This window comes from Schistocerca cancellata, chromosome 1, assembly GCF_023864275.1.
Source record: "Schistocerca cancellata isolate TAMUIC-IGC-003103 chromosome 1, iqSchCanc2.1, whole genome shotgun sequence".
NCBI classification, from domain to species: domain Eukaryota; kingdom Metazoa; phylum Arthropoda; class Insecta; order Orthoptera; family Acrididae; genus Schistocerca; species Schistocerca cancellata.
The window spans coordinates 74,990,829-75,062,917 of NC_064626.1; the positions used below are offsets into that span (position 1 = coordinate 74,990,829).

General features: G+C 44.5%; 1 pseudogene; it reads right to left on the reverse strand.

Moving 5' to 3' along the window:
• Window positions 1–35,192: 35,192 nt before the first annotated feature.
• On the reverse strand, window positions 35,193–35,310 carry LOC126097523 (5S ribosomal RNA; annotated as a pseudogene).
• Window positions 35,311–72,089: the final 36,779 nt, after the last annotated feature.

Below are 72,089 nucleotides of genomic sequence, written 5' to 3' on the forward strand. Positions count from 1 at the left end.
TTCGTAGTGGTGACTCGCACAGGTAATTGTTATTCATTCAGTTTCCTCGTACAGAGTGTGTGTGTGTGTGTGTGTGTGTGTGTGTGTGTGGTTCTCGGGCGCTCACCGTCGAGGATATCAGCGCGTGTACGAAGATCAGTAGAAATGAATGTGGTTAAAAGGTAGGAAATGCGATGAAAGAAATAAAAGACAGTATGAGATGAAATAGCATCCTCTTCCAGTCTCACCCATAATCACCAGCTCAATCACACTAGCTCACAACAAGGAAATGAACGTGAAAGATTGCAAGATGTTCGAAAACTGTCAAAATACAACTGAGATTAAAGGAAAATTAAGAGAGATTCACAGGAGTATGTAGCTGGCCGAGCTCTTACAAAAAACACAGATGAGCTAGCCACCTTGAAAACACATTGAAATGGTCGCCCGAAAATTCTAGACAGCAAGTTGAACGTTGTCCAAAACCTAAAAAATGTTCAAATGTGTGTGAAATCTTATGGGACTTAACTGCTAAGGTCATCAGTCCCTAAGCTTACACTCTACTTAACCTAAATTATCCTAAGGACAAACACACACACCCATGCCCGAGGCAGGACTCGAACCTCCACCGGGATCAGCCGCACAGTCCGTGACTGCAGCGCCTAAGACCGCTCGGCTAATCCCGCGCGGCAAAACCTAAAAAGACACACCAAATTCGTGTCAGTGTCATTTAAAACAGTGGACAAATCGTTTTACAAATGAGCTGTTGCTCTCTACATCTACATCTACATCCATACTCCGCAAGCCACCTGACGGTGTGTGGCGGAGGGTACCTTGAGTACCTCTATCGGTTCTCCCTTCTATTCCAGTCTCGTATTGTTCGTGGAAAGAAAGATTGTCGGTATGCCTCTGTGTGGGCTCTAATCTCTCTGATTTTATCCCCGTGGTCTCTTCGCGAGATATACGTAGGAGGGAGCAATATACTGCTTGATTCCTCGGTGACGGTATGTTCTCGAAACTTCAACAAAAGCCCGTACCGAGCTATTGAGCGTCTCTCTTGCAGTGTCTTACACTGGAGTTTATCTATCATCTCCGTCACGCTTTCGCGATTACTAAATGTTCCTGTAACGAAGTGCGCTGCTCTCCGTTGGATCTTCTCTACCTCTTCTATCAACCCTTTCTGGTACGGATCCCACACCGGTGAGCAGTATTCAAGCAGTGGGCGAACAAGCGTACTGTAACCTACTTCATTTGTTTTCGGATTGGATTTCCTTAGGATTCTTCCAATAAATCTCAGTCTGGCATCTGCTTTACCGACGATTAATTTTATATGGTCATTACATTTTAAATCACTCCTAATACCTACTCCCAGATAATTTATGGCATTAACTGCTTCCAGTTGCTGACCTGCTATATTGTAGCTAAATGATAAAGGATCTTTCTTTCTATGTATTCGCAGCACATTACACTTGCCTACATTGAGATTCAGTTGCCATTCCCTGCACCATGCGTCAATTCGTTGCAGATCCTCCTACATTCCAGTACAGTTTTCCATTGTTACAACCTCTCGATATACCACAGCATCATCCGCAAAAAGCCTCAGTGAACTTCCGATGTTATCCACAAGGTCATTTATATATATTGTGAATAGCAACGGTCCTACGATACTCCCCTGCGGCACACCTGAAATCACTCTTACTTGGGAAGACTTCTCTCCATTGAGAATAGCATGCTGCGTTCTGTTGCCTAGGAACTCTTCAATCCAATCACACAATTGGTCTGATAGTCCATATGCTCTTACTTTGTTCATTAAACTATATCAAACGCCTTTGTGGAAGTCAAGAAACACGGCATCTACCTGGGAACCCGTGTCTCTTGTCGGAATACAAAATACAGTCTACTAAAATGTGGCGTACCGTGATCTACATGCTACAAGCACACCTCATTGGAGGGTTCTCGCGCTGTAGCAAGAAGCCATGCGTCAGAGGGCTGCCTCCTACAGGGTGTTTCAAAAATGACCGGTATATTTGAAAAGGCAATAAAAACTAAACGAGCAGCGATAGAAATACACCGTTTGTTGCAATATGCTTGGGACAACAGTACATTTTCAGGCGGACAAACTTTCGAAATTACAGTAGTTACAATTTTCAACAACAGATGGCGCTGCAAGTGATGTGAAAGATATAGAAGACAACGCAGTCTGTGGGTGCGCCATTTCGTACGTCGTCTTTCTGCTGTAAGCGTGTGCTGTTCACAACGTGCAAGTGTGCTGTAGACAACATGGTTTATTCCTTAGAACAGAGGATTTTTCTGGTGTTGGAATTCCACCGCCTAGAACACAGTGTTGTTGCAACAAGACGAAGTTTTCAACGGAGGTTTAATGTAACCAAAGGACCGAAAAGCGATACAATAAAGGATCTGTTTGAAAAATTTCAACGGACTGGGAACGTGACGGACGAACGTGCTGGAAAGGTAGGGCGACCGCGTACGGCAACCACAGAGGGCAACGCGCAGCTAGTGCAGCAGGTGATCCGACAGCGGCCTCGGGTTTCCGTTCGCCGTGTTGCAGCTGCGGTCCAAATGACGCCAGCGTCCACGTATCGTCTCATGCACCAGAGTTTACACCTCTATCCGTACAAAATTCAAACGCGGCAACCCCTCAGCGCCGCTACCATTGCTGCACGAGAGACATTCGCTAACGATATAGAGCACAGGATTGATGACGGCGATATGCATGTGGGCAGCATTTGGTTTACTGACGAAGCTTATTTTTACCTGGACGGCATCGTCAATAAACAGAACTGGCGCATATGGGGAACCGAAAAGCCCCATGTTGCAGTCCCATCGTCCCTACATCCTCAAAAAGTACTGGTCTGGGCCGCCATTTCTTCCAGAGGAATCATTGGCCCATTTTTCAGATCCGAAACGATTACTGCATCACGCTATCTGGACATTCTTCGTGAATTTGTGGCGGTACAAACTGCCTTAGACGACACTGCGAACACCTCGTGGTTTATGCAAGATGGTGCCCGGCCACATCGCACGGCCGACGTCTTTAATTTCCTGAATGAATATTTCGATGATCGTGTGATTTCTATGGGCTATCCGAAACATACAGGAGGCGGCGTGGATTGGCCTCCCTATTCACCAGACATGAACCCCTGTGACTTCTTTCTGTGGGGACACTTGAAAGACCAGGTGTACCGCCAGAATCCAGAAACAATTGAACAGCTGAAGCAGTACATCTCATCTGCATGTGAAGCCATTCCGCCAGACACGTTGTCAAAGGTTTCGGGTAATTTCATTCAGAGACTACGCCATATTATTGCTACGCATGGTGGATATGTGAAAAATATCGTACTATAGAGTTTCGCAGACCGCAGCGCCATCTGTTGTTGAAAATTGTAACTACTGTAATTTGGAAAGTTTGTCTGCCTGAAAATGTACTGTTGTCCCAAGCATATTGCAACAAACGGTGTATTTCTATCGCCGCTCGTTTAGTTTTTATTGCCGTTTCAAATATACCGGTCATTTTTGAAACACCCTGTATGTGAAGACGAGTGAGAAGGACTTCATACCGTCTGCGTGGCTGGCAGGAGGCACGCCACGGCCGAGTTTTGGACTCTACCAGACGCAGTTTGTTGTCTGTTACGACGAACCCGTCGTCTTCCCACGGGAGCGTGACTCGGTACCTCAACAACGAGGCGATAGCACGTAGAGAGATGTCACGTAGAATTATCTGAGGATCACGACACGCCTCTTTGGCTGCCACGTCCGCCCTTTCGCTCCTCTTTATACCCATGTCACCTGTCAACCAGAAGAGAGACACCTGCTTCCCCAGCATTAGTAAGCGGAGGAGGCCTGGATATCCTGAACTAATGTATAGGCTGGATACAGGAGTTACAGGACACTCAGGGAGTCGGAACGGACGAGGAAGTGAGCAGGCACGGCACATCTACAGGGTGTTTCAAAAATGACCGGTATATTTGAAACGGCAATAAAAACTAAACGAGCAGCGATAGAAATACACCGTTTGTTGCAATATGCTTGGGACAACAGTACATTTTCAGGCAGACAAACTTTCCAAATTACAGTAGTTACAATTTTCAACAACAGATGGCGCTGCGGTCTGGGAAACTCTATAGTACGATATTTTCCACATATCCACCATGCGTAGCAATAATATGGCGTAGTCTCTGAATGAAATTACCCGAAACCTTTGACAACGTGTCTGGCGGAATGGCTTCACATGCAGATGAGATGTACTGCTTCAGCTGTTCAATTGTTTCTGGATTCTGGCGGTACACCTGGTCTTTCAAGTGTCCCCACAGAAAGAAGTCACAGGGGTTCATGTCTGGCGAATAGGGAGGCCAATCCACGCCGCCTCCTGTACGTTTCGGATAGCCCAAAGCAATCACACGATCATCGAAATATTCATTCAGGAAATTAAAGACGTCGGCCGTGCGATGTGGCCGGGCACCATCTTGCATAAACCACGAGGTGTTCGCAGTGTCGTCTAAGGCAGTTTGTACCGCCACAAATTCACGAAGAATGTCCAGATAGCGTGATGCAGTAATCGTTTCGGATCTGAAAAATGGGCCAATGATTCCTTTGGAAGAAATGGCGGCCCAGACCAGTACTTTTTGAGGATGTAGGGACGATGGGACTGCAACATGGGGCTTTTCGGTTCCCCATATACGCCAGTTCTGTTTATTGACGAAGCCGTCCAGGTAAAAATAAGCTTCGTCAGTAAACCAAATGCTGCCCACATGCATATCGCCGTCATCAATCCTGTGCACTATATCGTTAGCGAATGTCTCTCGTGCAGCAATGGTAGCGGCGCTGAGGGGTTGCCGCGTTTGAATTTTGTATGGATAGAGGTGTAAACTCTGGCGCATGAGACGATACGTGGACGTTGGCGTCATTTGGACCGCAGCTGCAACACGGCGAACGGAAACCCGAGGCCGCTGTCGGATCACCTGCTGCACTAGCTGCGCGTTGCCCTCTGTGGTTGCCGTACGCGGTCGCCCTACCTTTCCAGCACGTTCGTCCGTCACGTTCCCAGTCCGTTGAAATTTTTCAAACAGATCCTTTATTGTATCGCTTTTCGGTCCTTTGGTTACATTAAACCTCCGTTGAAAACTTCGTCTTGTTGCAACAACACTGTGTTCTAGGCGGTGGAATTCCAACACCAGAAAAATCCTCTGTTCTAAGGAATAAACCATGTTGTCTACAGCACACTTGCACGTTGTGAACAGCACACGCTTACAGCAGAAAGACGACGTACAGAATGGCGCACCCACAGACTGCGTTGTCTTCTATATCTTTCACATCACTTGCAGCGCCATCTGCTGTTGAAAATTGTAACTACTGTAATTTCGAAAGTTTGTCTGCCTGAAAATGTACTGTTGTCCCAAGCATATTGCAACAAACGGTGTATTTCTATCGCTGCTCGTTTAGTTTTTATTGCCGTTTCAAATATACCGGTCATTTTTTAAACACCCTGTATCTGCTAAAGCGCCATCAAGATCGCGAATAATTCGGCATCGAGGAAAGCAGGGTCTGGAGGCAACCGAATCTTGAGGACATGGTCAGCCAGTGGAGTCCCCCTTTTTAGACCCATCCGTGAATACAGCTACATAGTTGGGGTGCTCTGTTAGAATGTTGGACAACAGCGTATTAAAAACATATGCACTAGTGGAATTTCTCCTACACTGAAGTAAACTTAAAATCTCTCTTCAGTATGCAGGGTGACAGTCAGTTAAACCTGGCTTTGAGTCTGTATGTGCCTCACATCAAGGGATTCCAGTTCACGCTTCACGCTCATTTCAAACAGCCTACTGCTCATGGATGACTGGAGAAAAGGCATTCCATAGTTCGCGAGCAGTAGTATGATATGCTGGTGAAATCGGAGCGGAGAGCAACTTACAGGTGCTTGACACACAATGAGCAGTTGTCAGATAGAAAGTAGAGGTTCCCCAGTCTCAGCACGGATACTGGGTACGGGGTTGGTCCTGTAACCATCCGCTGCCAACCTGATCTCCTTATGGGGGATAGCATCAAGGATCTTCAGGTAAGAAGGTCTCACTGAGCCGTATACCGTGCACCTGTAGTCCAGCCGCAGTCTCGTGGAAACTCTCTAAAACTGGAGCAGACTCGTCCTGTTCGCTCTCCAAGACTTGTGGCTAAGGCACTTCAAAATCTTGGCTTCGTTACATCAAAGAGCAGTATGGAAACACAGTACCAATTACTTTTCTTTCGATGCTCGTACGAAGCTAATCCCTTGTGAATGAGTCCGAAATAGCATTTACTCGTCTCCATGACTGACGTCGCTGGAACATGACATCAAAGATGTACTCGATCGCAGAAGGAGACTGTCACTGGAACAAATTTATTATTGTCCCATCTCCCTGCAGCAACTGTGGCTCCAAAGAAAACCTCAAGCATACTTTCTTCGGTTGCCCCAGAATACAGCGCAGGACTACGAAATTCCTGCACGAAATGGAGTTGTCGTGAAATGAACTCCCCACGAACTTGACAACCTCATCAGCGACGAACGATACAACCACTTCCAAGACAACTTCATACCAGAGTTTCAAACAAAGATAAAATTTCAGCTTCCTGTTTCCGTAAGTGATTAACATGTTAACGAAATAATCATACTAAACTTAGAGCCTAAACACGTGTTGACATACAGATGTTAAAATTATTAAAACATAAAACTGAATGAAAAGTCCAATAATCCAGTGTAGCTGTATTTATTTAAGTCGATTAGAGACTCACGCAACTCGTAACGCAACTTTTAAGTTGCATCTTCTGGTGTATATAAATGCTATATCATGTGGTATAGAGAGTTGTTAGAGAACGACTCAGAGTAACAGTTAGCGTGGCTAAACATTCTCAGCGTTCCTCAATTGATAAAAGCCATCATCAATGACGAATGTTCTGTCTGTGTTAAAATAGCGAATTGACAACACTTTACCGATTAAAATACGTTCCCGTCGGCCTAAGCAACAGACGATGTCCCTCGTAAATGTTATCCCGGAAAATATTGGGTCCGGTTGCCGAAACGTTTGTGTGTGTTTGCCACCAACATGATAGTAATCGTAGGTGCTGACAACACAAGTTAGGATGAATCCGGTGTGCCGGCCGTAGTGGCCGAGCGGTTCTAGGCGCTACAACCTGGAACCGCGCGACCGCTACGGTCTCAGGTTCGAATCCTGCCTCGGGCATGGATGTGTGTAATGTCCTTAGGTTAGTTGTTTAAGTACGAGTAGTTCTAAGTTCTAGGGGACTGATGACCTCAGAAGTTAAGACCCATAGTGCTCAGAGCCATATGAACCATTTTTGAATCCTAAGTGTTGTCGGAGCGTGTGCGGTGGCAGCCGTCCGGTACTTAAGATCAGTTGTCATTTTATTAATTACTTCAGTTCTTACTTACAATTGAATTTAATGTAAAGAGCTGTAGTTTATTGTATATGGGCTGTGTGCAGGTGAAGTACACTACTGGCCATTAAAATTGCTACACCAAGAAGAAATGCAGATGATAAACGCGTATTCATTGGACAAATATATTATACTAGAGCTGACATGTGATTACATTTTCACGCGATTTGGGTGCATAGATCCTGAGAAATCAGTACCCCGAACAACCACCTCTGGCCTTAATAACGGCCTTGATACGCCTGGGCATTGAGACAAACAGAGCTTGGATGGGATGTACAGGTACAGCTGCCCATGCAGCTTCAACACGATACCACAGTTCATCAAGAGTAGTGACTGGCGTATTGTGACGAGCCAGTTGCTCGGCCACCACTGACCAGACGTTTTCAATTGGTGAGACATCTGGAGAATGTGCTGGCCAGGGCAGCAATCGAACATTCTCTGTATCCGGAAAGGCCGGTACAGGACCTGCAACATGCGGTCGTGCATTATTCTGCTGAAATGTAGGGTTTCACAGGGATCGAATGAAGAGTAGAGCTACGGGTTGTAACACATCTGAAATGTAACACCCACTGTTCAAAGTGCCGTCAGTGCGAACAAGAGGTGACCGACACGTGTAACCAATGGCACCCCATACCATCACGCCGGGTGATACGCCAGTATGGCGATGACGAATACACGCTTCCAATGTTCGTTCACCGCGATGTCGCAAAACACGGATGCGACCATCATGATGCTGTAAACAGAACCTGGATTCATCCGAAAAAATGGCGTTTTGCCACTCGTGCACCCAGGTTCGTCGTTGAGTACACCGTCGCAGGCGCTCCTGTCTGTGATGCAGCGTTAAGGGTAACCGCAGCCATGGTCTCCGAGCTGATATTCCCTGCTGCTGTAAACGTCGTCGAACTGTTCGTGCAGATGGTTGTTGTCTTGCAAACGTCCCCATCTGTCGACTCAGCGATCGAGACGTGGCTGCACGATCCGTTACAGCCATGCGGATAAGATGCCTGTCATCTCGACTGCTAGTGATACGAGGCCGTTGGGATCCAGCACGGCGTTCCGTATTACCCTCCTCAACCCACCGATTCCATATTCTGCTAACAGTCATTGGATCTCGACCAACGCGAGCAGCAATGTCGCGATACGTTAAACCGCAATCGCGATAGGCTACAATCCGACCTTTATCAAAGTCGAAAACGTGATGGTACGCATTTCTCCTCCTTACACGAGGCATCACAACAACGTTTCACCAGGCAACGCCGGTCAACTGCTGTTTGTGTATGAGAAGTCGGTTGGAAACTTTCCTCATGCCAGCACGTTGTAGGTGTCGCCATCGGCGCCAATCTTGTGTGAATGCTCTGAAAATCTGATCATTTGCATATCACAGCATCTTCTTGCGGTGTCAACGCCAGACACCACACTTGCTAGGTGGTAGCCTTTAAATAGGCCGCGGTCCGTTAGTATACGTCGGACCCGCGTGTCGCCACTATCAGTGATTGCAGACCGAGCGCCGCCACACGGCAGGTCTAGAGACACTTCCTAGCACTCGCCCCAGTTGTACACCCGACTTTGCTAGCGATGGTTCACTGACAAATTACGCTCTCATTTGCCGAGACGATAGTTAGCATAGCCTTCAGCTACGTCATTTGCTACGACCTAGCAAGGCGCCATTACCAGTTACTATTGATGCTGTAAAACATACCTCACGCCAGCCTGCGTGGCTAAAACGCGTGCCTTTCGGCTTCCTCCTCGTGGATTGGCTGTCTTGCCAGTCCACAACACTTCTTCCTGTCGGTTAAATTTTGCGTCTGTATCACATCTTCGTGGTGTAGCAATTTTAATGGCCAGTAGTGTAGTTTCTATTTACGGATAAGTTTGTATGTAACAAGGTAGAAGGAAACCGATTTTGATTCGGTCGCTAGCATTATGCTAAGTTTAAAATATGTTCACACTACTATAATAGTGTAATTACCAATCGACTGTAGTTTAATGTTAGCGCTAGAGTCGTTATTTAGAGACTGGTAGAATTTTGGGAATTGCAATATTTCAGTATCTCACAAGGCAGCACAGCGGCAAACATCATAACAAAGAACATTAAATTTTAATCAATGCAAAAAAAAAACACTTGGGATTTGCCTGTGTAGCCCAAAAACAGCGTTGATCAACGAAACATCGCCCAAACGGCCATTGTTGCTTTTCTTTTTAAAAAATCTCTCAAAATTCTATCATTAGTACCCCAAATGGCAAAAGATCGCCCAGTCTGGTCAACTGGGCGGTACCCAATTACGAAAACCCGTTCCAATATGGACCGATGGGGAGCGGTTTGCGGAGAGCGGAAGGGGTATGTGATGACAGCACATTTCACAGTTCGTCCGTTCCAGAAGAAGATAAATGACATATAAACGACAACATACGTTGTACGTTGTAGAGGACTTACAGTACTAGAGCCGGCCGCTGTGGCCGAGCGGTTCTAGGCGCTTCAGTTTGGAGCCGCGCGACTGCTACGGTCGCTGGTTCGAATCCTGCCTCGGTTATGGATGTGTGTGATGTCCTTAGGTTAGTTAGGTTTAAGTAGTTCTAAGTTCTACGGGACTGATGACCTCAGATGTTAAGTCCCATAGTGCTCAGAGCCATTTGAACCATTTTTTTACAGTACTAGCACGAAAGACTGCATAACCATATTAACATGGATTTGTGAGGCCACATACATTAGAAGTCTAGTTGAATTCAATGTGAGAATCAATGTTAAGATTCCAAAACAGTAGCTGATAGTATTTGTGTATTCCGTTTTATTTTGTAAATAAATTTGTTTGCTACAGTTTCAAGCTGACAGTTGAAGTAATAATTTTTAAAAAAGTTGTTGATCATTTCATGAAACTGAAGAAGTTTAATGAAATCAAGGACACTTTAATAAAATTTGAGACTCAGTTGAGGAACGTGGGATGCTTTGATGTGCTGAAGGAATTCTGGCTTGGTTTCATACAAGTCGTAAATTTAAATACAAGATAGTGGTAGGAGGAAGGTAGCCACTACGAAAAGAGATTTGAGCCCGTTTGACTTTATACGGTGTTCAGTCCAACGTTAAGATTCTTTTGCTCTGCGACAGTGAACATTAAATTAGAAGATTGAGATGTGTTTTATTAGCAAATACACTCTTGGAAATGGAAAAAAGAACACATTGACACCGGTGTGTCAGACCCACCATACTTGCTCCGGACGCTGCGAGAGGGCTGTACAAGCAATGATCACACGCACGGCACAGCGGACACACCAGGAACCGCGGTGTTGGCCGTCGAATGGCGCTAGCTGCGCAGCATTTGTGCACCGCCGCCGTCAGTGTCAGCCAGTTTGCCGTGGCATACGGAGCTCCATCGCAGTCTTTAACACTGGTAGCATGCCGCGACAGCGTGGACGTGAACCGTATGTGCAGTTGACGGACTTTGAGCGAGGGCGTATAGTGGGCATGCGGGAGGCCGGGTGGACGTACCGCCGAATTGCTCAACACGTGGGGCGTGAGGTCTCCACAGTACATCGATGTTGTCGCCAGTGGTCGGCGGAAGGTGCACGTGCCCGTCGACCTGGGACCGGACCGCAGCGACGCACCGATGCACGCCAAGACCGTAGGATCCTACGCAGTGCCGTAGGGGACCGCACCGCCACTTCCCAGCAAATTAGGGACACTGTTGCTCCTGGGGTATCGGCAAGGACCATTCGCAACCGTCTCCATGAAGCTGGGCTACGGTCCCGCACACCGTTAGGCCGTCTTCCGCTCACGCCCCAACATCGTGCAGCCCGCCTCCAGTGGTGTCGCGACAGGCGTGAATGGAGGGACGAATGGAGACGTGTCGTCTTCAGCGATGAGAGTCGCTTCTGCCTTGGTGCCAATGATGGTCGTATGCGTGTTTGGCGCCGTGCAGGTGAGCGCCACAATCAGGACTGCATACGACCGAGGCACACAGGGCCAACACCCGGCATCATGGTGTGGGGAGCGATCTCCTACACTGGCCGTACACCACTGGTGATCGTCGAGGGGACACTGAATAGTGCACGGTACATCCAAACCGTCATCGAACCCATCGTTCTACCATTCCTAGACCGGCAAGGGAACTTGCTGTTCCAACAGGACAATGCACGTCCGCATGTATCCCGTGCCACCCAACGTGCTCTAGAAGGTGTAAGTCAACTACCCTGGCCAGCAAGATCTCCGGATCTGTCCCCCATTGCGCATGTTTGGGACTGGATGAAGCGTCGTCTCACGCGGTCTGCACGTCCAGCACGAACGCTGGTCCAACTGAGGCGCCAGGTGGAAATGGCATGGCAAGCCGTTCCACAGGACTACATCCAGCATCTCTACGATCGTCTCCATGGGAGAATAGCAGCCTGCATTGCTGCGAAAGGTGGATATACACTGTACTAGTGCCGACATTGTGCATGCTCTGTTGCCTGTGTCTATGTGCGTGTGGTTCTGTCAGTGTGATCATGTGATGTATCTGACCCCAGGAATGTGTCAATAAAGTTTCCCCTTCCTGGGACAATGAATTCACGGTGTTCTTATTTCAATTTCCAGGAGCGTATATTAGAATTTTAGTTCGTTTGGCAATAAAGTATTCATACCGCCAAACAAAGAAATATTTAATAGTGCATTTGGGTGTTTCTCATATACTGACGGAAAAACAACCTCAACACCAAAAAATTATTAATGTAGAGCAATGAAATTTTGGGAATACATTTGCAAGTGATTAACATTGCAAGAACTCGAGGTAATGTGATTGCAAATGTGAAATGCTGGTACACTAATAATCGGAGTAAACGCCAGAATGTTGAAAGCAAGCACGCAAATGTGCATGCATTGTATTGTACAGGAGTTGTATGTCAATTGTGGGATGGACTTCCACGCCTGTTGCATTTGGGCGGTCAATATAGGGACGGTTAATGCTGTTTGTGGATGACGCTGGAGTCGATGTCCGATGATGTCCCATACGTCATCGATTGGAGACAGAGCTGATGACAGAGTAGGCCAAGGTGACATGTCGACACTCTGCAGAACATATTGGGATGTGTTTGCATAGAGATACAATTAACCAGTGGCCTGTCAGGGCATGCTTTACGGGATACAATGTCAACTAGACAGTCCTGGGTGCCACACTGTCAAAATGGTTCAAATGGCTCTGAGCACTATGGGACTTAACATCCATCAGTCCCCTAGACTTAGAACTACTTAAACCTAACTAACCTAACGACATCACACACATCCATGTCCGAGGCAGGATTTGGACCTGCGACCGTAGCAGCAGCGCGGTTCCGGACTGAAGAGCCTAGAACTGCTCGGCCACAGCAGCCGGCGCCATACTGTCCATCAATGCAGTAAACACTTGTCCCTATGCGAAGGCTACAGCCGACTCCACTTGTAAAGTTTCGCAGTCTGATTACCATTACGAACTGTAGCTATGAACTGCAGCCCTGGAACTCCGTACTAGGACTGTCGTATGGTGCGTGTGGACGCCGCTTATCACACCGCGGAAGTCCATCTCAATGTCGGCGGCTTCGAAGTTGCTGACTGCCGGAGACTGTTGTGGTTGGCGGCGAACTCAAAGTGCCGCCCGGGGCGCCAATCTGTTTGAGCGGACCAGCGCCGGTTGCGTCTATTGGTGAGAACACAAGACCCTCATATCGTCCGACTAGTCCGTCTCGTCAGCTGAGTGCCTGGCTTGCACTGAGGAGGACTCGGGTTCAATTGCCGGTACTTTGACTATAAATTGCCTGTAAATTGTTAGTTTTAGGCCAATTTTTTTAATAATCGTATCTTTCTCCAGCACGTCTCAAAGCTCACTAAATAATTACAGCTGTGAAATACCTAGAAGAATGCATCCGGAGCTGCCTAGTAAAACGGCCACAAATCAATACACAGAACAGCAAAGATTCTGATGAAACAAGGCTTGCACATGGCATACAAAACAGGGAGCACACTCCAGTCACACTAACAACCACCAATAGAAAAACCAGACAAATATCAAGGAGCTTGGGTACACCAGTTAGAATGTCAGGATTGTAAATCAATGTATCTGGAGATCACGGGCAGAAATTTCAAAACATGGAAGCATGAAAATGGTCATTCTACCTTTGTTGAAAACCTAAAAGTGTAGGCACGAACCATTTAACATGAAACAGGATATGAAAATTACTACAAAAAATCAGTTACAATAGAAAACTCATAACATTACAGGAAAACTGTCACGTACGGATCCCTTACAGTTAACGAGAGTGTGATACATAACCAAATCAATACAAGTAACAACTGTCTGATCAACTAAAACAATACCAAATAGAGATGCAGAATATAATCAGACAAAATAATCACTTAATCTGCCCACCACAGACACTTTAGAAACTTCCATTTCCGATCCTCTACACTCAGACTTTCCGTCTTTTACCAGAACAGGTCCCAACACACACAATAACACGGACACAGTCCGCAGCTCGATGTCGTGCGGTAGCGTTCTCGCTTGCCACGCCCGAGTTCCCGGGTTCGATTCCCGGCGGGGTCAGGGATTTTCTCTACCTCGTGATGACTAGGTGTTGTGTGATGTCCTTAGGTTAGTTAGGTTTAAGTAGTTCTAAGTTCTAGGGGACTGATGACCATAGGTGTTAAGTCCCATAGTGCTCAGAGCCATTTGAACCATTTTGAACACGGACACACACATAACAAAATAAATGAAGATCCCAACAAAAGATGAATGAAAAACATACAGTGACAATACTATGTACCGGTACGGTAAACATACACAAGCAACACGCAGTGAAAGTGAAGTGCTCAATTCAAATGTCTTAGAAGGCGCCGAAAATCTGATATCCTGGTGTGCACAGGCTAACTAAGTTCAACTCTACAATGGCTCATATGCAATAATAACATAATATAATAGTAAGTAGAACCAAACAGTAAATTAACCTTCCGAAACTTGCGCACCAAAAGTGTTTCTTACCCAACAATACGAGAATAACAAAAAAAACTGTAATATAGTAACGTACCTGGTATCATTATGTAACGCATTATTATATAATAAAACAAACGTATATTAAAGGCCATTGAATATGCTTCATAAATAAAAGAAGCGAGGTTAGCACGGCACAAAACGAACAGACTTTCATTTAGTTGCATAGACGAATCACTTTTCCAAGAAGGAACTTTTCTTTACACAATTTCACCCAACATTTACATTGCGGGGCAGAGTAAATGTATAGAACAGCAAAGGAAATTCGTAAACCTGTGATGAAATTGAAACTAAGTTTTCGTTTATCATTCGTCGAAATTGGGTCCATCCTAACTGTGGAATGTGGTAACAAGTCTAGTTCAGGAGTAGGTCGAGTAGATACTACGATACGCACACAGATTATAAGGAATTTATTAAAACTTGTACATGGCAAATACTTAGCCTTGGAAACAAGTAGCGTTCACACAGATGACGTGAAACTGATGCTGTCGTTGACACTCATAACATTTAGCACTTCATTACAGAATGAAAGATTCACAATAGAGTTTAATTTTCTTTAAGGTAACATAAGTCCTGGGATATATCCTAATATCGTGTCCGACCTCCTTTTGTCCATAGTGAGGAGGTCCTCCAGGACGTAGAAAATGCCAGAAATACAACAATACGTGACACATATTTACAACTAAAACAAATAAGCTAATGTACCATTCCACAGGTCCCAAGTGGAATGATCCTCATTTTTTAATGAACTCAATATGAAAGAGTCATTTTACAGATACTAATCGACTGAATTTAAAATATAAAAGTTTTTTATTTATTTATAAGGTAATAAACATGTAATACAACTACTATAATACTTATTTACAATGAACACATTACTGCACTGAAATGCAGCAACTCGACGTGGCACGGACTCAACAACTTGCGTGCAGAAATGTTGAGCCATGCTGTCTCTATAGCCGTCCATCATTCCGGAAGTGTTGCCGGTGCAGGATTTTGTGGGTGAACTGACCTCTCAATTACGTCTCATAAATGTTCGATGGCCAAATAATTCTCTTGAATTGTCCAGATGTTCTTCAGACAAATCGTGAACAATTGTCGCCTGGTGACATGGTACATTGTCATCTAGATTAGATTAGATTAGATTTACTTTCATTCCAATTGATCCATAGTGACGAGGTCCTCCAGGATGTAGAACATGTCAGAAATACAACAATACATGACAAATACACTCCTGGAAATGGAAAAAAGAACACATTGACACCGGTGTGTCAGACCCACCATACTTGCTCCGGACACTGCGAGAGGGCTGTACAAGCAATGATCACACGCACGGCACAGCGGACACACCAGGAACCGCGGTGTTGGCCGTCGAATGGCGCTAGCTGCGCAGCATTTGTGCACCGCCGCCGTCAGTGTCAGCCAGTTTGCCGTGGCATACGGAGCTCCATCGCAGTCTTTAACACTGGTAGCATGCCGCGACAGCGTGGACGTGAACCGTATGTGCAGTTGACGGACTTTGGGCGAGGGCGTATAGTGGGCATGCGGGAGGCCGGGTGGACGTACCGCCGAATTGCTCAACACGTGGGGCGTGAGGTCTCCACAGTACATCGATGTTGTCGCCAGTGGTCGGCGGAAGGTGCACGTGCCCGTCGACCTGGGACCGGACCGCAGCGACGCACGGATGCACGCCAAGACCGTAGGATCCTACGCAGTGCCGTAGGGGACCGCACCGCCACTTCCCAGCAAATTAGGGACACTGTTGCTCCTGGGGTATCGGCGAGGACCATTCGCAACCGTCTCCATGAAGCTGGGCTACGGTCCCGCACACCGTTAGGCCGTCTTCCGCTCACGCCCCAACATCGTGCAGCCCGCCTCCAGTGGTGTCGCGACAGGCGTGAATGGAGGGACGAATGGAGACGTGTCGTCTTCAGCGATGAGAGTCGCTTCTGCCTTGGTGCCAATGATGGTCGTATGCGTGTTTGGCGCCGTGCAGGTGAGCGCCACAATCAGGACTGCATACGACCGAGGCACACAGGGCCAACACCCGGCATCATGGTGTGGGGAGCGATCTCCTACACTGGCCGTACACCACTGGTGATCGTCGAGGGGACACTGAATAGTGCACGGTACATCCAAACCGTCATCGAACCCATCGTTCTACCATTCCTAGACCGGCAAGGGAACTTGCTGTTCCAACAGGACAATGCACGTCCGCATGTATCCCGTGCCACCCAACGTGCTCTAGAAGGTGTAAGTCAACTACCCTGGCCAGCAAGATCTCCGGATCTGTCCCCCATTGAGCATGTTTGGGACTGGATGAAGCGTCGTCTCACGCGGTCTGCACGTCCAGCACGAACGCTGGTCCAACTGAGGCGCCAGGTGGAAATGGCATGGCAAGCCGTTCCACAGGACTACATACAGCATCTCTACGATCGTCTCCATGGGAGAATAGCAGCCTGCATTGCTGCGAAAGGTGGATATACACTGTACTAGTGCCGACATTGTGCATGCTCTGTTGCCTGTGTCTATGTGCCTGTGGTTCTGTCAGTGTGATCATGTGATCTATCTGACCCCAGGAATGTGTCAATAAAGTTTCCCCTTCCTGGGACAATGAATTCACGGTGTTCTTATTTCAATTTCCAGGAGTGTATTTACAACTAAAACAAATAAGCTAATGTACCATTCCACAGGTCCCAAGTGGAATGATCCTCATTTTCAATGAACTCTATATGAAAGAGTCATTTTACAAATACTAATCCACTGAATTTAAAATATAAAAGTTTTTTATTTACTTTTAAGGTAATAAACATGTAATACAACTACTATAATACTTATTTACAATGAACACATTGCTGCACTGAAATGGTGCACAAGTTAGATTGTACTTACACACACACACACACACACACACACACACACACACACACACACACAAGTCAGTTGGTTCCACTGAGAAATTCATCAATGGAGTTGGAGGAGTTGGCCACCAATAAATCCTTTAGGCTTCTCTTAAACTGAATTTCATTGGTTGTTAAGCTTTTTATGGCTGCTGGCAAGTTATTGAAAATGTGTGTTCCTCAATAATGCACACCTTTTTGTACAAGACTAAGTGACTTTAAATCCTTGTGAAGATTATTCTTATTTCTGGTATTGATTCCATGAATTCAGATGTTGGTTTGAAAAAGTGAAATCTTTTTAATGACAAATTTCATTAAGGAATAAATATATTGGGAAGCAGTAGTCCCTAAACAGGCTTCCGCAGGATGTTCTTAAGTTCACACCACATACAACTCTTACTGCACGTTTTTGTGCCCGGAAAGCTTCAGTTTGGCTTGATGAATTACCCCAAAAAATAATCCCATATGACATTGTGGAATGAAAGTGAGCACAGTATGCCAGATTTTTTATTTTTATATCCCCTATGTTTGACACAATTCGCATTGCAAATAGAGATTTGTTAAGACGCTTCAGCAGTTCTGTGGTGTGCTCCTCCCAGTTGAATTTATTATCAAGCTGTAATCCCAAGAATTTAACACTGTCCACTTCTTCTATCTTCTTGTCATCGTATGTTAGACATATACTTGTGGGATACCCCTTACAAGCTCTGAACTGCATGTAGTGTGTTTTTTCAAAGTTTAATGACAAAGAATTGGCTAGGAATCAGTGATTAATGTCCACAAATAATTTATTAACTGATGTTTCTAAGACTACACTTGATTTTCTATTTATTGCAATGTTTCTATCATCGGCAAAATAAAACAAACTTGGCAGCTGGTAACGTTACTGATGAAAGGTCATTGATATTCACACGAAAAAGTAATAGCCCCAAAATGGAACCTTGTGGGACCCCACATGTAATTAGTTCCCAGTTGGAAGATGCCTGACAGCTTGATACATGTCTCTTTCCTAATAACACCCTTTGTTTCCTACCAGAGATCGTTGTTTGGGAACATGAAGTCCATGAATGGCTGCAAATGGTCTCCAAGTAGTTCAGGAGGACCCAGTCCGTTACATGTAACACAGTCACACCATTATGGAGCCGCCACCAGCTTTCACAATCCCTTGTTGAAAACTTGGGTCAGTGGCTTGTGGGATCTGCGCCATACTCGAACCTTACTATCACATCCTACGAACTGAAATCGGGACTCTCACGAGCCAACGGTTCTCCAGTCGTCTAGGGCCCAACCGATATGCTCACGCTTCCAGGAGAGGCGCTGCAGGTGATGTCGTGCTGATAGCAAAGGCACTCACGTCGGTCGGCTCCTGCCATCGCCCATCAACCCCACATTTCACCGCACCTTCCTAACAGATAAGCTCGTCGTACGTCCTCGTCGTACGTCCCGCGTTGATTTCTGCTGTTGTTTCACGCAATATTGCTTTTCTGTAAGCACTAACAACTCTATGCAGAGACCGCTGCTCGCGGTCGTTAAGTGAAGACGTCTGTGGTGAAACATAATGTCTTTAATTTGGTATTCCCGGTGCACCCTTGACACTGTGGATCTCGGAATATTGAATTCCCTGACGATTTCCGAAATGGAATGGCCCATGCGCCTAGGTCCAACTACCATTCTGCGTTCAAAGTCTGTTAATTTCCGTCGTCCAGTCATAATTACGTCGGGATCTCTTCATATAAAGCACCTGACTACAAATGATAGCTCCGCCGACGTACTACCCTTTTACACCTTGTGTACGTGATACTACCGCCATATGTCTGTGTGTATATCGCTACCCCATTACTTTTTCCAGGCGGGAAGGAGCGCCTGGTCCCCGGCACGAATCCACCCGGCGGATTTGTGTCGAGGTCCGGTGAACCGGCCAGTCTGTGGATGGCTTTTAGGCTGTTTTCCATCTGCCTCGGCGAATGCTGGCTGGTTCCCCTTACTCCGCCTCAGTTACACTATGTCTGCGACTGCTGCGCAAACGAGTTCTCCACGTACGCGTACACCACCATTACTCTACCACGCAAACATAGGGGTTACACTCGTCTGGTGTGAGACATTCCCTGGGGGGGGGGGGGGGCGGGCACCGGGGGCCGAACCGCACAATAACCCTGGGTTCAGCGTGGGGTGGCGGAGGTGTGAAGTGGACTGCGGTAGTCGTCGTGGGGTTGTGGACCACTGCGGCTGCGGCGGGGACGGAGCCTCTCCGTCGTTTCTAGGTCGCCGGTTAACATACAATACAATACAATACCCCATTACTTTTGTTTCGTCAGTGTAATGTTCAGTATCACTGTTGCAGTTGCAAGCAGCCTGGTCTGTACTACGACAATACCGGCGTCGTAAGTGATTAAAATTGATCGCTGATTACACAGAGAGTGACCTGAGCGGTCCTGCACTCGGACATAAATAACTTTCCGGCTGTGACGGCGTAATAAAATACTTCGGGCCGTGCCTGTGCCGATGTCTCCGATTTGTTGTTGCGTTTCACAGGGATTCTCCCTACTTCTGGCGCCATCTTGAGGTACCAACTACGGCATGAGACTTCTTTCTGCGGACCAAACCACACTAACTTATTACCATTCCGATTCATCGCTTTCACGTGAGCATTCATTGGCTGTTTCAACGATTTTTCAGTCAAGTTTCGTTCAGTCTTAGGATACTGCATTATTAACAGTTTCTATAGACAGAAGACATTACCTGCAACTTGTATAAAAATCAGACAGCAACTGTAAGAGCCGGAAGTCTAGGAAGGAAGGCAGTAATTGAGAACGGAGTGAGATACGTTTGTAACCTGTCCCCCATGTTATTCAGTATGTACACTGAGCAGGGAATAAAGGAAACTAAGGGGAAATTTGGCAAAGGAACTGATGTTCAGGGAGAAAAGATATGGACTTTAAGGGATACCGATGACACTGCCATTCTGTCAGAGAAGGCCAGCTCTTGGGAGATCAGTTGAAGTAGTGTCTTGAAAAGCCACTAGAAGAGAAACATAAATAAAAGTTCAACAAGGCTAATGGAGCGTAGTCGAATTATGTCAAGTGTTGCTGAGGAAACTAGATTAGGAGACGAGGCACAGAAAGTAGGTAAGAGATATGCTGCTTGACCAACAAAATAAGTGACGATGGTGGAAGTAAATATCATATAACATGCAGACTGGGACTAGCAAGAAAACCTTTTGTGATTAAAGCAAATACGAGGGTGAATCAAATGAAAACCTCAAATTTGTAATAACAAATCGAAACTTCGCCGTTATCCTGCAAGTTGGTAAGCGTGCTACAAACAGTGTGCAGAATGGCCTGTAGGTGGCAGCATAGTGCATATGCACACATACCGTCGCAGTATCAGTATAAAGATGGCCACCCCACTTGAGACTTGCACGAGGGAAGAACAGCGTTCTTTTATTCGGTTTTTGCGTAGTGAAGGTGTGAAACCTTCACACGAATCGACGAATGAAGGTTCAGTACGGTGACGCTTGTTCGTCACAGCAACAAGTTTACAGATGGAGTAGGAATTTCGCAAATGGTGTGTGACTTCAGATGCTACTCGTCCATGTCAGGCACAACGAGTTGTGACTCCACAGAACATTGCAGCAGTTGAAGCCATAGTGAAGGAAAACCGCGGAGTGACACTGAATGACATTGCAGCATGTTTACAGATTAGTCATGGGTCAGCACACCACATTCTGCATGATGTGCTCCAGTTTCACAAAATGTCTGCAAGATGGGTGCCACGGCAGCTGACTCCTGAAATGAGAGGACGACGTGTTGATGCTTGTGAAGAACGTCTTCGGCGCTTTGAACGAGAAGGAGATGGCTTCCTTGCAAGAATCGTTATTGGGGACGAAACCTGGGTTCACTTCCACCAATCGGAAACGAAGAGAGCGAACAAAGAATGGCGCCACTCCTCATCACCAAAACCAAAGAAGTTTCAAACAAAACCATCAGCAGTGAAGGTTATGCTGACTCTCTTTTGGGACGAAAAAGGCGTCATTTTGGAACATTACATGCCTAGAGGGACCACTGTCACCAGTGCATCATACACAGATCTCCTAAAAAATCGTTTGCGGCCTGCAATCAAATCAAAGTGACGTGGATTGCTGTCAGCAGGTGTCCTTTTGCAACGACAATGCAAGGCCCCACACTGCTTGTACAACAGTTGCAACAATCACAAACCTGCATTTTGAGTGTCTTCCTCATCCACCATACTCACTAGAATTTGCTCTAAGTGATTTTCATATGTTTGGACCACTCAAAGACGCAATGGGAGGAAAGAAGATCCGTTCTGATGAAGAGGTACGCCACGCGATGCGTGAGTGGTTGTGCGTACTAGCAAAAGAATTTTTTTCTAAAGGAATTTATGCACTTTGTTAAAGCTGGAGGACTTGAATTGAGCGTGGGGGAGATTATGTTGAAAAGTGATACAGCTTTGTACTACTTCTGCACAGTAAATAACATTTTTAAAAATATTTAAGGTTTTCATTTGACTCATCCTCATATGTTAAATCGAGGCTTGTTCTAGTGTTGATAGCATTACATTAATATTCAACTGATGACTTGCTAGGTCCAACACGATGAGGATTTTATGTTGGGGTCCTCTCCCTTAGCCTTTGAAGATCCCTCTTCTCCACAAGGCTGTGGGGTCTTCTTCTAACTAACCCCAGGGAGGATGGGTTGCCACTTCTGCCGTCTCTGCAGTTCGGAAGGTCTCCTTCTCTGCCAAAGGCGCCGTTGTGGCCTTCATCCTCAGCTGTGGGCATGGGTTCCACACTACACGCTGAGAAACTGAGACCGTGTCTGAAGTTAGCCATCCCTTTACACCGACCTACTGATGTGAAGGATTCCCAACCCAGTACTGCAGATGCGCCAGACAAGAATTACTCAAGTCAAGGGTAGGGAACGTGACCTTATCTCCCCTGAGCTGGGTTGATGGTTGCTTCCGATGCCATAACCAAGCAACAAGAAGCAGCAGTGGAACAACAGACTTCGTTTTTACACTACGACAGCTAATGGAAAAGTTTGGGGAAAAAGGTTAAGAGTTCATAATGGTGTTCTTGGTTTTCGAGAAAGCATATGACAGTGTGCCAAACGGTAAGATCTGGGAGTGTTTAGAAAACAAATGGTTCCAAAACCTCTAAAAAATGGCTCTGAGGACTATGGGACTTAACATCTATGGTCATCAGTCCCCTAGAACTTAGAACTACTTAAACACATCACACAACACCCAGTCATCACGAGGCAGAGAAAATCCCTGACCCCGCCTGGAATCGAACCCGGGAACACGGGCGCGGGAAGCGCGAACGCTACCGCACGACCACGAGTTGCGGACTCCAAACCCTCTAACAAGGAAGGTGCAAACGCCTTATGAAGGGTGCATAAGTTGTGTACAAATGCGTAGTAGCATATCGGTTCAGGACAGAGGAATGCAACAGAGTTGTGTACTATCCCTATTATCTTTTATTGCACTTACGGACGTGATTATATAGGAAATAAAGGAAATAGGAAATGGTGATCTCAATGCTTTAGTTTTTACTGATGATGTAGCTATTTGGGAAGAAACGGAACCAGAGGAACACGGAAGATTAGATGAATGGAACTCCAAGTTTAAAGAGTACCAGCTGACATTAAGCAAGGGCAAAACTGCAGCAATGACTATGAGCAGGACACCTGCTAGTTGGAGAGAAAATTGAATGTGTGGAAGTTTTCAGTTACCGGGGATGTGCAATATCAAGGAAAGGAAGTGCCAAACTAAAAGTAGACAATAGGAGAACAAGGACATAATATTTTTTTCAGCAAGTGTAGAACTCCGTTTGGAACAAGTGAGTTCCTGTGAGAACCAACCAGACCATGTTTAAAACGTATCTCTTGCCGATTATGACATACAGCTTGGAGTAGTGTGTAATTAACAGGGCACGTTTAAGCAAGCTACAAGAATGCGAAATGACGTTTTTGCTACCACTCTTGCAGCAGACTGCAACAGATAAAATTAGCAATGAAGACATCAGAGGACACGCGCAAGTGGATCTGTGAATGACTGAGAAACTGAGTACTGCATGCCTCAAATGGTTTGGACATAAGAGAATGAAGAATATCCTCCTGCCAAACAATACTTGGATAGAAATGTACAGGGAAAGGACCTATAGAAAGACACAGAAAAAGATAGCTGGGTCAGGTTAAGGAAGATCTGAAGACTAAAGGAGAAAACGGGAAAACAATATCGAGACAAGAAGCATATCAAAACAGATCAAAATGAAGGCAAATTCTTCATGAATACACTACGCAGCTCGCTGGAAGGATACGAAGATGATGATGATAATGATGATGATGTTAACATCGAATACATATTTAAGTTTTAGGATGTCTTTTCTGAAAGTATTTGTCTGGAGTAAAGCCTTATATGGAAATGAAATCTCTCGCCCAACTACGAGTCCCAGACGTATGGAAAAAAGCACAGATGACTCCTGTACATAAACAAAGGAAGAAGTATTGACCTGCATAATTACAAATAAATATCCTTAACATTGGTTTAGTGCAGAATTCTTTAACACGTTCTGAGTTCGAACATAATACATTTCCTTGAGACAAAACGCTTCTGCCCACAAGTCAGCACGTGCAAAACTGAACTTGTCCTTTTCTCACATGATATGCAAAACATGGATGGAGGGCAACAAGATGATTCCATATTCCTAGCTTTCCAGAGAGCATTTGACACGGTGGCCCACTGCAGACTGTTGACGAAGATCCGAGCATATCGCTCAGGTTCCGAGATATACACTCCTGGAAATGGAAGAAAGAACACATTGACACTGGTGTGTCAGACCCACCATACTTGCTCCGGACACTGCGAGAGGACTGTACAAGCAATGATCACACGCACGGCACAGCGGACACACCAGGAACCGCGGTGTTGGCCGTCGAATGGCGCTAGCTGCGCAGCATTTGTGCACCGCCGCCGTCAGTGTCAGCCAGTTTGCCGTGGCATACGGAGCTCCATCGCAGTCTTTAACACTGGTAGCATGCCGCGACAGCGTGGACGTGAACCGTATGTGCAGTTGACGGACTTTGAGCGAGGGCGTATAGTGGGCATGCGGGAGGCCGGGTGGACGTACCGCCGAATTGCTCAACACGTGGGGCGTGAACAGTACATCGATGTTGTCGCCAGTGGTCGGCGGAAGGTGCACGTGCCCGTCGACCTGGGACCGGACCACAGCGACGCACGGATGCACGCCAAGACCGTAGGATCCTACGCAGTGCCGTAGGGGACCGCACCGCCACTTCCCAGCAAATTAGGGACACTGTTGCTCCTGGGGTATCGGCGAGGACCATTCGCAACCGTCTCCATGAAGCTGGGCTACGGTCCCGCACACCGTTAGGCCGTCTTCCGCTCACGCCCCAACATCGTGCAGCCCGCCTCCAGTGGTGTCGCGACAGGCGTGAATGGAGGGACGAATGGAGACGTGTCGTCTTCAGCGATGAGAGTCGCTTCTGCCTTGGTGCCAATGATGGTCGTATGCGTGTTTGGCGCCGTGCAGGTGAGCGCCACAATCAGGACTGCATACGACCGAGGCACACAGGGCCAACACCCGGCATCATGGTGTGGGGAGCGATCTCCTACACTGGCCGTACACCACTGGTGATCGTCGAGGGGACACTGAATAGTGCACGGTACATCCAAACCGTCATCGAACCCATCGTTCTACCATTCCTAGACCGGCAAGGGAACTTGCTGTTCTAACAGGACAATGCACGTCCGCATGTATCCCGTGCCATCCAACGTGCTCTAGAAGGTGTAAGTCAACTACCCTGGCCAGCAAGATCTCCGGATCTGTCCCCCATTGAGCATGTTTGGGACTGGATGAAGCGTCGTCTCACGCGGTCTGCACGTCCAGCACGAACGCTGGTCCAACTGAGGCGCCAGGTGGAAATGGCATGGCAAGCCGTTCCACAGGACTACATCCAGCATCTCCACGATCGTCTCCATGGGAGAATAGCAGCCTGCATTGCTGCGAAAGGTGGATATACACTGTACTAGTGCCGACATTGTGCATGCTCTGTTGCCTGTGTCTATGTGCCTGTGGTTCTGTCAGTGTGATCATGTGATGTATCTGACCCCAGGAATGTGTCAATAAAGTTTCCCCTTCCTGGGACAATGAATTCACGGTGTTCTTATTTCATATTCCTGGAGTGTATGAAGTGCTAGCAGACTTTTGAAGTAATAGAATTCAGTACGTGGTCCGTGACGGCGATTTTTCAGCAGAGACAAGGATATCGTCAGGAGTCCCCAGGGAAATGTGATAACTCCTACCGAACAGGTATCGGAAGACCCAATGGTACCGACCGAAGCCGTATCATTCTCAGCCGATAGGCGCCACTCGATGCGGATACGGTGGGGCATGTGGGCAGCATACCACCACCCTGCTGGTCGTTGTCAGTTTTCGTGACCAAAGCCGCTACTTCTCAATCTAGTAGCTCCTCAACTGGCTTCGCAATGGCTGAGTACACCCCGCTTGCCAACAGCGCTCAGCGGTTACCCATCCGAGTGCTAGCCAAGCCCAACAGCGCTTAACTTCGGTGATCTGACAGGAACCGGTGTTGTCACTACGGCAAGGCCCTTGGTGAAGGACCACTTTTATTCTCTATATTCACTACTGGCCATTAAAATTGCTACACCACGAAGACGACGTGCTACAGACGCGAAATTTAACCGATAGGAAGAAGATGCTGTGGTATGCAAATGATAAGCTTTTCAGAGCATTGGCACAAGGTTGGCGCCGGTGGCGACACCTAGAAAGTGCTGACATGAGGGAAGTTTCCAACCGATTTCTCATACACAAACAGCAGTTGACCGACGTTGCCTGGTGAAACGTTGTTGTGATGCCTCTTGTAAGGAGGACTAATGAGTACCATCACGTTTCCGACTTTGATAAAGGTCGGATTGTAGCCTATCGCGATTGCCGTTTATCGTATCTCGACATTGCTGCTCACGTTGGTCGAGATCCAATGACTGTTAGCAGAATACGGAATCGGTGGGTTCAGGAGGGTAATACGGAACGCCTTGCTGGATCCCAAACGTCTCGTATCACTAGCAGTCGAGATGACAGGCATCGTATCCGCATGGCTGTAACGGATCGTGCAGCCACGTGTCGATTCCTGTGTCAACAGATGGGGTCGTTTGCGAGGCACCAAACATCTGCACGAAAAGTTCGACGACGTTTGCAGCAGCATGGACTATCAGCTCGGAGACTGTGGCTGCGGTTACCCTTGACGCTGCATCACAGACAGGAGCGCCTGCGATGGTGTACTCAACGACGAACCTGGGTGCACGAATGGGAAAACGTCATTTTTTCGGATGAATCCAGGTTCTGTTTACAGCATCATGTTGGTCGCATCCGTGTTTGGTAACATCGCGGTGAACGCACTTTGGAAGCGTGTCTTCGTCATCGCCATACTGGCGTATCACCCGGCGTGACGGTATGGGGTGCCATTGGTTACACGTCTCGGTTACCTCTTGTTTCCATTGACGGCATATTGAACAGTGGACGTTACATTTCAGATGTGTTACGACCTGTGGCTCTACCCTTCATTCGATCCCTGCGAAACCCTACATTTCAGCAAGATAATGCACGACCGCATGTTGCAGGTCCTGTACAGGCCTTTCTGGGTACAGAAAATGTTCGACTGCTGCGCCGGCCGGCACATTCTCCAGATGTCTCACCAACTGAAAACGTCTGGTCAATGGTGGCCGGGCAACTGGCTCGTCACAATATGCCAGTGTCTACTCTTGATGAACTGTGGTATCGTGTTGAAGCTGCATGGGCAGCTGTACCTGTACACGCCATCCAAGCTCTGTTTGACTCAATGCAGAGTCGTATCGAGACTGTTATTACGGCCAGAGGTGGTTGTCCTGGGTACTGATTTCTCAGGGTCTGTGCACGCAAATTGCGTGAAAATGTAATCAAATGTCAGTTCTAGTAAAATATATTTGTCCAACGAATACCCGTTTATCATCTGAATTTCTTCTTGGTGTAGCAATTTTAATGGACAGTAGTGTACATAAATGTTGACTGAATAGGTGAGCAGCAATTTACAGCCGCTTACTGATGGCGCTATTGTGTAGGGGACGGTGTTGTCGAGTGATCGTAAAAACATACAAGATGATTTAGCCAAAATTTCTGGTTGGTGTGATGAATGGCAGCTTGCTCTAAATATAGAAAAATGTAAGTTAATGCGAATGAGTAGGAAAAACAGTCCGGTAACGTTAGAATATGACACCAGTAGAGTGCAGCTTGACACAGTCAATTCGGTTAAACGTCTAGACCTAACGCTGCAAAGCTACATGAAATGGAATGACCACGCCGGGTTGGTAGTAGGGAGAGCGAATGTCCGACTTCGTTTTATTGGGAGAATTTTGGGAAAATGTAGCTTATCCATAAAGAAGACTGCGTGTAGAGGGCTAGTTTTTGAGTAATGTTCGAGTGTTTGGGATCCGCAGCAGGTGGCATTAAAGGAAGAAATTGAAGCAACTCAGAGGCGGGCTGCTAGATTTGTTGCCAGTGGGTTCGATCAGCTCGCAAGTATTACGGAAATGTTTCATGAACTCGAGGGAAGACGACGCTCTTGCCACAAGGCACTACAGAGCAAATGTAGAGACCGGCGTTTGAGGCCGACAGGATAACGATTCTACCGTCGTCGCTGTACATTTCGCGTAAGGATCATGAACATCTACATCTACGTGATTACTCCGCTATTCACAATAAAGTGCCTGGCAGAGGGTTCTGTGAACCACCTTCAAGCTGTCTCTCTACCGTTCCACTCTCGAACGGCACGCGGGAATAACGAGCACTCAAATTTTTCTGTGCGAGCCCTGATTTCTCTTATTTTATCGCGATGATCATTTCTCCCTATCTATGTGGGTGCCAACAGCATTTTTTCGCAATCGGTGGAGAAAACTGGCGATTGAAATTTCATGAGAAGATCCCGCCGCAACAAAAAACGCCTTTGTTTCAATGATTGCCACTCCAATTCACGTATCATGTTTGTGACACTATCTCCCCCATTTCGCGATAATACAAAAGGATCTGCCCTTCTTTGTACTTTTTCAATGTCATCCGTCAGTCCCACCTGATGCGGATCCCACACGGCACAGCAATACTCCAGAATAGGGCGGACAAGCGTGGTGTAAGCAATCTCTTTAGTAGACCTGTTGCACCTTCTAAGTGTTCTTCCAATGAATCGCAGTCTTTGGTTTGCTCTACCCACAATATTATCTATGTGATCGTTCCAATTTAGGTTATTTGTAATTGTAATCGCTAAGTATTTAGCTGAATTTACAGCCTACACATTTGTGTGACTTACCGCGTAATCGAAATTTAGCTGATTTCTTTTAGTACTCATGTGAATAACTTCACACTTTTCCTTATTCAGGGTCAATTGCCACTTTTCGCACCATACTGATTTCTTATCTAAATCATTTTGCAAGTCGTTTTGATCATCTGATGACTTTACAAGACGATAAATGACAGCATCATCTGCAAACAGTCTAAGACGGCTACTCAGATTGTCTCCTATGTCGTTAATATAGATCAGGAATAATAGTTTGGTTAGAAGACGCTTGTGAGGAACGGTGTCGAAAGCCTTCTGGAAATCTAAAAATATGGAATCAATTTGACAACCCCTGTCGATAGCACTTATTACTTCATGAGTATAAAGAGCTAGTTGTGTTTCACAAGTACGATATTTTCTGAAGATAAGATTAAAGGGATTGGGGCTCGTACGGAAGCTTTTAGACAGTCGGTTTTCTCTCGCTCCATTTGCGAGTGGAACAGGAGCGGCGCTAACCGAGTGACCAAGACACGTGGTTGGTGACTGGAGCATCCGTGTTTGGTTCTTACATGGATACTGCATTTGTAAGGAAGGCAGGTGGTCGACTTCGGTTTATTGGGAGAATTTTTGGAAAGTGTGATTCATCTGTAAAGGTGACTGGTTATATGACGCTAGTGCTACCTATTCTTGAGTATTGCTCGGCTGTTTGGCATTTGTAGCAGGTCAGATTTAGGACGACATCGAAGCAGTTCAGAGGCGGGCTGCTAGGTTTGTTACTGGTAGGTTCGAACAACACGCAGGTGTTACGTAGATGCTTCGGGAACCGCAATGGGAAACCTTGGAGGGAAGGCAGTGTTGGTTTCAGTAACACAATCGGGTACATTAGTGACCCGGCGTTTGAAGCTGACTGCAGAACGATTCTACTGCCGCCAACGTACAGGTGCGTAAGGATCACGAAGAAAAGACGCGAGAAATTAGGGCTCATACAGAGCATGCAGACAGATGTTTTTCGGTCGTTCTGTTTGCGAATGGAACACGAGGGGAAATGACTGGTGGTGGTACAAAGTACCCACCGCCGTGCAGCGTACGGTGATTTGCGGGTTGTGTATGTACGAGGGCAGTTCAATAAGTAACGCAACACATTTTTTTTCTGAAACAGGGGTTGTTTTATTCAGCATTGAAATACACCAGGTTATTCCCCAATCTTTTAGCTACACAACACTATTTTTCAACGTAATCTCCATTCAATGCTACGGCCTTACGCCACCTTGAAATGAGGGCCTGTATGCCTGCACGGTACCATTCTACTGGTCGATGTCGGAGCCAACGTCGTACTGCATCAATAACTTCTTCATCATCCACGTAGTGCCTCCCACGGATTGCGTCCTTCATTGGGCCAAACATATGGAAATCCGACGGTGCGAGATCGGGGCTGTAGGGTGCATGAGGAAGAACAGTCCACTGAAGTTTTGTGAGCTCCTCTCGGGTGCGAAGACTTGTGTGAGGTCTTGCGTTGTCATGAAGAAGGAGAAGTTCGTTCAGATTTTTGTGCCTACAAACATGCTGAAGTCGTTTCTTCAATTTCTGAAGAGTAGCACAATACACTTCAGAGTTCTGCAAGCGCCTATGAATATCTGAGATGCCCTGGTTTTCCGCCAAAAGAAACTCGATCACTGCCCGTTGTTTGCAACGCACATCCGTTACAGACGCCATTTTAACAGCTCCGTACAGCGCTGCCACCTGTCGGAAGTCAATGAAACTATACGAGACGAAGCGGGAATGTTTGAAAATATTCCACAAGAAATGTCCGGTTTTTTCAACCAAAATTGGCCGAGAAAAAAAATGTATTGCATTACTTATTGAACTGCCCTCGTAGATGTAGATCTAGAAACGTTTATGATGAACGCAAGAGAAAGGAGAGGAGGTTTATAAATGTGGTGGGGCAGAAGAACGCTGGAGATAAGTACGGAGGTGAGTCAAATGAAAACCTGAAATATTTTTTTAAATATTATTTATTGTGCAGAAGTGGTACATAGCTGTATCACTTTTCAACATAATCTCCCCCACGCTCAGTGCAAGTCATACAGCGCTTACAAAGTGCATAAATTCCTTTAGAAAAAAATTCATTTGTTAGTCCGCGCAACCACTCATGCACCGCGTGGCGTACCTCTTCATCAGAACGGAACTTCTTTCCTCCCATTACGTCTTTGAGTGGTCCAAACATATGAAAAATCACATGGGGCACGTTCTGGTGAGTACGGTGGATGAGGAAGACACTCAAAATGCGGGTCTGTGATTGTTGCAACTGTTGTACGGGCGGTGCGGGGCCTTGCATTGTCATGTTACAAAAGGACACCTGCTGACAGCAATCCACGTCGCTTTGATTTGATTGCAGGCCGCAGATGATTTTTTAGGATATCTGTGTATGATTCACTGGTGACAGTGGTCCCTCTAGGCATGTAATGCTTCGAAATGACGCCTTTTTCGTCGCAAAAGAGAGTCAACATAACCTTCCCTGCTGATGGTTCTGTTCGAAACTTCTTTGGATTTGGTGAAGAGGAATGGCGCCATTCCTTGCTCGCTCTCTTCGTTTCCAGTTGGTGGAAGTGAACCCAGGTTTCGTCTCCAGTAACGATTCTTGCAAGGAAGCCATCACCTTCTCGTTCAAAGTGCGCGAAGAAGTTCTTCACAAGCATCGACACGTCGTTCTCTCATTTCAGGAGTCAGCTGCTGCCGTGACACTCAACTTGCAGACACTTTGTGAAACTGGAGCACATCATGCACAGTGTGGTGTGCTGACCCATGACTAATCTGTAACATGCTGCAATGTCATTCAGTGTCACTCCGCGGTTTTCCTTCACTATGGCTTCAACTGCTGCAATGTTCTGTGGAGTCACAACTCGTTGTGCCTGACCTGGACGAGGAGCATCTTCCACTGAAGTCACACCATTTGTGAACGTCCTACTCCATTCGTAGACTTGCTGCTGTGACAAACATGCATCACCGTACTGAACCTTCATTCGTCGATGAATTTCAATAGGTTTCACACCTTCACTACGCAAAAACACAATAACAAAACGCTGTTCTTCCGTGTTGCAAGTCGCAAGTGGGGCGGCCATCTTTATACTGATACTGCGACGGTATGTTTGCATTTTCACTACGCTGCCAGGGGATTCTGCACGCTGTTTGTAGCACGCTTACCAACTTACAGGATAACGGCGCGAAATTTCGATTTGTTATTACAAGTTTAAGATTTTCATTTGACTCACCCTCGTAGATGCAATAACTAATAGAGAGATACTGTCACGAATGGGTTAGGGAGGGGCGGGGGGGCGGTGTGGAGTAAATGTGGAATAACCTGAATAAAAGACGCATCAAGGCAGAAAAGTATGGGGCGGTGGGGAAGGGAGGAGAGATTGTGGAGGCAGACCATAGCTTGACTACAGTACGCAAGTTGAATTGATATAGCGTCCATTAGTTACTTATACACAGGATTGTGGAGGCAGACCATAGCTTGACTACAGTACGCAAGTTGAATTGATATAGCGTCCATTAGTTACTTATACACAGGAAGCGACAGAGTCTAGTCTGGAGAGAATTCGTAACTGTCTAAATGTAAGAACATGTCTTCAGCAAATTATAAACTAAAACCCGATTTTTAATTCGTACTTGTTATTAGTCTGTGTAGCACCTTCTCAACTTTTCGTTTTGTGCAGTCTTCAGTCTCGATTAATGCAGAGTTGTGTCCTGCGCTATCGCGGCCCTGCCCTTTGGTGAAACCGTAATGCGCACGGGCGTGAATCGATGTCACCGGTGTCGGGTCGACAGGTGCGCTGCCCCGTATGCCATGCGGGCTTGTATGGCGTTCGCCGAAGTACGAGCGTGCTGGAAGAAAAGCTCAACCGTAACAAGAACACACACTGTCGCCTATGGCAATTTCCGGAATCATACCGGCGTTTCATGTAGAAAGTTAAACACTGCTACTTTTTTTTTTGGACTCTGTTTTTTTTTATTAACAACAATATTAATTATACATATTTAGCCCACCTCCTAACATGATTAGTGGGCCATAATTATTACATAAGTCTGAAAAATATTTTTGCAGCTAATATTACAATTAGTGTTTGTGAGCTACTTTTAAGTTCCTTAGCTAGTGTTGAATTCCTACAGTAACAATGAACACTTTAATTTACCTACAATTTGTATTAGTGAACTACTACTTTTTAAGTTCCTGAGCTGGTGTTAATTTCCTACGGTAGCAATGGGCAGTTTAATTTTACCTACTTCTAACCTAGAAATGACTACTAACTGCACCGTCACAGGTGTGCCAGTAAGTACAAACCTACTTGGAGTGGCCAGGCTCCCCGAGCTAACCCCGAGGAGCGTGCCCCTGGCACTGGGCCGGCCGAGGTTAGTAATCGCTGCAGCTTCCTATGTTAGTATTCTAATCTAAGTCCTACTCTACTAACTTAACCTACGTCATAATTGGTGCTTTGTCATAATCGGTGTGATTGATCCCATCCCCCTAATCCCGTACGTGGCGGTTTCCAACTGATAGAAGTCGGCCATTCCACGCACAGGCGGTATGGGATTGGGATCAGGTCTTAATCGGTTGGTTGGTTGAGAATTTGGTATTTACTCTTGATCCCTTAAGTACTCTATTAAAACTTTTCGTGATACCTCTTCTGCCAGAGCATTCAAGGTATGAAAAGTGTCTTCTTGTCTTAGAAGGTCGTATGTCTCGTTGTGTGGAAGTCTGTCTCTATATGTTGTCGCCACGTCGTTGAAGAGAGGGCACTCGAAAACCACATGTTCGGGAGTTCCTTCCGCCGCGCCACAGTCACACTCGGAGGTTGCCTTGCCTTTTTGCGTTAAAGTACGCGCATCGGCGCAGAGCCGGCTGCAGGGATTTTGTCGCACCTTGCGAAAATTTCAAATACCGCCCGCGCTCCTCCCTACAATTTGCGACATAGTCAAAATTTTTCACAAAATCATTCATTCATGACCTGTTATTTTCACACATCACACGTCTTTTTTTTTATGTGAGCACTTATCTAAGACAAGAGCCAGGTGTGGCACACCCGTCGATGAAAAGGAAGTGAAACGTTTACAGTGAAATACAGTACATTTTTAGTTATAAATCCAAAATTAAGTTACATCACCCGCAGACTAAAACTAAAACTAAAATCTGTTCGATTTTTCTCGTTCCCTGAGCAGTGGGGAGCATTCGGTGCCAAGGGAGAAACACCGTGACCGCTGCGGGTAGAATAACAGTCGTGGAGTAGAGGCGAGAAGTGTTCTCGCAGCGCTTTCTACGCTCAAGGGTTGCGCTTCGTACCGATTGCTTGATCTGGTGTAAATGACACGTGGGTGATACAGGTTTCGTGAAAACTCGTATTTACATAGACGTTTATCTTCACATGCGGTACTTATACAGGGCTATTACAAATGATTGAAGCGATTTCACAGCTCTACAATAACTTTACCACTTGAGATATTTTCACAATGCTTTGCACACACATACAAAAACTCAAAAAGTTTTTTTAGGCATTCACAAATGTTCGATATGTGCCACTTTAGTGATTCGGCAGACATCAAGACGATATCAAGTTCCTCCCACACTCGGCGCAGCATGTCCCCATCAATGAGTTCGAAACGGTAAGGCTTCTACTTTAGCCTTTCCCGTAAGATTTTCCAAACCGTCGGCTGTGGTACGTTTAGCTCCCTGCTTGCTTTATTCGTCGACTTCCGCGGGCTACGCGTGAAACTTGCCCGCACGCGTTCAACCGTTTCTTCGCTCACTGCAGGCCGACCCGTTGATTTCCCCTTACAGAGGCATCCAGAAGCTTTAAACTGCGCATACCATCGCCGAATGGAGTTAGCAGTTGGTGGATCTTTGTTGAACTTCGTCCTGAAGTGTCGTTGCACTGTTATGACTGACTGATGTGAGTGCATTTCAAGCACTACATATGCTTTCTCGGCTCCTATCGCCATTTTGTCTCACTGCGCTCTCGAGCGCTCTGGCGGCAGGAACCTGAAACTTTATGAGTTTTTCTACGTATCTGTAGTGTGTCGTGACCATATGTCAATGAATGGAGCTACAGAGAATTTATGAAATCGCTTCAATCATTTGTAATAGCCGTGTACTTATCAAGCTACAAGGACAAAGAAACAAACGCACACCTGAACTGCGCACTGAACGGCTGTTAACTGCAGCGCTGAACAGTGGTACATCGCATACTATGGTAGAAGTTGCAAAAGACACGAAACGTTCCGAATTAAGGCAACGGATTCAGAGTATCAAAGAACAAGAAAACTCCTCCCGAACAGACCATGAAGGCCAAACGGTAACTGACCGGCCGCCGTGTCATCCTCACCCATAGGCGTCGTTGGATGCGGATATGGAGGGGCATGTGGTCAGTACACCGCTCTCCCGGCCGTATGTCACTTTCCGAGAGCGGAGCCGCTACTTCTCTATCAAGTAGCTCCTCAGTTTGCCTCACAAGGGCTGAGTGCATCCCGCTAGCCAGCAGCGCTCGGCAGACTAGATGGTCACCCATCCAAGTGCTAGCCCAGCCCGACAGCGCTTAACTTCGGTGATCTGACGGGAACCGGTGTTACCAGTGCGGCAAGGCCATTGGCAAAGAACAAGATAAAGTGACCCAGAAAAAGTAGCCTTTCTGGCCGTTAGACAAAACACATGTAGGCCTACGCTACAGCAGGTCTTTATTAAGAAAATGAATGAAAAAGCACCACATACGTAAAAACCTCAAAGTTAATAATAAACACACGTTTACCTTATACACGGTTTAGTAACATGAATGTGATCACTGCCCGTGTTCGACGTCGCGTGCAATAGCCACTGGTGCACGTCAGGTGGTAGCCACAAGCAGTGGAGATTATACAGGGTGATTCAAAAAGAATACCACAACTTTAAAAATGTGTATTTAATGAAAGAAACATAATATAACCTTCTGTTATACATCATTACAAAGAGTATTTAAAAAAGTTTCTTTTCACTCAAAAACAAGTTCAGAGATGTTCAATATGGCCCCCTCCAGACACTCGAGCAGTATCAACCCGATACTCCAACTCGTTCCACACTCTCTGTAGCATATCAGGCGTAACAGTTTGGATAGCTGCTGTTATTTCTCGTTTCAAATCATCAATGGTGGCTGGGAGAGATGGCCGAAACACCATATCCTTAACATACCCCCATAAGAAAAAATCGCAGGGGGTAAGATCAGGGCTTCTTGGAGGCCAGTGATGAAGTGCTCTGTCACGGGCTGCCTGGCGGCCGATCCATCGCCTCGGGTAGTTGACGTTCAGGTAGTTACGGACAGATAAGTGCCAATGTGGTGGCGCTCCATCCTGCTGAAATGTATGAATTGTTGTGCTTCTTGTTCGAGCTGAGGCTGCGAACAAATGCTTGCTGGATGCGTGCTACATTTTCATCACTCGTTCTCGGCCGTCCAGAACTTTTCCCTTTGCACAAACACCCATTCTCTGTAAACTGTTTATACCAACGTTTAATACACCACCTATCAGGAGGTTTAACACCATACTTCGTTCGAAATGCACGCTGAACAACTGTCGTCGATTCACTTCTGCCGCACTCAATAACACAAAAAGCTTTCTGTTGAGCGGTCGCCATCTTAGCATCAACTGACGCTGACGCCTAGTCAACAGCGCCTCAAGCGAACAAACGTACAACTAAATGAAACTTTATAGCTACCTTAATTCGCCGACAGATAGTGCTTAGCTCTGCCTTTTGTCGTTGCAGAGTTTTAAATTCCTAAAGTTGTGGTATTCTTTTTGAATCACCCTGTATAAAGCGTGTCGGGGGGACGCGGAAAACAGTGCAGTAGTTGTCGTAATGCGGAAACGGTGCGATTTATTTGACGTCCAAAAGGGCATGATCATTGGCTTTCAGGCCAAGGATGGAAACATTTTCGAAACTTCTAAATTTGTAAATCGTTCACATCATGCCGTGGTTGAAGTATACCATGTATGGTAAAATGGTACTATCCAAAACCAGCATCGAGGCAACTATGGTACACCACAGGCCATAGACTACAGGAGAGGGCGGGGGGGGGGGGGGGGCGGGGACGATGACTGTGAAGATGATGTGTACTAGTGAATAGATGTGCTGCTGTTGAGCAATTGACCGCCCAGGTGAACCAAGAGGCTACAGGCAGTGGCTCTTCCATGATCGTTGAGCGAACGTTGGTACGTATGAGCCTCTGCGGCAGATGCCTTGTTCATGCGCCCATATTGGTTGCCGTTCATTGGCGAAAAAAGCTAGAATTTGCATGCCAATACTACAGCTCGACTTCCACTGAGTGACAACAGGTGGCCTTTTCAGATGAATCACATTTTATGCTCCATTATTGGAGAACTGGCCTTTGGTGTGTATATCCCTGAAACAATCGTCAAAGGTTCGAGGCCGGAGAAGAGAGCGTTGTGGCCTGGGGAATGTTTTCGTGGCATTCCTGGGTGAATTCGTCAGTCTGGGAGGCACGAGGTATCAACACAAGTATACATTTATCCTTGGGGACCATGTACACCCTTACAAGCTATCTGTTTTTCCTCGGCAGGATGGTAACCCCATGCAGGACACTAGTGCGACCTATTCTTGAGTACTGCTCAAATGTTTGGGATCCATTCTAGGTCGAATTAAAGGAAGACATCGAAGCAATTCAGAGGTTTGTTGCCGGTGGGTTCGAACAACATACATGTGCTACGGAGCTGCTTCAGGAACTCAAACAGAAATCCTTGTAGGGAAGCATACGTTCTTTTTGGGGAACACTGTTGATAAACTTTAGAGAACCGGCATCTGAAGCTGACTGCAGAATAAGTCCTCAGCCGCCAACACACATCTCGCGTAAGGACCACGAAGACAAGACATGAGAAATTAGGACTCATACGGAGGCGTATATGTAGTGGACTGACAAGACAGCCAGTCCTCAGTGACGGGTAACCGAAAGGCACGCGTTTACACACGCCGGCTGGCGTTAGGTCTGAAACAGGGTACGTTATGAATGCTATAAAGAAAAGTACGTAGCTGCTGAAATACTTAACTTTAATCCATCATTTGTATACAGCATTCTGGATGATACAAGTGAGACGCTCTCTAGAAATGGTTAATGGCGCCTTGCTAGGTCGTAGCCATGGACTTAGCTGAAGGCTATTCTATCTCTCGGCAAATGAGAGAAAGGTTTCGTCAGTGTAGTCGATAGCAAAGTCGTCCGTACAAATGGGGCGAGTCCTAGTACGTCTGTCTAGACCTGCCGTGTGGTGGCGCTCGGTCTGCAATTACTGACAGTGGCGACACGCGGGTCCGACATGTACTAATGGACCGCGGCCGATTTAAAGCTACCACCTAGCAAGTGTGGTGTCTGGCGGTGACATCACAGTATAGATAGTCGCTTTTCCCTAGCGCTATTTGCGAGTGGAACAGGGGAGCAAATGGTTCCCTAAGTACAGTTAATGCGTTATGTGTACGAAAAAGAAAACAGGAAATGGAGGACGTCAGGGTCAAGGAACGAAAACTGGAGTATATGATGAAAAAAACTGCCACAGAGGTGGAATATAAACGGCAATTGGAAAAAGCAGAATGTCCTGCAGGTGTGAAACCAAGGTTTACATACTGTTTTAAACATAGCATATAAAACATCTGCAATTACAGTAATCAGTAATTACTAACAGCCATTCGTCAAGTAATCTCTAACTCCTTCCACCTCCGAATCCGGGGAATACATTTCAGTATTGGAACTGCTATCTGCTACGTTTGGAACGTGGCGATCAACAGACTCCACGCTCTCAACAAAATGCCACATTTTCTCCTCTTTCCTTATGGCGTGCTGTTCTGTTTCCCGCCACCGTTCGGCAGTTGCGTGTGACACAGCTTCGTGCATTAGTTCCAGCACGTCTGGCGGCTTAAGTGTCTTCATTTCTCTCGACAGACCCCTTGACCTGACTTTAGACGAGTTCTATTGTATTCAGATTGTAGTGGTACGATAACAACTGTAAAAGTGCAGCATTTGTATGCTATGCTTGCTCTATGCCGCGAAAATTGTTTTCCATGCGTCTACGACGCTGACAACTCTGGTTCGTGTGAGACCACATCTGTGGTATAAAACAAAGAACAGTCCAGACAAACAGTATTTGATTTTCATAGTTCGTCCAACAAATTTATTTTGTAATGATTTCTTGATTTAAATAACCTGTATCAACAATCTTTCATAAAATATCGATAATTAAGAATTTGTATTTGTAATAAAAACTGGAATTTTGCATGCGCTATATAATTAGAAACAAAGATGTGCATTTCCCATAAAAAAATATGTGTCAATTAATGTAAATGTGATTTTATATTTAAATGATGTAGGTAATTGAACTGAAGAGTAACTAACAATTAAAAGCACACAGGAAGATTCTAATGCGCGATCCACAGAACAGCCAACTCCATTTGTTCGGCGTTATAGTTAACGCCGGGCGTCGAAAGATCTAACACGCCTTAAGGGGCTCCGGAACGCCCTATACTTGCAATGTTAAAATAACGCTTATAAATTACATCTTTCCTCACAAAGTATTTGAGGTAGAAAGTTGAACTTTTTACAGATTATTTATTGGAATATGGGCTACAACTTAACACAGGGATTTTACAAAATTTTAGTTCAGTTATTAAAGATTATTTTTTTCAATTGTAATGAAAACTCACAACATTTTTTTGCAATTTTTTATTTATATATTCAAAAATATACAGTTTTTTGGAAAAAGGCTGTGTTAAATTATGCAAAAGGTACTGTGTAACATTTACTGAAAGTTTGAAACAAATATGTTTGGAAGATCCTTAGAAAACATGTAATTAGTATGAGAAAATAAAAGTTTTGGGAATCGAGCGACAAAGATTGGATTAACTTTTTAGTGCATTCCAGGTCCATAGGATGGATTATCTTCATCCTCTGCAAACTCCTCCTCCAGCTTCCTCTTGTTCCTCCTCCTGTTTACTCTTGCTTGTGTTTCTAGACTCTTTACAGCCCTGTCTGCAGCCCGAAGGCGTTCCTTGTCTAAAGCAAGCATCGCTCGTACCATGTTAGAACGTATCTTCATTCCCATATTTCTAAATACCTTGCACCTTACAATGTTGCCATCATTGAAAGTCGCAACAGCATCATACACACCAAAGTGAAGTGTTTCTATTCCAACAAATACAGTCTTGGGGATTCTCGACCATATAACACTATTTACACTTTCATTGGGGTTTTGAGTTTTTCCGTGAATACACTTTTTCAACAGTTCAGGTGCTGATAAGTCTCTGAAAATAGGTTTAGCCACAACACATACTTTATCTCACATCACTAAAATGTACCTGATGAACACGGACGTTAATAATAACACCATTTGACAGCAGTTTAACAGCGCCACAGTGGGTCACGCCCATGTAGAACACATTTCAAAAAAAATTTAAAAATAGTTGTAGTCTTCGGAATTGAATAAATTATATATCTATTACAAGGTAATAGTCTGCAGATTCAGAAAACGCAAAAAAGTAAAAATTGAACTTTTCATGATTTTGAGCCTTTCCGGAGCCCCTTAAATTTAACTGAGGTGCCTTGTCACGGTTCGCGCGGCTCCTTAACGTCGGAGGTTAGAGTCGTTCCTCGGGCATGAGTGTGTGTGTTGACATTAGCGTACGTTAGTTTAAGTTAAAGTAGTGTGTAAGCTTAGGGAGCGATGACCTCAGCAGTTTGGTCCCATAGAACTTACCACGAATTTCCTATCATTAATAAACAGCTACTCGGAAAACCTTGGCAGATTTTCTACGTGAACTTGTGAAAATTTTTAAGAACAACCTGCTTCTTGTCATTTTCACGGTGTTCCACGCGTTTGTTTCGCAATGGAGCAGGAAGCAGAGTCAGCCATTTTTTTCCAGTATCTATTAACAGTGCGACAATTAAAACACAAAGCGCTTACACACAGCAACTGCATACAATCTTTGAAATCATAACTTCATAGCTTAAGTATAACTGAGTATAACTTTGATAGCTATTGCTACATTAGCATATCTTAACGTTTCTTGTACAGTAACACAGTAGTAAGATACGTAATCCAACAAACGTACCGTAACGCCACCAGTTTACTTTTTTTAAGGACGTCATATTCGCCGTTGACTGTAGAAATTATTTATTTCACTATTGCAAATTCGGTGTTTGAGCCATTTTCAAGTGGTGCTGTAGCACATGTCAGACTTTAAAATCCTCCGACATGTACAGTGGAAGTGGTGGTAATATGAAACAGGACTTTAAAATCCTCCGACATGTACAGGGACGTGGTGGTAATATGAAACAGGGTTGTAATATGAAACACCGTAGTATTTGGAAACTAATAGTACCATCTAGCGGCAGCTTTAATTATCACAGTCGTAATGTTCTGTTTCCGCCACTAGAGGCAGCAGGGATCAGTATCTCATTGCGTATGGCCATGAGTAGATGCACATTGTTTTCCAACCTCTAAAATTTTTGCAAGGTTAAATTCAAATATTTTTTGCTGCTACCTTTATTTACAAGTTACATATGGTTTCTGCTTTACGATTTAGTGATAGAATTGAACCTACAAATGATAATTTTAGTTACTTTAAATGGTTTATCAAATGTCTTGTTTCATTGGTTAGCTTCGAAAATGGCATTGAGGTGTTCCAGACTGTCTCTTCTGTGGTGAGGCATTTAAAAAGTCAATATTTGTAGAACTTCAGGTTCATTGTACCATGTCTCTGGAATGGGCTCATAGGTTTTGCAGTGGATGTGAGACTGAAGTGTTCATTAGCGACTTTAGTTCATGAGGAAATTCAAATTGTTACTTATAGCTCATAAAGACAATTATACTACAAATTCACGCTGTAATTTACGAGTTTTTTCCATGTGATATCAAAATACAATTTTATAATTTCATTAATAAAAATGTAACCTGACAATGTTTATTTTATTATTTATTTTAAATGTGTCATATTACCAACCCATTTCAAAATGCTCTTAATTTGTAGCAAATTAATTATTTAACAGGTTCATTTTTCATCAGAATCATTATTGATTCTTTACAATAGATATATAAACTAACATAGGTGACGTTTTTGTGTTTTAAATTAAGTATTTTGCTTTACACAAAAAAGTGTTCCATTTTACGACTACTTCCCCTCCATGTCATCGTCAAAAACAGGCCTTTTCACTGTAAAAATACGATAACATCAGAGGAGTGTGGAGTTCTACAGTCAGACATGTTCTGAAACAAAATCTTTCGCAGTACCACTTGAAAATGATCCAAAGGCCGAAAGTGCAAAACAGGTCTAAATAATTTGTACAGTCAATGGCGAATATGATATCCTTTAAAACATTCTATCTGACCACAAGAAGTTAAACACCAGAATACGTGTGCTACGGTTGCTGACCAGTCATCACGTTTGTGTTCGTTTGCATCAGGATTATTCGTATGATGAATGAAGTATAGTGTGCTATAGCAAGTGTTGTGACACTGCACGTCATTCAAATCATAGCTCTTCTGATGTTCAAAACAGAAGTTTGCCTACCAAAATGGTGTTAGACGAGAACGAGTTAATTGTATGTAACTTGATATCTAGAGTGACCTACAAAATCATTACGTGAATAGTACCAGAAAAAGCAATATTTGTAAAGAACTTCGTGAGCAAATCGGAGCAAAAATAACATACGAATGCTTACATATAACATATTTTTATTTTCTTTAATGGATGATGAGATATTTATTTTTTATGACTATTTCGATTTGCGAGACCAAACTACCTTGCGCGAAACTGAAATAATCGTTGTATCCTATATGAGGGAGGTATACTAATTGTGTCTCTTCATTCTCCATTGTCAAACAATACCGTACAGTGTCTGAGAAAACTATACAAGACTCAAGTGGGAGGAATCACTTTCTCAATGTATGTTCTGGGCTGAGACAGATCTTGCGATAGTAAATACAGGATTTTTGGCACAGTATTCCAAAGCCTGAAACTCTTCAGGCTGTTTGTTTGGAGTTTTATTGCTAAATCTAACCGTGAAAAGATTTGTGCATCATTAGTCTTTCCAACGCCACCAACGATCACATATGTAAATTTATAGTCTTCTTCCTTATGTAACAAAGAAATTGTAAGATCCATGTAACTTTCGTCCGTTTTACTCGGTGTTTGCCGAACGACTTCATACAATGTTTCCTACGTATTGTCGCGGCACTGCAGTTTAAATGCGTTGTACTACAGGGAGACAATTATTGAACTGTATGAAATAAAATCGTCATAACTTCTGACCGGTTTGCGTTAGAACATTCAAACTGCATGGTTGGCCGCGGGGCATGATGGGAATTAGTTCAAAAAATGTTCAAATGTGTGTGAAATCTTATGGGACTTAACTGCTAAGGTCATCAGTCCCTAAGCTTACACACTACTTAACCTAAATTATCCTAAGGACAAACACACACCCCCATGCCCGAGGGAGGACTCGAACCTCCTCCAGGATCAGCCCCATGGGAATTAGTATGCGCATGCGCACGCGCCTTGTTGTTTCGGCCATTTGCACGTGAAAATGTCACAGTACAGCATGCCAGAGCGTATAACGCTTGTAAAGGCCTACCGGTACTATGCAAGCAATAACAACCCAACTGCGGCTCAAAGGAAGTTATCGACCGAGTTCAAGCTGAAGACAACTGGTCTAAGTGTGCTAACAAAAAAAATGGATCAAATGGCTCTCAGCACTATGGGACTTAACATCTGAGGTCATCAGTCCCCTAGACTTAGAACTACTTAAACCTAATTAACGTAAGGACATCACACACATCCATGCCCGAGGCAGTATTCGAACCTGCGACCTTCGCAGCAGCGCGGTTCCAGACTGAAGCGCCTAGAACCGCTCGGCCACAACGGCCGGCTGTGCTAACAATCAAGAATTACATACGCAAGTTTGAGAGAACAGATAGTGTTCATGATGACAGTGTTGGCAATGTCGGTCATCAAAAATGGGTGAAAACGCATGAAAATTTCGAGAAGGAATGCGCTGTGATTCAAACCATCCTTGGAAATCTATCTGACGAACTGTACAACATGTGGGAATCAACTGGGAGACACTGTGACAAATTGTTGTTGAATACCTGCATCTCTTCCCATACAAAATTCAAACCCGTCAGCCATTAAACCTCAGCGCCATGGAGCAGTGGTTGCATTTTGCCAACACTATTGACCACAAAACTTACAAACATACTTTTGTGTGAATATGGTTTGGTTTAGCGATGAAGCCCACTTTCATTTGGATGGGTTCGGCAATAAGCAAAATTGGCGCATTTGGGAAGCTGAGAATCCGCATTTCGTACCGGTGACAAATTGTTGTTGAAGACCTGCATCTCTTCCCATACAAAATTCAAACCCGTCAGCCATTAAACCCCAGCGCCATGGAACAGTGGTTGCATTTTGCCAACACTATTGACTACAAAACTTACAAACATACTTTTGTGTGAATATGGTTTGGTTTAGCGACGAAGCCCACTTTCATTTGGATGGGTTCGGCAATAAGCAAAATTGGCGCTTTTGGGAAGCTGAGAATCCGCATTTCGTACCGGTGACAAATTGTTGTCGAAGACCTACATCTCTTCCCATACAAAATTCAAACCCGTCAGCCATTAAACCCCAGCGCCATGGAGCAGTGGTTGCATTTTGCCAACACTATTGACCGCAAAACTTACAAACATACTTTTGTGTGAATATGGTTTGGTTTAGCGACGAAGCCCACTTTCATTTGGATGGGTTCAGCAATAAGCAAAATTTGCGCATTTGGGAAACTGAGAATCCGCATTTCGCGATTCAGAAGTCTCTTCACCCTCAACAGGTAACTGTGCAGTGCGCAGTGTCCAGTCGTGGAATAATCCGTGCAATATTCTTTGATGGTACGATGACTACCGAACGGTATGTGAATGTTTTGGAAGATGATCTCGTCCCCATTATCCATAGTGACCCTTATTTCGACAATATGTGGTTCATGCAGGACGGAACTCGACCCCATCGAAGTGAGAGAGTGTTTCATGTCTTGGAGGAGCACTTTGTGAACTGCATTCTGGGTCTGAGGCACCCAGAGGTCACTGGCATTGGCCTCGATTGGGCTCCGTATTTTCCAGATCTGAACACATACAGCTCCTTTTTGTGACGCTATATTAAAGAAAAGGTGAACAGCAATAACCCTAAAACCAGTGCTCAGCTGAAAACAGCCATTCAGGAGGTCATCGACAGCATCAACGTTCCAAAACACTTCAGCGCATCATGTAGGATTTCGCTATTCGTCTGCGCCACATCATCGCCAATGACTGCAGGCATACCAGACATGTCATAACCTAAATCCGAATATCTGTAGTGACATTTACACGTTGACTAATGTGTGCGCACACCATAGTTTGTAACTATTTTAGGCTTTTTTTCATAAAGTACAATAATTGTGACCGTGTAAATAGTGCCACGTTGCGCTGCACCACTGTGCTGGATTGTAGTTCCGCTCAGTGTAGTCCTACCTTTAACCTCTGATGTTGAAGGTAAATCGTCACCTACTGATGACTTACCATGATTTATGTCTACATCTGCATTCGTGCATGAATAATCTTAATCAAAACCTTTATGCTGAAAAAAATTATCCAACGAAAATTTCAATTTTTTACCCACATTGTCACTTTCAGCTGTCTTTTCCTATACCAACTATCTTAAAGGCACTTCCTGCTGTCACACATTGTAAGAATTTATAACATTCGCAATACGCCTAATGACAACATGTCATGTCACAGCGAGAAACCATTTTCACATTAAACCACTAATTGCTGGACACATTTAACACAAGTGTTGTTTTTTCGTTCCTAGGCATTTTAAGGAACCATTTGCACTCGAGCACAGACAATATTTAATTTAGTTAACTTAGATTATATGTATCGATTTTTTAAGACAAGAGAATGCAAAATAAAGCAATTAACACCGCTCTCTTGTCACAGCGAGTAGGCATCAACACACTCTTATGTCATTCGTTGTCCTAGAAGGACGTAATATATTTTGTGTGGCTCCACAGTTAGCCATTTCATACTCATTTGCGGAAAAGAGGCGCAGAATTAGTAAGTCGCTCTCATTTGTGAATGATCTGCAATTATTTCCCTATAATTTTACGTAAGTGTAATTTATATCGTAATGTATATGTTAAAATGAATAAATGTTTTATTTAATCGTATGCTTTTCTTTGTTTTAGTAATTTTAGTCACTCCATTTTTCATGATTGAAGCTCAGGTCAGATATTAGACTTTGTCTACAGAAAATATATAATGAGCCCTGGCTACGTTCCGTACATCTTCGGACGTGCGAAGCTCGATAAATTCACGGCGTAAATTTTAATCTCTCAATTACTTACTCAAGCAAACAAACAAGTATTATTATTATTACAAATTATTACTATTATTATTATATTATTATTACTATTATTATTATTTTAATTTTTTTTTATTTGCTAAAGCATCCTACAATAGGAATGATATAAAAATACTGGTAACAGAACCTTCTTCACCTACATGATGATTGTTCGACGTTAATAGATAAAAATAAATTGCGTGTGGCAAATGAAATAAGTTTCTAACAACTACGGCACCTACAGACCTATATCAGCGACGCAAACCACAGTTGGACCACCACATCACACTTCACTTGCTGCCTTACTATTAGCTGCAATGCACTAACAAAGAAGCAGGCGAACAATGTTTCCCTGCAATGAAACTGCCAACTGTTGGCTGCTGACAACAGGGAGCGGAGAGTTGGCAACGCCCCATGAAGACAAAGTGGCAGTGCCGGAGGTAACAATTCTGGCGCAAGTCATGTAGCGACCAACACAGCGGACCTCTACATTGTTGCCCATATCGTCGGCGCATCTGCTATACAAAGTGGAGGGTAATAGGATAGTGAGTGACTTGTAAAGGATGTTCATTTTTAACTGAAGACATTGAAATATCACGAAAACTATACATCAAATCAAAAAAAGTTATAAGTCCAATTTGTTTGTCTCCAGGGGGGACATCCAATGATACCACACTCTACCTCCCACCCCACCACACCCCACACACTGTGAGCGTGTGGATGGCGGGGGGGGGGGGGGGACAACATTGAAATCCTCTATGGGAACCCCTGTTTTTTATTGCAGATTACTACTGTATGGCAGAATCTACATACGTTTTGCTGGAGCATTTTTTTTCTTTTCGCCACAGATGGCATTGTAATTGGAGGAATAGAAATGGGTAATTTATGACATAGTACTCAATAGTCCATGAACATCCAATGGCATGTAAAACCCCACCTCTATACTGCGAGGGTAGGACAGGCCAGTATCTCCAGGCCAGTATCTCACAATTTTTAGTTGAAAACTCCATTTGCGACTTGGTATTCCTCCACATATCAAACAGGCCACTACTCGAAGCACCACAGTGGCCATAGCCCGAGGCAAAAGCTACTCTACTTTTCCAATTAGAGTAAGTATTCAAACGTAATATCGCTAATTTCAATACATTTAGTGATCCGCTATTCAAATGACCGTACATGACAGACCTGTGGGAATGTCAGCACAGGCGTTTCTGATGTGGTCGGCCATATCTTCACGGCCTGTTGGCACTTGCTGGTACACCTTATCTTTTAAATATACCCACAGAAAGAAATCCAGTTATGTCAAATCTGGAAACCTAGCGGGCCAATTAATAGTACCACCTCTGCTGATCCACCGACCAGTGTAAAATGGTCTAACACCTCCCGCACTTCAATTGCATAATGGGCTGGGCAGCCATCATTCTGAAACCACATACATCATCAATCGATCTGAGCAACATCCTGCAATAGTACCAGTAGTTACTCTTCCAAAAAACTTCAATATATACTTCAGTTCAACATGCTGTCGATAAAATACAGACCAATGAGTTTGCTCCATGATGGCAAATGGTACGTTAACCAAGCAAGGGCACTGATGGACGTTAATTGCCTTAACCAGTGCACATTGTCTACACTCCATTAATGTATGTTATGCCAGTTAACGCTACCATGATTTGTGAATATAGACTCATTGGAAAATAGCATGTCCGCAAAGACATTTTTGCGACGTGCCCATTCACAAAACACTACCCGGTTATGGCCTTACCACTGCGTACTGACCGATACATGACTCTGAAGAATGCTCTGGTCAAGCGTCTATCACAATCCAAGGCAAAACAACCTTAGAAGTCGGTGCGAACAGGGGAGTTACGAGACCGCACTCCCTCACAGTTAACTGCGCTGGTTATGAACACTTTCGAGCAATGCCGTTAATGAAGACATTCTAAGGAACATCTGACAGTCTCACCTCTCTCCAGACGCACAGAAGATCCTTATGGTATGTGCCAGAGACATCGACACGTTGGCTCACCCCCCACCCAACCCCCGACCACAGGGGCTTACCACTCTGTGGTGGGTTCGTGCTTGGATATGACAGGGAGTCTTCGCAGCACCTCTTCCCTTTCTGTGCTGCATGTCTATCCTCCCACTATTCTTTTTCCGCTCCCTTGGAATACATGTCTTGTATTTTTTCGTGGATGTGTTTCAATAGCCCAGCTTCGGAACAGTTCCTCATTAGGTTTTTTCTTTCTTCATTCTCCACCTCCTCCTCCTCTTCCTCCACTTTGGCGTTTGAGGTTTCTCTTTGCTCCTTCTTCCTCCCTGTGCGCTCCTGAAGGCCAGCCCATGTGTCTGACGCGTAACAGGTGATTGGATAATGCGTAATTCGTCAGGCAGGGTTAGCACATACCCCCTGGTACAGATTGGGCTGAGGGAGGGGTGACTGACTCAGGTGTTACCTTCCCGATTGGCAATCGGTTCATCTGCCAGGAGTCCGAGAGGTGTGACCTGAGTTGTGAGCAATCATCCGAGATGGGTGGGCTCCCCTCTGAGGGAAGGAGCACACCACTGGAGATGCTGGCAATCATGGGGGATTTTTTCACAACAAGCTAATCACCTTCTCAGTCTATGTCTGCCAAATGTAAACGGAATGAGACTAAAGATTCAAAGATTCTCTATCTGCATCTCGGTTTGTCGCGGTATCACATACCGAAGAAGGTCAGTCCTTTGCTACAGTTAATCTGTTTGTTATTCAAAAAGGTCTTGATGCAGTTGCAGGCTCTGTGAAGTCACTTATGTAATGGGACTTTGCTTCTGTAGACCAACTGTGATTTTCAAGCCCAACATTGCTTACAGCATCACTCCTTCATGGCTATCCTCTTCGTGTCAAGGCGCATTGAACACTGAATTCTCCGTGTGGTGTTTCTTACACTCAGCTGCTTGATGGTCTGACTGACGGAGAAATCCAGACTTATCTCTCTGATCAGAGAATCACTGCAGTCCATCGGTTAATGGAAGAGGTTAATGCAACCTTAGTGTCTACATTCACTCTTTTTCTCACTTTTTATCAAATGGTGCTTTCATCAAAGATCGAAGCAGGCTACAAAGTGGTTACAGTCTGACCGTACATTCCTAACCCGAGGCATTGCTACTAGTATCAACGTCACAACCACACTCTCATTTCCTGTCGAAACATAGACAAATGTGTAACAAATGGTAGGGATGCTCACGAGGGTGACAGCCTACTTCCTTCTCCCCACTGTATCAATTGTAATGGCGACCATGGCGCCTCCTACCGTGAATGTCCCGTGTATCTCGATGAGCGAGCCATCCAGGAGATCCAGGTGAAGGAAAAGGCACCTTACACTGTCACTCACAAGTTGTTGGCTAGTCAAGAGCCCTGCATTTTACCATCTGGCATTTTTATTACCGTCTTTCCTACACCTTGCTCCACAAAAGACATGGTCATGCAGATTTGCGACCTCCAATTCAGCACTGCAGTTGTAAAATCGCACTGTAACACCTTAGCATCATCGTCTCCTTCTCATACAGATGTGCAAGAAGCCACCAAATCTTCGCCCTCAGTGGCGAAATTACCTGCTACACAGCCGGCAGGTCAAAAAGGACAAAAGGAATACTCTTGTGAAGACTTTTTATGTCCCTCCAGCCAACAATCATCCAAGTCTTTGTCTGACAACCATAAAGGCGCTAAGAAATCGAATAAAGGCAAACAATCTTCTCCTTCCCCAACTCGGAGAGCGTCTTCAGTGGTGTTACTGCATGATACCCTCACCTGGTCGACCTCCATTTCACTGGCATGCACCACCTACCATTTTTCTGCCTTGGAATACGCAGGCCGACCCAGGGAGAACGCCAACACCTTTGTAGATTTCATGGAACAGGATCTTCCAGCCACTGTTCCTTGTAGCAGTGAGTTTTCAGAGGCTGGCAATTAGGAGGCGCTGTGGTAACTACCATTCCTTTGTTCCCTCTTTCCTTTTCGCCATTATGACTTTTGTCCAATGGAATTTTCATGGCATTAGATTGAACAAGGAAGAATAACGGCTGCTCTTGGAAGTGCACCAGATGGGTGTTTGGCACCTCCAAGAAACAAAATTGCATCCTTGCGATCACTTTGACCTCTCACGTTTCCTTCCAGTCTACTTTGATCTTTCCCCCAAAGATGGCATACAGTCTCATAGGGGAGTCGTGCTGCTCATTCAGGATGATGTCCATAGCCAAACTAGCTCACTGAACATCAGTCTGCAAACTGTTGCAGCCCACATTTTCCCTTCTCACTTCACCTTTTCTCTTTGTAATGTCTACATCCCTCCATCATTCGCTGTCACTAGGGCAGAATTCCTCCAGCTTATTGGTCAATTCCCTCATCCCTTTATGCTGCTCAGTGACTGTAACATGCACCATCCCCTTTGGGGCTCTTCAAGAGCCTGCCGGAGAGGTGCCCTCTTGGCTGACCTCTGTCAACTCAACGTCACCTGCTTTAACACCTATATTCCTTTCAGACTCCACACACACCTATTCCAATTTGGACCTCATTTTAAACTTCCCAATTTGCCGATCATCTCGAGTGCTTCATTCTCTCTGAAACGAACTTGAGTGACCATTTCCCCTGTGCTATCTGTTTGCTAACTTCTACCCCGCCTAGGTGCAAAACTCAGTTGGCAGCTTCCTAAAGCTGACTGGAGAATTTACTCCTCCCTGACGGCCCTCAGCGAACAACATTTCCCCGTTTGTGATGACTAGGTAGTGTGCCTTAAGAACGTTATTATTCCATAACCGAACATTTCATACCTCGTGCTTCATCTTTACCATGCCGGGTCCTGGTCCTCTGGTGAACTGAGGCATGCTGTGATGTGATTTGCGTATGGAGATGTGCCCTCCACGTTTTTAACCTTCATCCTACGATGGCGAAGTGTACTTGTTATAAGCAGTTGCATGTGCCATGTTTCGAATTCTTCATTGTAGCAGGAAAGCTAGCTGGATTTCATTTACTAGTTCTTTTAAAGGTTTTACACCCTCTTCCATTGCACGGCAAAACCCCCATTGGATCTCTGGAAACAAGGTCCAGTCCCCAGTTTACAGCCTGACTGTAGCAGATGATGCCATTGTGGACTCAGTTGCTATTTCCAATACCTTAGGCCGCTATTTTTCGGATTTAGAGCGCCACCCACTACCCTCCACATTCCTCCCTTGGAAACATGTGGAGGAGGTTCGGGTGATACCCTTCTCTTCTCAGAATCGTGAATGCTACAATACTGCTTCTACTATGAGGGAGCTAGACCATGCTCTCACTTTAGTGTGATCTACCGCCCCAGACCCAGACGATGTTCACATTGTAGTACCCTTCTTCAAACACACAATCGCATTTGGGCAGAAGCCACATTTCCCGGACGCTGGTGTGAAGCCACTGTCATATTCATGCCTAAGCCCGGTAAGGACAAACAACTTCCTTCTAGCTACCACCCCATTTCTCTCACCAGCTGTGTCTGCAAGGTGATGGAACGTATGATTTATGGCCAGCTGATATGGTGGCTCGAGTCTTGTAATGTACTAACCACTGCTCAATGTGGATTTCGAGCACGCCGTTCTGCAGTGGACAATCTCACAAGTTTCTCAACCCACGTCATGAGCGGTTTTCTGCGGAAACACCAGACTGTGGCCGTGTTTTTTGATCTGGAGAAAGCCTACGACACCTGATGGAGAACTCACATCCTCCATACTCTATACAAATGGAGCTTCCAAGGCTGCCTGAACCATTTCCTTCAGGAATTTTTAAACGGTCGAGTTTTCAAGGTATGTGTGGGTTCACCCTTGTTGGACAGCTTTATCTAGAAGAACAGAGTGTCTCAAAGATCTGTCTGGAGCTTCGACCTCTTTGCTATAGCCATAACCCTATTATGGCCTGCCTTCCACCAGGAATCTCCAGCTCCCTTTTCGTCGACAACTTTGCAATCTATTGCAGTTGTCCACGGACTTGTCTCCTTGAGCACCGTCTTCAGCGATGACTCGATCATCGCTACTCGTGGAGTATCGACAATGGCTTTCGATTTTCCACTGACAAAACCGATTGCATGAACTTCTGGCTGCACAGTGGGTTCCTTTCACCATCTTTACATCTTGGGCCTGTTGCTTTTCTGTTCGTCGAAACAATGAAATTTCTAGGGCTCACGCTTGATGGAAAACTTCCTAGGTCCTCCCATGTGTCTTACCAGCGGTATCAAGTCCCTCAGTGTCCTCAACGGTACTTCTTGATGAGCAGATTGGACTACCCTCCTCGATTTGTACCGATCCCCTGTTTGTTCGAAACTAGACTATGAGTGTTTCATTTATTTATCTGCACGTCCTTCCATCTTACATTGTCTTAATACAATCCGCCATCATACACTCCTGGAAATTGAAATAAGAACACCGTGAATTCATTGTCCCAGGAAGGGGAAACTTTATTGACACATTCCTGGGGTCAGATACATCACATGATCACACTGACAGAACCACAGGCACATAGACACAGGCAACAGAGCATGCACAATGTCGGCACTAGTACAGTGTATATCCACCTTTCGCAGCAATGCAGGCTGCTATTCTCCCATGGAGACGATCGTAGAGATGCTGGATGTAGTCCTGTGGAACGGCTTGCCATGCCATTTCCACCTGGCGCCTCAGTTGGACCAGCGTTCGTGCTGGACGTGCAGACCGCGTGAGACGACGCTTCATCCAGTCCCAAACATGCTCAATCCGGAGATCTTGCTGGCCAGGGTAGTTGACTTACACCTTCTAGAGCACGTTGGGTGGCACGGGATACATGCGGACGTGCATTGTCCTGTTGGAACAGCAAGTTCCCTTGCCGGTCTAGGAATGGTAGAACGATGGGTTCGATGACGGTTTGGATGTACCGTGCACTATTCAGTGTCCCCTCGACGATCACCAGTGGTGTACGGCCAGTGTAGGAGATCGCTCCCCACACCATGATGCCGGGTGTTGGCCCTGTGTGCCTCGGTCGTATGCAGTCCTGATTGTGGCACTCACCTGCACGGCGCCAAACACGCATATGACCATCATTGGCACCAAGGCAGAAGCGACTCTCATCGCTGAAGACGACACGTCTCCATTCGTCCCTCCATTCACGCCTGTCGCGACACCACTGGAGGCGGGCTGCACGATGTTGGGGCGTGAGCGGAAGACGGCCTAACGGTGTGCGGGACCATAGCCCAGCTTCATGGAGACGGTTGCGAATGGTCCTCGCCGATACCCTTGGAGCAACAGTGTCCCTAATTTGCTGGGAAGTGGCGGTGCGGTCCCCTACAGCACTGCGTAGGATCCTACGGTCTTGGCGTGCATCCGTGCGTCGCTGCGGTCCGGTCCCAGGTCGACGGGCACGTGCACCTTCCGCCGACCACTGGCGACAACATCGATGTACTGTGGAGACCTCACGCCCCACGTGTTGAGCAATTCGGCGGTACGTCCACCCGGCCTCCCGCATGCCCACTATACGCCCTCGCTCAAAGTCCGTCAACTGCACATACGGTTCACGTCCACGCTGTCGCGGCATGCTACCAGTGTTAAAGACTGCGATGGAGCTCCGTATGCCACGGCAAACTGGCTGACACTGACGGCGGCGGTGCACAAATGCTGCGCAGCTAGCGCCATTCGACGGCCAACACCGCGGTTCCTGGTGTGTCCGCTGTGCCGTGCGTGTGATAATTGCTTGTACAGCCCTCTCGCAGTGTCCGGAGCAAGTATGGTCGGTCTGACACACCGGTGTCAATGTGTTCTTTTTTCCATTTCCAGGAGTGTAGAATGTGTTTGGCCACTGGTTCCTTTTACACTAGCCTGGTTGCGAGTCTCTATGCGCAAGCTGCCAAACTACCAATGTCATATCGGTGAGATGTTCTTCTCAGCAGATATACATCCCATTTGTCTGCCATGCTCAGCCACCTATCCTATACTCCCTTTTTCAATGATTCCATTACTGCCAGTATGGGGCATGCCCTTCTACTCTGTTGCCTTCTGGAGTTTGCTTTTGGCTACTGCTACGTTTGCTTTTGACTACCCGCCACGTTACAGATGGGTGTGACCTTTCACCACCTCGGCTTCGTGCGGTGGCCTGTCTTCACCTTGGACTTCATTCGCTTCCCAAGGAAACTACTCTGGATTCGATCTATCGCTGTAAGTTCCTTAACCTTTGTACACAACTTAGCAATAGCACAGTCTAAGACAAAGGGTGGGTGTGCCTTCTTCATTGGCACCAACCATTTTCTATATTGGTTCCCAGAACAATGCTCAATATTTAAAGCAGGGCTCTTCACCCTGTATCAGGTCACCCAGTAAATCCAGCGCCACAGGCTTTTTAATTGTGTCATAAGCTCCAATTATATCAGTGCCATTCTGAGCCTCTGTGTGTGCTATACACAGTTCATCCCTTACTGCAACAGGTCCTATAAAGCTTCCACTAGCTAGCTGTTGAGGGAGCCACTGTAATGTTCATGTGGGCTCCTGATCACGTAGGTCTGATGGGAAACGAAGCTGCTGACGCTGCTAACAAAGCTGCAGTCCTACCACATTGGCCATTTCATTCCTTCAGACGATCTCCAGGTGATGTCACTGAGGCTTCTCTTCATGAGAACAAGCACTGGGAAATTAAACTTCTACCAGCAGATTGGCTGACCTCTTGTTGGCCCTCTCGCTATGAGGAGATCACTTTAGCTAGGTCGCGTATTGGGCACCGTCTTTTTAAGAATCGCCATTTGTTACATGGTGATCCCCCACCATTTTGTGCTAATTGTTGTCAACCTCTGATGCTTCACTATTTTCTGACCGAATGCCCTTTTCGTGTTAACTGCTTATGTTCTAAAGTGCGCGTCATTTATGTTGGCGGCCGAGTTTAGGTTCGTTCTGCGCATCTGACGTCACAAGACACAGTCAGCCAACGAACAGAGAACGACGTTGCCAGATCTCGACTGCAGTGCAGAGAATGGACGAGTGTCTTCAGTTTTAGAAACGTTCAGTCATAAATAAAGTAATAGAACAAAAGCAATGTCTTGATAGCAGACGTTCTTTTATAGAAAGTATGGAAAAAGCATTCTTTATACCAATTGCTTCATATTCTATTAATTAATTAAATCAAACAAGCAATAAGACTCCTAATTCAGGCGATAGCAAGGAAAGGTTTTTGTATCAATCTCACGAACCGCTTTTTCGCAATAAAGAACAGCAGTAATTGTTTATTTCCTATTGTACTTCGACGAAGCGTGAGTAACTCATAGTCATACCAACAGTATTTGTCAGTATTTTGCGTGATGTGTTACAGTCCTCATGGCGTCATGTAATCAAACGAGGTGCGTTAGCGTAACGGTTAAGGTGTTAGGCTTCTAAACGAAAAGTTAAGAGCTCGAACCTTGTGCTGTGCTTATTATTTTCATTATTTAAGAACAATATCGAAGTGCCTTACTTCACGAATTATATTCGTTTGAATGCGATTTTTGAAATTTCTAGTGCTTTGTCTCTTCATTAACCCTTTCGCTGCTGCAGACACGTGCTCCCCGCATTCCACGCTGTGCGCGATTTTGTCGTCACTGCACTGCTCGCCTGTGCAGACACATGGTGTTCCCATTGTTTTGACACACTTATTGGTATTGTTATACAGTAAATTTTATATGAAATTTAGGTATCTTGTCCACATTTCATTCTCAACATTGTGGCAACTAAAATCGACCATACGGAAAGTATACGCTATGGACTTCTACCTCTGCAAACTCTTCAAAATTTCGTGCATTGGTTTACTACATTTAATGCAGCATAATAACTGCGTTGAACATCGAAACAAAATTAAGTCATTTATGGGAGGAAGGTATCAGTCAAGAAGACGTGTAAAAATCAAATTTTTGAGCTAAATAGTTTTTTATGAAATCGAATGATAAGTGTCAAAGCAGTCGGAACACGATGTGTCTGCACAGGCGAGCAGTGCAGCGACAAAATGCAGGGAGCACGTCTTTGTAGCAGCGAAAGGGTTAATGCGGCCGTGGTGGCTTTACTTCATGAACTGCGCGCTCCCCCTAAACATAAGCTTGCGAACTATGCTATACTATGGCGCTGCTTCTATTGGCGCGTGCGTCGTGTGCAACTGGCAACGCAGCAGTCTCCCTCGTCTGGGCGGGCATGCGCGAGCTACCAAGATAAAAGAATTGAACTTACAGTGTATGTTTACCATCTGAGTTATCGACCGTTTTAGAGAACGAAGCGCGAGATGTCGACCGCGTTTGTCTTTTATCCATCGTAGCAATACAGCAAGGACATTTAATAATTGGTTCGAGACCTTCGCTGCCTCTACAGCATATTTTGTTGACCTATCCCAAGAAGAATCCTTGTTTTCAGCTCTCTTTTCTTCCGTTGATTGGGATTAAGGTGTAGTCACTTTTAAATTATTTTTCGTATTAGTGTTCTAAGGTTATGACATGGGCGCTTCTGACCTCATTGGCTTTTGCGCTCTAAAACAAAATAAAACAAAAAAAATATTAGCGCAGACCGTATTGGAGGTATGTGCCCGCCCGCAACGTTAGAGACTTTTATCTCACCACCCGTTTCTGATATAGCATCACTGCAGATGCAGATCACGGTCCTCACTGCACAGGTTGCCATACAGCGAACGTCGATCTCAGTGACATTAGTCACTGGGAAAACGCAGCCGATCGCCTTTTCCAGAGATGATTTCCTGGTACCACAGAAGTTTTGGATCTCAAGCTCAGAAACACATTCCACCATGCGAGATGGGAAACACGACAAGAAGTAAATAATGATGGCAAATAGCTTTCTCAATAGCAGCTGTCGATTGTTCGCCACTGATCTCTATACCAAACTCCATTTCTGCCTGCCTCACCCTAACTGATGGTTGTCACTTCTTCTGCCAAAAGATACACAATAAAGACTTACGGTTGCATAAGACATGCACTAAATATAGGTCTACATTGTAAGATCGAGTGGGAATTTATCTTAGCGAATGTGACACATCCCATAATAGGAGCCGTCTTTCAGTCATTTTATAGCCTACTACCCGTCCTTGAACATCGTCAACTACTTGATACCATCACCAAGTTGCCTAGTCAAGCAAGTGTACATCACGGTGGACAGTACAGCTATGCAGAAGATCGCTGGTGACTCTCCTTACATAGAACTTCTTAAACAGTTCTCGCGGATCACCATGCAGTTACCGATGCTAACACCAGAATGGCATTCGACAGTGCATTGTAACACCCGGACCACCAATGCATGCTTGACTGTGCTGCTTGACATGTGCAAAGCCAAAAGTAGCTAAGCAATAATTCTCTATCATACCTGCATGTCATCTGCCCACCATGACAGCATGAAGCAGCAGCTTGGCCTCACTACCGCACATAGCACTGAAGAAGAACAATGAATATGTCCGTGCAATGATTATCAATAGCTGAATGCAAGGACAATCTGGGACCACTACAAGGTACCGCACATTGAGGACTTTCGGTTTAACATCTACGGTAAGCATGTCTTCTCCATCTTAAATCTGGTGTGCACATATTATGAGATACTGGTAGCTCCAGAAGATATTGCTAAAGCTGCTATCACCACAGCATTTGGCCTCTTCGTGTTTACAAGAATCCCATTCGAGTTGTGCAATGCCACGCAACACTTTATGTTATGGATGGAATGATACGAGGCCTGGACTTCTGCTATGATGACGTATTAGTTATGCTCAGTTCTGAAGCCAGTTAAATTTTAGTTATGGCTGCAGAAGCGTAGTGTGCTGATGTTGGCGATGACTGTCGAATGCTGGGAGTTATGTGATGGTCATATTAATGCTTCGTTACAACATATTCACTTTATGAGGATAATTAATGTACTGAGCAAACAAGGGCACATACAAGAATCTATCAACTATGGAACAGGACCAGTATTAATTATTTACTTCATGACCGGTCATTGCCAACACCACCACACTACGCTGCTGCTGTTGTGACCGGTCATTGCCAACACTACCACACTACGCTGCTGCTGTTGTAAGTAATATTTAACCCCGAACCCGAAACATCTGCGCCAAATATTTACACGCGTTTATTCGCATAACTGCTTGTCAGTCCATCTAAATTCGTCTTTGGACCTTCAGAAGTTCTCTTCCTGAGCTACGCAATCAATACCCAAGGAATTTGGCCACCACAAGACAAGGTAGATGCAATAGTTAATTATCTACTACTGGTTAATGTTTGTGAACTGTGGCTATTTCTAGGCATCACCGACTTCTACCCTCATTGTGTGTCTGGGACCATGCATTGTTAGCTGCTCCTCTGAATGATCTCCTACACAGATCACACAGACCAAGCGACAGACTGCAGTGGAATAGAGAAGATAGCTTCCAACACTGTAAACGCTGCTATTGTCAAGGCCACTCTGTTGGTGCACCCTTCTCCTTAATGGCTGATGCATGAGCGACGGCAATAGGAGGCGTGCTACAACAGCAGATAGACGATCAGTGGCAACCTATGGCTTTCTATAGCAAACAGCTGTCTTCTTCACATCAGAATTGGCAGAACTGATCTACCTATGACGGCGAACTGTATGCAGCATATCCTCCCATCATGAAATTCCGACACATGCTCGAAAGTAGACACTTCACTCTCGTCACAGACCACAAAACACTGAAATACGCATTTCGTCAGTGCTCAGACAAAGATTAACTACGGCAGATTTGTCATTTGGACTTCGTAGGGCAGTTTATAACCAACATTGTCCTAATAGATGCTCTCTCTCGCATTGTGGTGATCTTGAGTGCAATAGAATGCGAGGCAGTAGTCTTTCCGCAACAGTCACATAATGAACTGCGAGCTGTATTGGCATGGCCATCTAGTCTTCAGCTCCATCACATTCGTGTGTCACCAACAAACATGCTGTTGTATTGTGATGTCTCCACGTCAAATCCACAAGTCTTAATGACTCAAGGTTTTTGACAGTAAGCAGTCGCTTTGCTGCATGACCTGTCTCATCCTAGTGTCCATGCTACAGTGTAGTTTGTATGACCTAACATTGACAAAAATGAGATCGACAGGAAGTGCAAAATGGCTAAGCAGGGATGGCTAGATGACAAATGTAAGGATGTAGAGGCTTATCTCACTAGGGGTAAGATAGATACTGCCTACAGGGAAATTAAAGAGACCTTTGGAGAAAATAGAGCCACTTGTATGAATATCAAGAGCTCAGATGGAAACCCAGTTCTAAGAAAAGAAGGGAAAGCAGAAAGATGGAAGGAGTATATAGAGGGTCTATACAAGGGCGATGTACTTGAGGACAATATTATGGAAATGGAAGAGTATGTAGATGAAGATGAAATGGGAGATACGATACTGCGTGAAGAGTTTGACAGAGCACTGAAAGACCTGAGTCGAAACAAGGCCCCGGGAGTAGACAACATTCCATTAGAACTACTGACGGCCTTGGGAGAGCCAGTCCTGACAAAACTCTACCATCGGGTGAGCAAGATGTACGAGACAGGCAAAATACCCTCAGACTTCAAGAAGAATATATATAATTCCAATCCCAAATAAAACAGGTGTTGACAGATGTGAAAATTACCAAACTATCAGTTTAATAAGTCACAGCTGGAAAATACTAACACGAATTATTTACAGACGAATGGAAAAACTAGTAGAAGCCGACCTCGGGGAAGATCAGTTTGGATTCCGTAGAAATATTGGAACATGTGAGGCAATACTGACCTTATGACTTATCTTAGAAGAAAGATTAAGGAAAGGCAAACCTACGTTTCTAGCATTTGTAGACTTAGAGAAAGATTTTGACAATGTTAACTGGAATACTCTCTTTCAAATTCTAAAGGTGGCAGGGGTAAAATACAGGGAGCGAAAGGCTATTTGCAATTTGTACAGAAACCAGACGGCAGTTATAAGAGTCGAGGGGCATGAAAGGGAAGCAGTGGTTGGAAAGGGAGTGAGACAGGGTTGTAGCCTGTCCCTGATGTTATTCAATCTGTATATTGAGCAAGCAGTAAAGGAAACAAAAGAAAAATTCGGAGTAGATATTAAAGTCCATGGAGAAGAAAAAAAAAAAAAAAAAAACGCTGAGTTTCGCCGATGACATTGTAATTCTGTCAGAGACAGCAAAGGACTTGGAAGAGCAGTTGAACGGAATGGACAGTGTCTTGAAAGGAGGATATAAGATGAACATCAACAAAAGCAAAACGAGCATAATGGAATGTAGCCGAATTAAGTCGGGTGATGCTGAGGGAATTAGATTAGGAAATGAGACACTTAAAGTAGTAAAGGAGTTTTGCTATTTGGGGAGCAAAATAACTGATGATGGTCGAAGTAGAGAGGATATAAAATGTAGACTGGCAATGGCAAGGAAAGCGTTTCTGAAGAAGAGAAATTTGTTAACATCGAGTGTAGATTTACGTGTCAGGAAGTCGTTTCTGAAAGTATTTGTACGGAGTGTAGCCATGTATGGAAGTGAAACATGGACAATGAATAGTTTAGACAAGAAGAGAATAGAAGCTTTCGAAATGTGGTGGTACAGAAGAATGCTGAAGATTCGATGGGTAGATCACATAACTAATGAGGAGGTATTGAATAGAATTGGGGAGAAGAGGAGTCTGTGGCACAACCTGACAAGAAGAAGGGACCGGTTGGTAGTACATGTTCTGAGGCATCAAGGGATCACAAATTTAGCATTGGAGGGCAGCGTGGAGGGTAAAAATCATAGAGGGAGACCAAGAGATGAATACACTAAGCAGATTCAGAAGGATATAGTTTGCAGTAAGTACTGGGAGATGAAGAAGCTTGTACAGGATAGAGTAACATGAAGAGCTGCATGAGACCAGTCTCAGGACTGAAGACAACAACAACAACAACAAACATTGACAGATCAAATGAATTCGCAATTGCGAATAACGACTATCATCAGCTGTAGAATGGAATGACGACAATAAAAATTCATGCAGGAAGGACCAGGACTCGAACCTGGATTTCCGAATTATCATGAGCAGTCGCCTTACTAGTTGGCTATCCATGCATGACTCATGGCCAGACCCAAACCTCTGTATGTCGTCAACCATGTGTCTACATCCTGTACTCGTACAAACATTATGTATATTCCCATATGGGTCAGAAGTTGTACTTGAATGTCGCTTGCCCAGTATCAGCAGGTAAATATGATATTGCAGCACCTGTGTTGCATTCAAGTACAATGTCAGATCTATATGGGATTATACATAATGAATGTACGAGTACAGGTCATAGACACGTGGTTGATGACATATCGACGTTCTGGTCTGGCCGTGAGTTGTGCACAGATAGCCAAATGATAGGACTGCCACTCATTATAAGCGGGAAATATGGGTTCGAGCTCCAGTCCAGCACTTATTTTCATTGTTGTCATTCCATTCTACAGCTGATGGTAGCCCTTATTTGTAATTGCAAATTCATTTGATGTGTTTTGTAATGGCTGTGGCCACTGCAGTGCCTGTTCCTTTGGACCTGCATACATGTCCAAAAGAACTTTGCATTGTGACCAGAATAACACAGACACTGCAATATTGTAACATTGACAGAGACTGTAACATATTTGTCCACCAATGCTTAGTCTATCAGCGTAACAAAATCCCTTGCCATGTTAGTGCATCCCTTGGCACATTCATTCCCCCTAATTGGGTCAAATATGTCCACATAGATATTATTGGAACATTGCCATCATTAGAGGGATGTACTTACTGGCTTATCATCACAGACCAATCCACTTGTTGGCCACAGGTATTTCCCATGTCCAAGATCACAGCCAAGACCATCACAATTAGATTCTTCCGTGGATGGATGGCCCGTATCAGTATACCACTTGGCGTAATCACTGAACAGAGCAAGCAGTTTGAAACATACCTATTAAAGGCAGGTTGTGAAGTGCTTGTTCATCAAGTTGTAAGACTGCACAAGTTGTACAATAATTAAACTTAGATGTAGTATCTTTTACATCATTTATTGGTTGTTTTATGTAATTGTTCAGTTACTGATTTGTACATGTTAATGTATTCTCAGATAACTTTGTAAGAATATGCATTAAATTTACTTTCTTAGAAGCCACAACAGATAAGTGATCAAGCACCCCAAAGGTTTAAAGCAAATGGAGTCTTGCTTCATGAAAACAAAATGCAACAGATGGCTTGTATGCTAAAACAAAAGCTTTTGTCAGATAATCCAAGTCATGTTAATCTTTGGGGTATATTTATATAATAAGGTATCTTGGGATCCACAGATAAATATATTAGTTAAACATTGTCAAGAGTAATTTATTTGTTAAGGGGGCTAATGGATTGTGGACCTAAAATATATATTATAACATGCTATTTATCATTCTTATGAAGCATAATAACATACAATATCATTTTCTGCAGAAACTCTAGTAGTGTGCATGACCTGTTAACACTGCAGAAGAAAACTATTAGGGTAATTACTAGTTCTTCAAATGAGGCACACTGTAAATCATTGTTCTGTGAACAAAAAATCATGATGGCAATGAACTGATATACATACAAACAAAGAAGTTACTGGAAGCAAAATGCAGAAAAAAGGAACATTACTACAGGACAAAAAGGGATAGATGTGTTTATATTCATATCAAAGACTGTCAAAATCACTTAAAAGCTATGAACTCATGGGGCATAAATTATTTAATAAGCTTCCACTGTCTGTACAACAATTTACTGAACAAACACTCAGACAAACACTGTGTGATTGGTTAAATGCCCACGCATTTTACAATATAAGTCATTTATCATCCATAATAAAATACTGTAACGTTAATTACAAGCCTGTTGTTTCTTTCAAATTATCATTTGTATTGTCTTATGTATGTGACATTGTCTACTGGTGTGATCTCCTAATGACAGTAAAATTATTATTATTATTATTATTATTATTATTATTATTATTATTTAATACTATTATTATTATTAGTTATTATTATTATTATTATTATTATTTTCAATCTCAAATGATCTTGTCATCAGTGGGATATTACTCTTCGAACATCCTTCCTTCCGTTTTTAGGTTTAAGAACTGAAATTTCTTCTTAGCTGAGAAATCTCTTTTCATACAGCATGCAGATAACATTTACTCTTTGACAAGTGTTACTGTGGCTATCTAAATAAAGCTAACAGTTAGAGGCAGATAAATGAAAACTATTTAACACAGTTGAAAAATCAATTTTTTATCAAGTTGGTGAATTTGTCACTAGTATATCTGTATCAAACAACTGAAAGTCCAGGCAGGAATAACAAAATATGGGAAGGGTATGTTACTACTCACCACTCTGTGTAGGCATTGAGTCACAGACAGGTACAATTAAAATGAATGCTAGAAATATTTCAGTTTTCGGATGAAGTTCTTGTTCAGAAGTAGAAAAAGCACACACATTCATACAACAGCAACAACAACAACTACTACTACTATTACTACCAATACTACTACTACTGCTAGTACTACTAACACATACCTGCCCATTGTCTGTCTGTGGCCTTAGTGCTGAGACAATGGCCGTGCATGTGTAACTTGTTGTGTGAATGTGTGGGAGTTTGCTACTTTTGAAGGAGGACTTCATCCAAAAGCTGAAATATTTCTAAAATTCTTTATCATTCTGCTTGTCTGCGAATCAGCACTTCCTCTATCTGATGAGTAGCAATCGGTCCTTTTCATACTGTTATTAATACAACAGTATTATATTTTACCTGTGTAGGCTCAAACACTATGTAGTAGTTTAAGGATAGCTATATATAATTGATTAATCATTCATACAGTAGCCTATAACAAAGGTATTTACATATAAGTGTTAAAGTGATTAAAACTGAATGAAAAGTTCAATACTCTGCAATAGCTGTATCTACACTCCTGGAAATGGAAAAAAGAACACATTGACACCGGTGTGTCAGACCCACCATACTTGCTCCGGACACTGCGAGAGGACTGTACAAGCAATGATCACACGCACGGCACAGCGGACACACCAGGAACCGTGGTGTTGGCCGTCGAATGGCGCTAGCTGCGCAGCATTTGTGCACCGCCGCCGTCAGTGTCAGCCAGTTTGCCGTGGCATACGGAGCTCCATCGCAGTCTTTAACACTGGTAGCATGCTGCGACAGCGTGGACGTGAACCGTATGTGCAGTTGACGGACTTTGAGCGAGGGCGTATAGTGGGCATGCGGGAGGCCGGGTGGACGTACCGCCGAATTGCTCAACACGTGGGGCGTGAGGTCTCCACAGTACATCGATGTTGTCGCCAGTGGTCGGCGGAAGGTGCACGTGCCCGTCGACCTGGGACCGGACCGCAGCGACGCACGGATGCACGCCAAGACTGTAGGATTCTACGCAGTGCCGTAGGGGACCGCACCGCCACTTCCCAGCAAATTAGGGACACTGTTGCTCCTAGGGTATCGGCGAGGACCATTCGCAACCGTCTCCATGAAGCTGGGCTACGGTCCCGCACACCGTTAGGCCATCTTCCGCTCACGCCCCAACATCGTGCAGCCCGCCTCCAGTGGTGTCGCGACAGGCGTGAATGGAGGGACGAATGGAGACGTGTCGTCTTCAGCGATGAGAGTCGCTTCTGCCTTGGTGCCAATGATGGTCGTATGCGTGTTTGGCGCCGTGCAGGTGAGCGCCACAATCAGGACTGCATACGACCGAGGCACACAGGGCCAACACCTGGCGTCATGGTGTGGGGAGCGATCTCCTACACTGGCCGTACACCACTGGTGATCGTCGAGGGGACACTGAATAGTGCACGGTACATCCAAACCGTCATCGAACCCATCGTTCTACCATTCCTAGACCGGCAAGGGAACTTGCTGTTCCAACAGGACAATGCACGTCTGCATGTATCCCGTGCCACCCAACGTGCTCTAGAAGGTGTAAGTCAACTACCCTGGCCAGCAAGATCTCCGGATCTGTCCCCCATTGAGCATGTTTGGGACTGGATGAAGTGTCGTCTCACGCGGTCTGCACGTCCAGCACGAACGCTGGTCCAACTGAGGCGCCAGGTGGAAATGGCATGGCAAGCCGTTCCACAGGACTACATCCAGCATCTCTATGATCGTCTCCATAGGAGAATAGCAGCCTGCATTGCTGCGAAAGGTGGATATACACTGTACTAGTGCCGACATTGTGCATCTCTGTTGCCTGTGTCTATGTGCCTGTGGTTCTGTCAGTGTGATCATGTGATGTATCTGAACCCAGGAATGTGTCAATAAAGTTTCCCCTTCCTGGGACAATGAATTCACGGTGTTCTTATTTCAATTTCCAGGGAAACTACTTAAAGTTTGCATCATCTGGTGTATATCTTTAGAGAAGAATTTTATAAATTAATATTTTGATAATACAGAAGTTAATTTATCTAAGATATTTTAAAGTACTGAGTAAATAAGGCAATTCCCTGATAATACTCTCAACAACCAAATGGAATTGAGACTCCAAACCTTACTGTCCAATTGTGGCTATTTGAATTTTTGGTGCAAGGAGTCTCAGCATCAAATTGGATACCTTATTGCAGGTTTCTTATGTTAATCTCCAAGTTTGCTCCCACTGCTGGCCAGCATGTAGGTAATTATGATTCATTTAAGTGTACACAGATGTAATGTTACAGAAATAAGCAGCAAGTTTTAAATTTTTTTCACCACAGTAATATTATTATATTTGTATGACCCATGGTTTTTCTTATGTAATATGTTAATTGAGTATAATAGTTTGTGTGGTGGCAGCTGCTCCTCGTCAGAGCACTAGCAGTGTGTTTCTCTTATCTTCCAAGCTGCCTGCATTGGTTTGATTCCCTTAATTGTCTCAGTACTTGGACAGCAGTCACAGCACACACTCCAGCAACACACTGCAAATCCCCTAGCTGTTTACTGAGCCACTATGATTAGTATTATGTTTGTTACACACACATAAGCATGTTGGCTTCCCGTAAGTTTGACCTTCAGCATAACCTCCTTGCTTCAGTCCTTGGTGGTCCCTGCAGCAAGTTAAAAAAATTTATTTGGTGTATTTTTATACATTACTTTTACTATTAACTTTATTTTATTCTTGAATCATTCCAGTAGATACTATTTTCCTGGATAACATTTACTAGGGACATTGTCCATTGCTTAACATAGGCCCACATGAACATATTTTAATTGGTCAAGTAATGACACATCATTGAGATTTTAACACAGGTCAGTCCTGTTGTTGTCTGCTGTTTCATGTTACATGGGACTGTCCCCATCTCTTTTACATCTGAGTTACTTCGCTGTGTTTATTTAAGGGTCAGTTACTGATTTTAAATTCCATTCCCATTCCTTCATTTTTTCAGACTGGACATTCATCACTGATGATGATTTTTATCAACTGAAGATGAGAATTTTGTATAGCCACAGCAACTATTACTCTGTAGTATTCTGCAATAGTTCCCCATATCATATGACATACCACTGTAAGTAACCATCTTTTTGATATTATAAATCTTGTTTATTATATCTTATTTATTATATAGGAATAGCCCTGTTCTTTGGGTGGCATATGTGATCCACACCTAGTTCCCTAAGTAGGTACATAACGTTTTCTTCCTTGTGTAAATCTGTTTACTGTGTACTTTAAAATATCTTTGATAACATTTCCCTATTGTCAAAGTATTAATTTATAAAAAATTTCTGTACTGATATACATCAGAAGATGTACTTGAAGTTGTGAAACTGGTTGTGTCAGTCTCTGTTTGACTTCAATAAATACAGCTATTGTGGGTTATTGGACTTTTCATTCAGTTTCATATTTTAAAAGTTTTAACATCTGTATGTAAACACATTTGTTACAGTGTATGAATGGTCAATCAATTGTTTACTTTAGCTGTGGCTGCCCTAGTTTTTAAACTATTTGTTAATGATAGTTAATTATTAATGCTGTGTACAGAATTAGTTTTAAACAGTTGCTTCTCTTTGTTACGATTTGCTTAGATCATGGTTCAGTCCATATCTCTGAAGGTTCTTCACGATGTGATCTGTGGAACACGAGAAATGAATTAGAGCAAAATCTCCAAACATTTCAAAAGCTCATCATAATGAAGTTTCAGATAAGTGGCTAATGGTACATTGGACATAATGGTCAAATACTAAATGAATTCCTTTGTAACATGGCATTTAATGTTTCCACAGTATCCCTTCTCCCAGAAGTGCTGGTCCTGCAAGTTTTGCAGGAGAACTTCTATAAAGTTTGGAAGGTAGGAAATGAGGTACTGACAGAAGCAAAGCTCTGAAGGTAGGTCCTGAGCTGTGCTTGGGCAGTCAGTAGAGCACTTGCCCACAAAATGCAAGGGTCCCGAGTTTGAGTCTCAGTCCAGTACAAAGTTTTAACCTGCCATGAAGTTTTATATCGGCACACACTCTGCTGCAGAGTGAAAATTTCATTCTGATGGAAATGCAACTAGAACATTCACAAGATAATCAAGAGCTCATTCAGTATATTTTGATTACAAAAGTAGCCCACCTTCCATAGTGTACTTTCACTCACTGATGAACTGTGGAATTATCATGTGAAGTAGCATTGCTAAATTCAGTAAAGTAAAAAAGGCTAACCACTTCATACTGCAGTTACTCTAAATAATGTTCAAATATCACTTTTAGGTTAGATTAGATTAGATTAGACCTACTTTCATTCCAATTGATCTGTAATCTGGAGGTCCTCCAGGATGTAGAACATGCCAGAAAAACAATAATACATGACAAATATTTACAACTCATACAAATAAGATAATGTATCATTCCACATGTCCCAAGAGGAATGATCGTCATTATTTTAAATGAACAGTATGTGAAAGAATCATTTTAGAAACACTAATGCACTGAATTTAAAATAACAAAAGTTTTTTTGTATTTATAAAGTAATAAACATGTAATAAAACTACAATAACACTTATTTACAATGAACACACTACTGCACTGAAATGACGCACAAGTTACATTGTACTTACACACACACACACACACACACACACACACACACACACACACACACACACACACTTACATACAGTGAACACATTACTGCACTGAAATTGTGCAGAAGAAGTTGTACTGTATAAATAAAATGTTCAAACTTACCTACGTTCTTTATTTTAATTTAAAAAACTTACCTGTTACCAACTGTTCATTTAAAATTGTGAGCCATATGTTAGTGATTATTACAGCGCCATCTATCACAAAGCGAAAAAAGTGGTTCAGCTAAAACATTCATATTTCTTTACATACTACACGAATATGTAACAAAAAACGGGGCTTCCTAAATCCTCCCCACTCCACCAAGAGTGTCTTTCCGCCGTCCACCTAACGTTCGTAACCTCTTGGTTGATCCCTATGAAATCCCCAAATCACCTTCCCTACCCTCTGGCTCCTACCCTTGTAACTGCCCCCAGTGTAAAACCTGCCCCATGCACCCTCCAACCACCACCTACTCCAGTCCTGTAACCCGGAAGGTGTACACGATCTAAGACAGAGCCACATGTGAAAGCACCCACGTGATTTACCAACTGACCTACCTACACTGTGAAGCTTTCTATGTGGGAATGACTAGCAACAAACAGTCCATTCGCATGAATGGACACAGGCAGACAGTGTTTGTTGGTAATGAGGATCACCCTGTGGCTAAACATGCCTTGGTGCACGGCCAGTACATCTTGGCACAGTGTTACACCGTCTGGGTTATCTGGATACTTCCCACTAACACCAACTTGTCAGAACTCCGGAGATGGGAACTTGCCCTTCAGTATATCCTCTCTTCCCGTTACTCACCAGGCCCCAAACTCCGCTAATTTCAAGTTGCCGCCCCTCAAACCGCACCTGTCATTCAACAACATCTTTGCCTCTGTACTTCCACCTCGACTGACATCTCTGCCCAAACTCTTTGCCTTTAGAAATTTATGCTTGTGTCTGTATATGTGTGGATGGATATGTGTGTGTGTGCGAGTGTATACCTGTCCTTTTCCCCCCCTAAGGTAAGTCTTTCTGCCAGCGGGATTGGAATGACTCCTTACCCTCTACCTTAAAACCCACATCCTTTCGTCTTTCCCTCTCCTTCCCTCTTTCTTGATGAAGCAAAAGCTTGAAATTTGTGTGTGTGATTCTTATTGTTTTTATTGTCTCTATCAATGTACCAACGCTTTCGTTTGGTAAGTTACAGTTTCTTTGTTTGTAGATATATTTTTCCCACGTGGAATGTTTCCCTTATATATATATATATATATATTTTGTGTGTGTGCTTTTTATTGTCTCTGTCAATGTACCAACGCTTTCGTTTGGTAAGTAACAGCTTCTTTGTTTTTAGATATATTTTTACCACGTTGAATGTTTACCATGTATATAATTTGTGTGTGTGTTTTTTATTGTTTTTATTGTCTCTATCAATGTACCAACACTTTCATTTGGTAAGTTACAGCTTCTTTGTTTTTAGATATATTTTTCCCACGTGGAATGTTTCCCTTATATATAGCTGTTACTTACCAAACGAAAGTGTTGGTACATTGATAGAGACAATAAACAATAAAAAATACACACACAAGTTTTAAGCTTTCGCAACCCAATGTTGCTTCATCAGGAAAGAGGGAAGGAGAGGGAAAGACGAAAGGATGTGGGTTTTAAGGGAGAGGGTAAGGAGTCATTCCAATCCCGGGAGTGGAAAGACTTATCTTAGGGGGAAAAAAGGACAGGTATACACTCGCACACACACACATATCCATCTGCACATATACAGACACAGGCAGACATATGTAAATGCAAAGAGGTTGGGCAGAGATGTCAGTCGGGGTGGAAGTACAGAGCCTAAGATGATGTTGAATGACAGGTGAGGTATGAGTGGCGGCAGATTGAAATTAGTGGAAGTTGAGGCCTGGTGGGTAACAGGAAGAGAGAATATATTGAAGGGCAAGTTCCAATCTCTGGAGCTCTGATAGGTTGGTGTCAGTGGGAAGTATCCAGATAACCCGGACGGTGTAACACTGTGCCAAGATGTACTGGCCGTGCACCAAGGCATGTTTAGCCACAGGGTGATCCTCATTACCAACAAACACTGTCTGCCTGTGTGCATTCATGTGAATGGACAGTTTGTTGCTGGTCATTCCCACATAGAAGGCTTCACAGTGTAGGCATGTCAGTTGGTAAATCACGTGGGTGCTTTCACATGTGGCTCTGCCTTTGATTGTGTACACCTTCCGGGTTACAGTACTGGAGTAGGTGGTGGTGGGAGGGTGCATGGGACAGGTTTTACACCAGGGGCAGTTACAAGGTTAGGAGCCAGAGGGTAAGGAAGGTGGTTTGGGGATTTCATAGGGATGAACCAAGAGGTTACGAACGTTAGGTGGACGGCGGAAAGACACTCTTGGTGGAGTGGGGAGGATTTCATGAAGGATGGATCTCATTTCAGGGCAGGATTTGAGGAAGTCATATCCCTGCTAGAGAGCCTCATTCAGAGTCTGATCCAGTCCCAGAAAGTATCCTGTCACAAGTGGGGCACTTTTGGGGTTCTTCTGCGGGAGGTTCTGGGTTTGAGGGGACGAGGAACAGCTTTCGCATCCTGCAACTACCCTCCCAACCTGGTACAGAAGCAAATAGCTTTGTAGATCAACACCTTCAACTCATTACATGCAGTCTTCCAACCTTCATCAAAGACACCAACCACTTTCTCAAACGCCTGGAATCCTTACCCAATCTGTTACCCCTGGAAACCATCCCTGTAGCCATTGATGCCACTTCCTTACACACAAATATCCCGCACATCCAGGGCCTCGCTGCCTAGCTGCTATGGAGCACTTCCTTTCACGCTGACCGCCTGCTACCCTACCTAAAACCTCTTTCCTCATTACCTTTGCCAGATTCATCCTAACACACAACTTCTTCACTTTTGAAAGTCAGACATGCCATCAATTGAAGGGAACAGCCATGGGTACCAGGATGGCCCCCTCGTATGCCAACCTATTTATGGGTCGCTTAGAGTAAGCCTTCTTGGTTACCCAAGCCTGCCAACCCAAAGTTTGGTACAGATTTATTGATAACATCTTCATGATCTGGACTCACAGTGAAGAAGAACTCCAGAATTTCCTCTCCAACCTCAACTCCTTGTGTCTGTATATGTGCGGATGGATATGTGTGTGTGTGCATGTGTGTGTGTGTGTGTGTGTGTGTGTGTGTGTGCGTATGTGTGCGGGTGTATACCTGCCCCATTTTCCCCCTAAGGTAAGTCTTTCCGCTCCTGGGATTGGAATGACTCCTTACCCTCTCCCTTAAAACCCACATCCTTTCATCTTTCCCTCTCCTTCCCTCTTTCCTGATAAAGCAACCGCGGGTTGTGAAAGCTTGAATTCTGTGTGTGTGTTTGTGTTTGTTAGTGTCTCTATCAACATACCAACGCTTTCGTTTGATAAGTTACATCATCTTTGTTTTTAGATATATTTTTCCCATGTGGCATGTTTCCCTCTTATATATATATATAATGACTAATGACTACAACAGGAAAAACCGGGATGAAGTTGATGACTTCTGGACAACAATGGAAGAAACTATCAGAAAAATTCCTGCACATAGAGTCAAAATAATACTGGGAGACTTCAACGCTAAACTCAGAAAAGAAAAGATATACAGACATATCACAGGAAAGCATACTCCACACAAGGACACCAACAAAAACGGAAAACATCTGATAGACTTTTGCAAAAGCCATGACCTCGCTATTATGTCAACAAAACTCAAGAAACCAACACGAAAACTTACCACATGGAAATTCCCCAGTGGAAAGCAAGAACTACAAATCGACCACGTAATAGTCCAGAAAGACTCACAAAAAGAAATTTTGAACATAGACACCTGTAAAGGCTACTTTGACTCAGACCACCACCTACTACAGATCCGGATTCGTCTTTTGCCCAAGAAAAAGCT